Source organism: Bubalus kerabau, chromosome 6, assembly GCF_029407905.1.
Source record: "Bubalus kerabau isolate K-KA32 ecotype Philippines breed swamp buffalo chromosome 6, PCC_UOA_SB_1v2, whole genome shotgun sequence".
NCBI lineage: Eukaryota > Metazoa > Chordata > Mammalia > Artiodactyla > Bovidae > Bubalus > Bubalus kerabau.
Genome location: NC_073629.1, coordinates 21,890,955 through 21,961,644, shown reverse-complemented (window position 1 = coordinate 21,961,644; position 70,690 = coordinate 21,890,955). Strand labels below are relative to the sequence as shown.

Below are 70,690 nucleotides of genomic sequence, written 5' to 3'. Positions count from 1 at the left end.
AAAAAATTATATGGTATATTTAATTTTCTGTGGCACATAATTTTGAATTATATAAATGGAAATAATTTTTGGAATTAGAGTTTGCTTAAGGGAATCAAAGCAATACAGGAAATTTAGGCAGTTCACTTTCATTCGGATTTTGAATCGAAAATAAATATAAGACTTCTACAACCTACAATAGTATGGTACCAATATTTTACACATTTTTAGAAAATCTGAAAGTCAACATGAAGTAGGTTTTAGACTAAAATTATTAAAGCTGGGTAAGGCGTACCAGGAGTCATCTCTGAGAGTATGATAGGACATTTTCTATGCAATTATATATCAATTATTAGAATTATCTAGAGTGTTAAAAGTATTCAAAATTCATCCTTATTATCAATTTGAAATTTTTTCTTGTACGTAGCATGGAGAGTACTAATTTATCTAAAGCTAAATGTTTTTTATATTCCTGTGTTACATTTCAGCAAATCAGAAAGTTCAAGGGGAATAAAACACCCAACCCACATGGGTTCTATTCCCTGAGATAGAAAAGGTGGTTCACTACCCCACTTTGGAGAGAGGGAGAGTGGAATATGTGTGTTAAGCTGGATGCCTCTGTGCTTGAATTCGGACTGGACCTGGGACTGGGTCAAGGCCAGAACAACACAAGACTAGGCATTATTATCCTGGGACTTAGACCCACCTGACAGCATCCACTCAACAGTCCTGGAAAGCTCTTGAGGATACTCCCCCTCCCTTGGACACGTTTCCCATCTGGTTCTCTATTCCACCAGCCACAGAGAAGGACTTTTCACCTCTGTGTCCTGACAGAACACTTTATGGTCCCTGCAGGACACAGGGAGGCAGGCAAGAGTGAAGGGGGCAGCTGCACTGACCCCATGGGTTTCCAGCAAAGTAGCGGGAAAATCCCATAGAGAGAGGAGCCTGACTGGCTACAGTTCATGGGGTTGAAAAGAGTAGGACATAACTGAGCCAGTGCGGGTCAGGACGAGGTGGTTCCACCAATCAGAAATCTCCGCGATGGGGTTGTGGAGGAGAGCAACCTGTTTCCGCCCGGTTTCGAACCGGGGACCTTTCGCGTGTAAGGCGAACGTGATAACCACTACACTACGGAAACGGGACACCCTCCAATACTTAACACTGTATTCATGAAATCCCCAATGCTGCCACCAGCATCTAGACCACCTAATTTTAACACTCAAACAGGAACCTTGAAGCCCCAAGCTCGCTCAAACGCGGAGAAGCCAGTTCCCGAGAGACCTGCTTTAGAGTTCCTCATCTCCCCTCAAGTGAGGACCCTGGGGCCCCCACAGGCTGCATTCGGGGTCCCGCACCTAACGCAGAGGCCTCAGACCCTTAGCTCCGCACCCGAGCTCAGGGGTGGCCCCAGCCGATTGCCGAACTCTCGGAAGCCCCAGGAGGCGGGGACGGTGGGTGTGTCCGAGGTCAGGAAACTCCGCGGCCCAGCTGTGTGGACGCCGCCCCTCCCACGCTGCGGGCCCGCGCCGCGGTGGCCCTTTTCACAGCGCTGGCGGTCAGTACTCTGGGCTTTCGGGAATGATCGACGCTTCCAATCCCCTGGGACCCGCCCTATCCGCTGCTCTTTTGTGCCTGACTCCTGTGCTCTTGCATGCCAGCTGGCCACTGCACTTTCTGGTGTTCTCCTGGCCAAAGGGAGTCTCTTTGGCGGTCTCTAAAATGCCACCCCACCGTCCTGGGTGGGCTTGAACCACAAACCTTTAGGGTTAACAGCCGACGCTGCAGAGAAGGCAGTACCGGCTTTTCCTGGAGTCTCTGGAGTTGACACTTCTTCCTAGGATAAGACCCCTGCCCCCAGGGAAACGGTGCCACTTCTGTGCCCTCTACCGACCACAGATGCCAGAGCCCCCAGAGATACCAGGAGCCAGGGCTCCAATACTGTGGGCCTGAACGGAAATAGATCCAAGGACGGCCGAACACCTGGGGGATAGGGGGGGGTGGGGGTGGGGGGGTGGGGGGGTGGGAGGGGGGGTGGGGGCGGGGTCCCATGATGGCTCTTCCCAGGTCCTCGCCTGCACCCAACGAATGAGAGTTTGCCCACCCTGGCATAGGCCTCCGGGGCTGTGTTAGGTTTCCTGTGTCCACCAGGCGATTCCCACCAGAGTGGGCTTCCCTGGGGCTCAGACGGTAAGAATCCGCCTGCAATGCAGGACACCCGGGTTCAATCCCTGGTTTGGGACTATGCCCTGGAGGAGGGCGTGCAACCCACGCCAGTATTCTTGCCTAGAGAATCCCATTGGACAAAGAGCCTGGCGGGCCAAGTCCATGGGGTGGCAAAGAGTTGGACAGGACTTAGCGACTAAGCACAGAGGTCGCGGGGATGGTCGTTCTGTGTCCTCACGCCGGCGACAGAGTCGGGCACTCACTGCGATGCTCTAAGACTTGGATGAATACATTGTCGTCTTTAGCCCTTCGTCCCATGAAGACCGTTGAGAAGGGAAATACAGAAAAGTTTTCAAAGTGAACGGTTCTTTTTTAAAAGACTTTATCCCAGTTTTTGGAATCCGCAGCATCCAGTGGGGTGGGCAATGGAAAGGCCCCCGCGGAGCAGCCCCAGCAGGTTGAAGTTCCTGCATCGCAGTCTGGGTAGGCTGCCTTCTGTGAGGTCCGCCTGGCCGCGGGAAAGGGTGAAAACCAAGCTGGGAAGGCTGGTTTGGGAGGAAGGCATGGAGACCTCCCAGGAGGCTTGGGCAGGAATCCTTAGAGCTGAACATTGCTCCACTCCAGGTAGCAGAGTGGGGAAGGAGGGACAGGGCTGGTGCAGGCAAGAATCAAGGAGGCCTAAGGAGAGGGGAGGAAGGAGAGAATAAAAGTGTTTGTGCTTCTACCTTTCCCCCCCTCCCTCCACTTGCCTTCTCTCCTCTTCTTGGTCTTCTTCCCATCCCTACAACTGAGAAATCTTGATACACCCACTTCTGAGAAGAGAGATCCAACTATCTGTGCTCGGGTGCACAATATCCGGGTTGTAAAAATAGTTCTGTCCTTATGTGGCCTTAGACAAATAAAGAAAATTTCTTGTGCCTCCCTTCTTTCTGCTTTAAAATGGGAGGAATGGAAGCATTTCTTGTCAGATGTGCCTGGGTTTAGAAACTACTGGATGAATCATGTTATCAGCTGTGAAATCATGAATATTGTTGTCACTATTCTCAGAATCTTTTGACAAACTCTCAGTTCAGTTCAGTTCAGTGGCTCAGTCCTGTCCGACTCTTTGCGACCCCATGAATCCCAGCTCGCCAGGCCTCCCTGTCCATCACCAACTCCCGGAGTTCACTCAGACTCACGTCCATCGAGACAGTGATGCCATCCAGCCATCTCATCCTCTGTCGTCCCCTTCTCCTCCTGCCCCCAATCCCTCTCAGCATCAGAGTCTTTTCCAATGAGTCAACTCTTCGCATGAGGTGGCCAAAGTACTGGAGTTTCAGCTTTAGCATCATTCCTTCCAAAGAAATCCCAGGGCTGATCTCCTTCAGAATGGACTGGTTGGATCTCCTTGCAGTCCAAGGGACTCTCAATCTAACACCACACTTCAAAAGCATCAATTCTTCAGCGCTCGGCCTTCTTCACAGTCCAACTCTCACATCCATACATGACCACAGGAAAAATCATAGCCTTGACTAGACGAACCTTTCTTGGCAAAGTAATGTCTCTGCTTTTGAATATGCTATCTAGGTTGGTCATAACTTTCCTTCCAAGGAGTAAGCGTCTTTTAATTTCATGGCTGCAGTCACCATCTGTAGTGATTTTGGAGCCACCCAAAATAAAGTCTGTCACTGTTTCCACTGTTTCCCCATCTATTTGCCATGAAGTGATGGGACCGGATGCCATGATCTTCATTTTCTGAATGTTGAGCTTTAAGCCAACTTTTTCACTCTCCTCTTTCACTTTCATCAAGAGGCTTTTTAGTTCCTCTTCACTTTCTGCCCTAAGGGTGGTGTCATCTGCATATCTGAGGTTATTGATATTTCTTCCGGCAATCTTGATTCCAGCTTGTGTTTCTTCCAGTCCAGCGTTTCTCATGATGTACTCTGCATATAAGTTAAATAAGCAGGGTGACAATATACAGCCTTGACAAACTCCTTTTCCTATTTGGAACCAGTCTGTTGTTCCATGTCCAGTTCTAACTGTTGCTTCCTGACCTGTATACAAATTTCTCAAGAGGCAGGTCAGGTGGTCGGGTATTGCCATCTCTTTCAGAATTTTCCACAGTTGATTGTGATGCACACAGTCAAAGGCTTTGGCATAGTCAATAAAGCAGAAATAGATGTTTTTCTGGAACTCTCTTGCCTTTTCCATGATCCAGCAGATGTTGGCAATTTGATCTCTGGTTCCTCTGCCTTTTCTAAAACCAGCTTGAACATTAGGAAGTTCACGGTTCACATATTGCTGAAGCCTGGCTTGGAGAATTCTACCCTTATTTATTTCACCTTGAATTAACTTGATACTTCCAGAAATTTCTGTAAACGGAATCAAGACCAAGGCTCCTGTGATTGCTCTTGCAGTTTGCTCCCTGAGTGTTCTTGAAGTTTGCTCCGATGTAGCTGGACCACCCTTCACTGCCAGTTCTCTGCTTGCAGATGAGGACCGATGTGCAGGCTGGAGGAAATGGGAAGAACACACATCTCCACCCATCCCAGTTCTAACCTCACCTGATTCTGTCCTTGCCCCTTGTGAGAGCCCTGTTCTCCAGGTTTCCTGGCCATTCTGTGATCTCTCAACATACTTTCTATGGATTTCTTTTCTTCCTTTATGAGTCAGAGTCCATTTCTGGTCCTTGAATTCATAAACCTTGGCTTTGTGTTGTTCGTTACCACTCAACAGCTTGATTTTCCAAAAAGAAGATTCATATTCTCACCCTGGAGCTGTGAACTTCCTCCTCATAACAAGAGCCTCCCCTTTGCCTCCTTCCTCCTTGAGTCAACCTCTCTCCAGTCTCTGGAAACAAATATGTCTCAAGGCAACAGTAGCCATCTTTCTGACTCTTTTGACAGGCCAAAAACTAGTGCTATTTTTTCTGTTATGTGTATTTGCTTAGGGAAGAAACACTTTTAGGATACAATGAGTAAAGATTATTAGTCTGAGCCCTGATAGGATTTATACCTCTTATACATGCAAATATTTAATGTAGTGGTATTTTGGGTACATAAGTACCGTCTGTACTGTAAGACAACTTGGATGTGCATCCTCTATGATTCAACAATCAGTGCTCTTGGGTACCTTGATATTTGTACGCCTTTTTTAAAACTGCAATTTCTAGATTTGATATGTTAAGAAATGGAAAAGAAACTGACTTGATCGACCTGACCAAAGAGTCTGTGACTGCCTAAGTGTCAGAGCTGTGCCTCATGTCCTCCTCAACATGTGGTTGATTTTGAGTCACCCCAGGTGAGTTTGGGTCTTCCCTAGTGGCTCAGCAGGTAAGGAATCTGCCTGCAATGCAAGAGACCCAGGTTAAATCCCTGGGTTGGAAAGATCCCCTGGAGAAGGGAATGGCCACCCACTACAGTATTCTAGCCTGGAGAATTTCTTGGACAGAAGAACCTGGCATGCTTCAGTCCATGGGGTCACAAAGTCAGACTAGACTGAGCGAGGTTCACTTCACTTCTAGGTGAGTATAGCTGGTTTGTCGGAGTGTTTGATGTAAATGGTTATTTTTACTTATATTGCAAATCTAACAAATATACACTTGCTGTGAAAAAAACCTCACCCCTCCCAAATCAGAAATATATGAAGAAAAGGAGCATTCTCCTGCCTCCATTCCCACTCCACTGCCGACACACTTTACATGTTACAGATTAGAGGTGGTGGCAGCAGCTTTGGAGGGTAATCTGTACTATGGGAAAACTAAGGGACCCAGGAAATCCCGCCTCCTGCCCGGACAACCATCTGCCCTCTTGAAGCAATGAGAAAAAGTGAAGGCAAGGAGAAGGCAAATAACACTCTTATTTGCAGAAATTTTAGCTCAAGATGGGACATTCTGCTTAACCAGAGCAGAATATGTGGTTGATGATGGAGAGCTAGGGGGCTCTTCCCTGGCACAAAACCCAAAGTGGATTTTACCTCATTTTCTGAGGTGAGAGTGAACTGAGCCTATCAGAGGAGAGGAGCAGAAAGAAAGCAAAGGGAAGAGTGTCAACTGTGTTCAAGTCTTGGGAGTAGGAATGGGACATATGGAGGCTGAAGAAGCAGATACCCTTTCCCTGGCAGTGGAGAGAATGTAGATGCCAAAGAGGTTCCATGGTGTAATGGTGAGGACCCTGGATCCAGCGATCCGAGTTCAAATCTCGTGGAACCTTTCTAATTAGAAAAGTTGTCCCTGTGACTACATGGTGACGTGGAGGGGCTGCGATGTCAATAATAAGCTGGGAATCTCGACAGCTTTAGGTTCTAGGGTTCCAGACCTGAATGAGAAGAACTGTGTTTTATTCAAGTTCTCTATTCTTCCGAATTTTTATTGGCCCTGTCCCAGTTTATTATGATTTTATTCAGAGTTTCTCACTCTTAAGTCTCCATTGGACACGCAAAGCCTCTGTTCGGTCAAGATTCGAACCTTCACTTCTGGAAATCTCGTCCTTTGGTCCCAAGCTCAGATCGAAAGAGGTTGCAGATTTCGACGTCTGAGGAGACCCCAGGTCCCTGACCCAGGGCCGCCCTGCCAGGCTGCTCCGGGGCCGAAGGGAGTCCGGAGCCGAGGGCTGGGTTCCCTTCGTTCTGCCTCGACTCTGCTCCACCGGGAAGACGTCTCACGACGTAAGCAGATGGAAACATTTGTGTCCTCTACTGCTCGGGAGAAAAGTACGGATGAGGCCCGTGATGGACATGAATAGCTAGTTTTCCTTTCGTGGTGCTGAGAAGCATCTCTCTGATCTTTATATTTGAAACTTTCAGCGGTTATAAGGATAGGTATGAGGCCGGCGAAAACATCCGAGGAAGGGCCAAGATCAGGAGAGAACAGAGGATGAGCCAGAAGCAGAAAGGGACTGGAAGAGAGAGGAGCGGGCAGGTACTGCGGCGGGCGGTCGCTAGGTTGGGAAGACCACAGCGCCTCACTGCGAGCAGCTCCCACCCTTTACTGAGGTGTCCAGGGACCCGATTCACCCCAATCGCAAAGCTGCTGGCCTGGCATTTGTTCTGACAAAGTTCCCTTTGCGGGTTCCGTGTGGAGTGGTGAGGTGGGTTGTGTAGATCTGCAGGTGGCCGCTGCCTTGGAGATGAATGGCGGGCGGGGAACTACACAGACACTCCACTTTCAGCTTTGCAGGCCGGTCTGTAGCGTCGGGCTCCGGAAAATCCGAGCGTCAATATTTGCTTAGAGATAAGGAGATATATAGCCAAACAGTCAGTGAAAGTGGTTATCTGCCGGGGACCAGCCCCGGCTGATCCAGGGTATTCGAAGGAGAGACGGCTAGGCGAGGGTCAGGGAATAACTGCTTAATTACACTTTAATTAAGGATACAAAGAGTAATAGAATAAGGATAGCTCAGTGAGGAAATTCAGTGGAGAAAAGTGGCTGAAATAAGGATAGCTCAGTAGGAAAATTCAGTGGAGAAAAGAAGCTGAGTGGCTTGGTTTACGCGGAAAATCAATATAACCCGTGACACCAGGTTAGCTCTGACCACGGAGGCCGCAGGCGCCCTCTCGAATAGCGGAAGGTGCCCCACCTTAGACACCTTCTCGAGTGGGTCTTAGAAGCCCAGGCAAATAAATGGTCGCAGAGGACATCCACGCTCCAGATGGACGCTCAGCCGGAAGTTAAAGGGAAGAATGACATGGGGAGACCAAGTTTCAGTGAACAAGGCCCGCACTTTATTTTCCAAAGTAGTTTTTATACCTTAAGGTATGCATAGAGGATAATGGGGGAAGGGGTAGAGTCATGCAGCAAGCCAGGCTTTCTTCCTGCAAACTTATCATATGCAAAAGTTCAGGTGATTGACATCATCTTCTGGCCCGGAGGCCTGTTAACATTTTAAGAAACTTATCTTTCTCTAAAGGTGATTATTCCAAAGTCAGGCGCCAGCCTTCCAAAAAGCATTGGACAAAGCGGCATTTTACATTTCTATACACCCATTATATCAATCAATACACTGCCAAGGACACAGTAGGTAAGGAGTATGGAGACTTAGCAGCAAACTGGCTCAACAAGTGAAAAAACCCTTCACCAATACAATTTCTAATCAATCTTTTAACTACTCAAAGCAATCTCTGTTTAGACAGTTTAGAACATCTCCTGCCTCTCACAGTTGGGAGGCTCTGAACAATCACATGTGGCCGGAAAAACCTATTCAGGCAGGCTAGAGGATTTCCAAAGGAGTTTGTAGGTTAAACACTGTCACACCCAGGAATTATTAACTGGAGCTGTAAGCTAACTCTCTTTTCAGAGAGAGGTAGTGGGGGACAGCCCCCCGTAAAGTCAGAGGTGTAGGTGAAAGCACAAAGCAGAAAGTAGGCAGACTCTGGTTTTGGGGGTAGATGCTCGAGAATTTCCGGGGGGACTCCTGAGGCTCGATCCCGCCTTTGCGTATGCCGAGCCTCCTTCCTCATGACCTTTGTCATGGGCGGAGTTCCTCACGCTGGCTCTCGGCAGTGATAGAATTCCAGTTGAGCTATTACAGATCCTGAAAGATGATGCTGTGGAAAGTGCTGCACTCAATATGCAATATGCACTCAATATGCAATATGCCGGCTCCCGGCAGTTATCCCTGGAAAAAAGGAACGTGGGAAGGGATCAGGAAACTACTGTTTGGGGGCATGTGTAACATTGTATTACATACACGATATTTTCAAAAGTTCATTGCTTGTATTTTGGATTTAAATTTGTGTGTAGTCATAAGTACAAGTCTTTAAAAATTCTAGGTCTATTGTCATGTGTAGGGGAGTGTTTTCCACTCAAAACCATGATTTTTTTTTTTAAAAGTTCAGCATTCCGGAAGGAAGGAGTTGGACCATTATTGCTCTTTTGTTGAGCTGATCAGATGAGCTGATAAACTCACAGATCCTCCCAGCCCTGGAGATTACTGCAGGTCAAAGAGGACTGCTTTACTCTTCTCTTGCCACCTGAGAAGCTCAGGGGCAGCAGATTCAAATTGCAGGGAGCTGGAGAGGCACAGGTGCACGGTGCACTTGGATGCACGTGGCGACAAAGGTTCTCAGGCAGCCAGTGCCCTCCCAGCCGCTCTGGTTCTGAACCCCAGGGCAGTAACGTCTGGACAAGATGAGACCAGTAGGAGAAGGGCAGCATCTCCTTTAAGTCCTGTACTTTCTGCATCCAACAGTGGTCTTGAAGACACAGTGAAAGAGTGGGACTAGATTAGGGGAAAAGAAGAAATCCTCGGTGATTTCCTCATCTAAACCACTCCTGAGGATGAAGTGAGTATAGGCAGGGACCAGGCCCTCCTGGCACTGGTGAAGGTGGGTGGAGTTGTCCTCAGCAGCTGGAGCCAAAGCAGACATCCTTGGCTAAGTGGCCAGTGAGTAAGCAGGCCTTCTTCTTCCCCAGCTGGGTAGCACTTGAACTTGCAGCATGGGAATGTGTCCCCCTAGGCTTTTGATGGGTTCCAAAGATACAAGAGATAGGTTTCTTTCTTTTTTTATAAATTTTTTCTCCAGGTTTATTGAGATATAATTGACATATAACACTGTGTGAGTTTAGGGTGTGCAGCACGTTGATTGGATACAGTTATATATGGCAAAATGAGTCCCACCAGAGCATTAACTAGCACCTCCATCCCATCACATAATTCTCATTTCTTTTTTGTGATGAGAATATTTATGATCCAGTCTCTTGCATCTTTCAAATACACAAATAATGAAGTGTTTCGACAAAGTTTACACCCAGGTAACTGACATCTTAAGATGTGATAAGAAATCCCAGGCAGTCTAGTGGTTGGAACTTGGTGCTTTCACAGCTGTGGGCCAGGGTTTGTGGACCTAAGACCCCACAGTCTGTGTTCAGCCATGCATGCTCAGTCATATCCAACTCTGTGGGACGCCATGAAATGGTGGGAGCCCACCAGGCTCCTCTCTTCACGGATTTTCCAGGTAAGAACACTGCAGTGGCTTGCATTTCCTACTCCAACAACAGATAGGTTCCTTCTTAATGCACTTATTAAGGTTGGTAGTGGCTGGTGGCCAGATGGCACAGCACGCTTTGTTTGCTGATATGGCAGGCAAACTTTTTCATTCACATTCCTCCCCTCTCTCTTCTGATCTCATTTGTTTGGCTACACCCACTGGAGTCCATTGGCAAGAAAGACCTGGAAATGCTGGTTGCCAGGGTCAGCCTCAAGCACACAGATCAGGGGTGAAAGGTAGACAGGAAACCAGGAAGGGCAGAGAATATTTAGCCCAAGTGTAATGAGCCCAACATCTGGGGGCCTCCTTTTAGTCCCGGTGCCACTATTTACTTTCCCTCTGACCTTGGGTCAACTCCAATTTGCTTGGCCAATTTTGCAAGTGTCATATAAAAGAAATAATAAGTACTTCATAAAGCTATTTGTAGATTAAATGAGATAATTAAATAATACAGCTGGTAGAGCATGTGGCTAATATTAAGGATGTTCTTGTAGGAAACAATCGAAGAGAAGCTGGTACTTCAGTCTTTTGTAACATTTGAATACATTTTTTAAACATTTCAATAAATTTTGTCTTTATGAATTTATTCATAATTTGTGAATGAATTCACATTCACAAAATAAATTTGTGAATTTATAAAAAGTTTTAAATGGAATTTATAAATCACATCCCCACAAAAGGAACTTGCTAATATCAGCTTTGTTCATAATGGTTTCCAAATTGAAAACCATTCAAATGTTCATCACGAAGTGAATAGATATAATGGTGATATATTCACTCAAAGGAATACTACTCTTCAATAAAAGGAAACAAATTCCTGATACATGGCAACAGTATGGATTAAAACATTACCCTGAGTGATGAAAAGAGTATATACTCTGTGGATCCACTTATGCAAATTGCTAGATGAGGCAACCTAATCCCTAATGAAAAGAACTAGATCATTGAGTACCTGGGACAGATCGACAGGGCGTGGCAGGGGGATTGTCAGCAAAGGGGCTCAAGAGGATATTTTGGAGTGCTGGAAATGTTCTTGAACATGGTAGTGGTTCCATGGGCATGTTCAGTTGTCAAAAGTCATCAAACTTGAAATGGATAGACTGTATTATTTTTAAATTAATTCTTAAGAAATTTGATTTTGAAAAAGTAATGAGAAGAATCATTCCAAATTTTAATAACTTAATTCAATTATAATCATTATTATTAGCATTAGAGGGTTCTTTTAGAAATGTATATCTCTTAAGGTAAACAATTTGATTGAAAGCTCAACAGTTTCTTCATTTTTGTATTTTTTTCATTAAATTTATGCACTATTAAATTGAAATACTTGAAAATAGGAATAGAACCCATAAGAGCTCAATCATATAAAAGCATATTTATATATATTCTTCTCTCTGTTGATATACCTAAATGACTCCAGCAGCATTTACCTACATTAACAGAAGTTACTTTTGAATTTAAGATGTTTCAAAATTTTACATATTTGTATTTTGTGCATTATTTGAAATTTGAAAAATAAACCTATATACTTCAGGGGCTTCCCAGGTGATACTAATGCTAAAGAACCCACCTGCCAATGCAAGAGACACAAGAGATGTGGGGTCTATCCCTGGTTCAGGAAGATTCCCTGGAGGAGGGCATAGCTACCCACTCCATATTCAGGCCTGGAATCCTCTCATGGTCAGAGGAGCCGGGCAGGCTACAGTCACTGGGGTCCAAAAGAGTCAGACAGGACTGAAATGACTTAGCATGAACCCATGCACCTTTTGCTACAACTTAGGATAATTTAAAAACAGATTTGAAGGAAAACATGCAAAGATGATAACAGTAGTCCCTTCCAGGAGGTGGGACTATAGATGACTGCTTATTTCCTTCTTTAGATATATTTAATATTTGTAATTAAAAAAATGAATGACCTGGAAGTGAAAGAACAGAAGAGCTGTGGAAGAGGTATTAGAAAGGTGAGAGGAAAGGATAAAAGGGAGGAAAAATCTAGTTCTTGCAGAAGGTGTGTTTAAGTTGGGGATTCAAGGGGAACAGCTCTTGGAATAAGAAAGGTGTTTGGGAGGCAAGTGGTTCATGAGAATATTGCAGACAATTTTATTCATATTATGTGAATCCTGCTTGGTGTTTTGTGAAAGAAATATACAGTCTTAAATTTCTTGCCAAACATTTTTACCATTTGTGTTCCTCTTTGATGGGTACCATATCCTGTGGAGCCAGGCAGGCTTCCAGTTCAAAATGCTGGTTTCAGATTCCCACTCACTGATGAGTGACTAGACAAGTTACTTAACCTTCCATATCTGAGGTTTCTCATATGTGAAATGAGGATGATGATACGATAGAAGCCTGTTGAAAGGATAAAGTGAGGACACCCATGTAAAACTTGTAGACAGTGCCTCAGCACATGGCACTTTGCATGTCACCACTGAGTGTAAGGTGTTGCATTTTGGCACTGCACTGCATAAAGTCTGGGTGTGGCTTTAAGTTCCTGATGCCTTACAGTGGCAGTGGTAGCCTCCTGGGCTGGTGGGATCTGCCAGTTTACTAGTTCATCTGATCAGCTCATCAAAGAACAGTAGTCCAATTCCTTGCTTCAAATATCCCCCAATAAAAAAAATTAAGGTTTTAAGTGGAAAACCTTCTTATACATGACACAAGACCCAGAATTTTAGATAAGATATATATTTATTTATGACTATGTAAAAATTTAAAGTTAAAATATAAGCAATGCTCCTTACTATGTATATATGTTTGTATACACACACACACCCACACACACACCCACATGCGAATGATTCCGAGTTACATATACCCCAAAGAGTACTCCACTGGCCCCAGTCAGGTTCCCACTCCCACTCCCCCACCAACATAACCACTTTCACTGACTGCTTGGCTATTGATCTCCTTATCTCTAAATAAACACTGATATCAGCACTCAGATTTTCCAGTTTCCCACCCAGACCCTGAAGACCAGCCTGCAAATGGAAAAGTGAATTTCTGTGTTTCCTTGCCCACCAGTCATCCCCAAGGTAGCCCATAGGTCTTGCATTCACCTGCAAACCCACACTGCCCACCTTGCCCTTCCTCATGGAACCGGCAAAGGAAAATGCCAGAACAAATGCCAGGCCAGCAGCTTTGCAATTTGGGGTGAACCGGATTCCTGAACACCTCAGTAAAGGGTGGGCACGGCTCCTGAATGAGGCGCTGTGATGCCCCAACCCAGCGACGGCTCCCACCGCGGTACCAGCCTGCTCCTCTCCCTTCCAGTCCCTTTCTCTCTTCTGGCTCTCTTCTGGCTCATTCTCTGTTCTCTCCTGGTCTTGTCCTTCCTCGGATGTTTTCGCCGGCCTCACACCTTTCTTTTCTCTAAGTCCAAAGACAGGTAAAGCCTTTAACTGTGTGGATCACGACAAACTGGTCTCTTGCCAGCTGCAGCCACACGGACCACACGCACTAAACCGCTGCCCAGATGCACAAATGGTCGGATGAAGGGATAGCAAACACCAAGAGCCAGCAGCTTCCTTCGGGGGCCCCTCGGCTCAAGCTCGGGCGTCTCTTGGGCGCAATGCGCGGCGGGGGCGCTCAGGTGACCTTCTGCCCTAGGAACATCTCGGCTTCCCGACGGGAACGAACAGGCTGCGTGGACTCCATCTCTCCCGCTGTCTGGAGAAACGCCGTGCTAGGGACACACTATTAGGCGGAAACTGCATGCTGCGAAACCCAGGTGGCTCTGCCTAGGTCCCTAAGTATGCTTGCTTTCGGTGGGAGGGAGGAATAAACTTGTCTCAGGTCTCTGTGGCACAATCGGTTAGCGCTCTGGGCTGTTAACCGAAAGGCTGGTGGTTCGAGCCCACCCAGGGGGTTGTTTCACTCTTTTAAAATGTAAATGATGTACGATTGCTTCTAGTCTGGGCATCCTCTCCCAAGCTCCACTACTACCCTACTCCACTGTGTCTTGTATACACACACACGGAAGGACGTACGACCAGATAGTACCTGATCCTCAGAGAGGATCTCTGCAGGAAAACAGGTTGACTGGGAATCCTAGAATTCATGAAAGAGTAGGTTTATCATCATCATCCTGTAAACTCCTTTTACCAATGAAGTTTCTTCCACTGTCTATTTAACTTTTTCCATATATTTTCCGAATAATTTTGTTCTTTTCTTTTCCTCCGTTTTTCATTCATTGAATCATAGAAAAAGCAAGAGAATTCCAGAAAGACATCTATTTCTGCCTCATTGACTCCGCTAAAGCCTTTGTTTGGATCACAACAAATTGTGGAAAATTCTTCAAGAGATGGGAATACCAGACCACCTAACCTGCCTCCTGAAAAATCTGTATGCAGGTCAAGGAGAGTTCAAACCAGTCAGGAAAGGAAATCAACACTGAATATTCACTGGAAAGACTGACGGTGAAGCTGAAGTTCCAAGCCTCACTCCACGCGGCAGGCCTTCATTTTGTGTTTAAAATATGAATCTAAAAGCTTGCGGGAAAGTGGAGTTGTTTCCGCCCGGTTTCGAACCGGGGACCTTTCGCGTGTTAAGCGAACGTGATAACCACTACACTACGGAAACCACACGGCCGCTTTTGTCTAGTGACATATCCAAGAACTGCATGTTTGAACACATCTGACCTTCAAATTTTCAAATGAAGAGGATTCTGGAAACACAGGCAATCCGTCAAGTAAGGATCTGCAGTTCCTGAAAGGAGCTGATTTAGGGTTCCACGCTTCTCCAGGAGCGAGGTCCCTGTGTGCCAGCTTTGCGCCCAAGCGCAGAGGTCGCCCCCGCTGAGACCTCAGTTTTCAGGAGCCCTAGCAGCCAGGGGAGTTAGGTGAGTCTGATTCCCAGGCGGCCCGACGTCCTGCAAAGTGGACGCAGCCCTTTCAGGCTGCGAATGCGCGCTTTGCAGTCCCTTTTCATGGCGCCAGCGGGCAGCGAGCTCGATGCTTTAAATTCCACTCGTGAAACGAATGACATGCCCTCTCCTCTGACCTGCCCTCCCCTCTGCTCCGATGCGCCTGACCCGCGCTCTCTCACAGCCCCATCACAGCACTTCTATGGTGCCGTCGGGCACTGGGCGGGGATGGGGGCAGGGGTTCCTCAGGATCTAATATAACTGAGATAACGCAAGACTTGCATCACATTTTCACGTTTAGCAGGAAGTGCAGCAAAGGCTGAGGCTCAGGTCATTTGTTGAATTCGTTTGCCGACCTGGCCCCGCATAAAGCCGCGGAGGAGCCAGGCGCAGTCCACGCAGATCTGACGGTCTTCATTCCTTTCTCATCAAACTTGAGATTATTCTTGAAGGACAGCTTTGCTTTACATTTTACAATGTCTGAAAAGTCTTTTGTTTGCCTTTTTTCCAGTTTGAATTTTCCAGTTCAACATTTCATGGAGAGTGAATTTTAACAGAGAGGTAAAGGCGGTTTTCTCAGAAAGCAGGTGTCTTGAAGAGCTTTCTTGTTCACCTCACAGCAGGCAGAATTTCTTTTCGCTGAAAGACTTTAATGCCATGTTGTCTGTGTGTTTGTCTGTCTCTGGTTTCCTTTAGAAATAAAGCTTCTGAAGTTTAGGGATGCATATGCCGTTTTTTTCCAGCAGTGGCTTTTCTCCTTTTCTTAGTGCGGCGGTCACTGCGTTTCTTTCCCGTCTGAGGTTCAGGGGCTCAAACCCCAGGAAGGCGCACCCAGGATGCGCACCAGCCCCCAGGGCCGCGGGGCTCCAGCTGATTCCGCGTGGATTCCGAGTGCGTCTGGAGGTCTGAGTCCCCAAAGAGGCGGACTTGAAAATGGCTTTAGATCAGGACGTTTTGAGAGGGTAACAGGCAGGAAGGCCAGGGGTCTCCAAACGGAGGAAATAGCCTGCAAGTGTCAGACATTTTTCTCTCTCTTAAGCGGCAGGAGGAAACAAACTAGCGATATTTTTTCCTTCTCTATACAAATTTAAAAGGAGGTTTCTCTTAAAATACTGTGTTGCCATAATGACACCTGGTTTCACCTGAAGTTAAGCAATGCCTTTTTCTTATGGAAATGTTTGTCTTAAGCTATGCTAATGTACTATGCATTTACCCCCAAACTCGGTCTTCAAGTCGGTTCCGCCTCTTGGCTCAGAACCTATTTGACAAACCAGTATGTTATACTCAGATATTGTTCCCCTAATCTATGTAAATGAAACTATTTGTATGGTGGTCTGCCCTTCTTCAAGATTCAAGTTAATCATTTTATGGCCCAGGATAAACCATTTGGGGCCAAGATTATCCCAAAATGCATCTTATGGGTGAGGGGCCTGGTGCCATTCTGAATTTTAAGACATTCCTTTCTTTCATTAACAGACTGCTTGCTAGTGACTATATAACATCCAGCCGAAGCTAGCAGGGGAGTACTCTTCTGCCCCCTTCTGATGCCTATGTGAGAAGCTTTCTCTATCTCCTTTATACTTTAATAAAACTTTATTACACAAAAGCTCTGAGCGGTCAAGCCTCGTCTCTGGCCCCGGATTGAATTCTTCTCCTCCGAGGGCCAAGAATCCCGGTATCTTTGCGTGATTCAACAACAACCTTTCAGTTTCATGAGATTTCCCCTTGCTTTCCTCCCCTACAGGTCCTAGTTTTCACCTCCCATGTCCAGACAGAGGAGCGGGTTCGTCGTCTTTCTGTCGCGTCCGGCGTGCTGCCGTCATGCTTGGACCGGACGAGGGTGCGGTGTCCTCTCTCGGTCAGGGTGGATGCACAGCGGGCGCCCGAGGGACCACAGACACACAGCGCCCTGCAGCACCAGGAGAAGGGGCGGGGATCCAGAGCCGGCGGTTGGAGCGCGCTGAAGGGAGGGAGCCATCCCCTGCCCCCGAAGAAATGCCCAGAAGAGAGACGCAGCCCAAGACAAAGCGCAACACCGGCTGCCTTACACCTCGATCAGAGGTTCAGCCTCATCCTAGGCCGATCAAAGTAAGTGCCGCAGGTCGTGGGGGAAGACCTGCAATCCAGGTGTGCTGAGAGGTCAAGCTCTCTTCCCGAACCTATTTCCTTGTGAAGCAGGGGCCACTTGGTTCTCAGCCGGTGAAGAGCGTGTCAATCTACCCTGAGGTCTGTCGTGACTCCGGGGCCTCCCCGATAATGGCAGGAGGACCAACTGGATCAAGGCCAGGAAACAGCTGTACCGTCCGGAAGAGGGCTCTCTTGGCCCTTCAGGAACCTGGAATCCCTTCTCTTTAGGATGTAGAGAAGGTATATGTGTGTTAGTCGCTCAGTCCTTTTGGCCATCCCTTGGACTATAGCATTCCTCTGTCCATGAGCCAGCGAAGCCCAAAACAAACACAATCACAATGCAATGGCCGGGAAGTGAACCCGGGTCTCCCGCGTGGGAGGCAAGAATTCTACCACTGAACCACCAATGCTAGTATAGCGAGAATGTTTGTAAGGATAGCCTAGATGGAGTTTTATTCAGGTCTTTCTCAAGTGCAGGCCACTCATGCCCTGTGCTTGTAGGACGGTCTAGGCTTTCATCCTCTGCTCTCACCTGTCCTCTGCCCTCTGGCCTCCTGTGGGTTGCTTTGGCGGGCACTCAGGTGTGCTTTGGATCCGTCTGAGTGGTGGAGCTGCCTGGTGCTCGTGCTCACTGGCCCAGTCTTTTCCAAAACTCTTTGCCATGCCTTGGACTCTAGCCCACCAGGCTCCTCTGTTCATGGGATTGCCACGCCCCTTTGCTAGAAACCCATCGTGGCAGTGCAGCTGCCCCCTTGGCTCCTGCCTGGCTCCCTGTGCCCAGCAGGGGGCATAAAGTGTTCTGTCAGGACACAGAGGTGAAGAATCCTTCCCTGTGGTTGGAAGATGAGAGAACCAGATGGGAAATGCTTCAAAGGGAGGGGAATACTCTCAAAAGCTTCCCAGAACTGCTGTGTGGGTGCTGTCGGTTGGGTGGCTGGCCTATGACAATAATGCTTAGTCTTGTGTTCTGGCCTTGACCCAGTCCCAGGTCCAGTCTGAATTCAAGTACAGAGGCACCCTGTTTTCCCACACATATGTCATTCTGCCTCTCTCCAAAGTGGCATTCTGAACCACCTTTTCTATCTCAGTGAAGAGCAACCATGTAGGTCTTTTCTTTTTTTTTCCCTTTGTTTTGCTGAAATGTCTAGTCAAGGCTATGGTTTTTCCTGTGGTCATGTATGGATGTGAGAGTTGGACTGTGAAGAAGGCTGAGCGCCGAAGAATTGATGCTTTTGAACTGTGGTGTTGGAGAAGACTCTTGAGAGTACCTTGGACTGCAAGGAGATCCAACCAGTCCACTCTAAAGGAGATCAGCCCTGGGATTTCTTTGGAGGGTATGATGCTGAAGCTGAAACTCCAGTACTTTGGCCACCTCATGTGAAGAGTTGACTCATTGGAAAAGACTCTGATGCTGGGAGGGATTGGGGGCAGGAGGAGAAGGGGACAACAGAGGATGAGATGGCTGGATGGCATCACTGAGTCGATAGACGTGAGTCTGAGTGAACTCCGGGTGTTGGTGAGGGACAGGGAGGCCTGGCATGCTGCGATTCATGGGGTTGCAAAGAGTGGGCCATGACTGAGTGACTGAACTGAACTGAACTGAACTCAGGAATATAAAAAAGATTTAGCTTTAGATAAATTAGTGCTCTCCATGCTACAAACAAGAATAAAATTCAAGTTGATAATAAGGATGAATCTCAAATACTTTTACACTCCTGAAATTCTAATAATTGATTATAATTACATAGAAAATATTTGTCCTGTCATGCTCCCAGAGATGACTCCTGGTATGTACCACACTGCTTTAATAATTTTGGTCTAAAAACTCCTTCATGGTGACTTTCACATTTATTATTATTTATAAAGTTTAAAATTATGTATCCCAGTAAATTAAATATACCATATAATATCTTTTAAATCTGGATTAAGTCTTTTGAGTCTCAAATCACAGTGACTTAATTATTCCCCTTTCAATTTGGGGTCAATGCTTTTAGCTATCATCTAATATGTGCTTCTAAGTAGTATTTATCTGCCACGATTCAGCTCAATTTACGATTTTAAGATCTATCATTAACTTTAAGTTCTTTGACTGATATTAAATTGGTTGGATTAATGTATAATCTTTGCCTGGAGAATTTCTATTTAAGGTAGAAATAACAAAACACTGTTTAAATATAATGCTGCCCACATTTTTATAGATGATATATAGAGGGGCTATAGGTTAACAGCTTAAGAGAATGTGTGGGTACCTTTAGGAGATGTTCCTGAATGTAGCCGTAACGTCACTTGAAGAAGAGCACAACACATGGACTCCCTAAGCTGAGAAGTAAGGACCTGTTGCTTACTGGAAGCACTCGTTTATTTTTTTTTCTAATTCCTGATTCTTAGTTACCTGCCTTCTAGACCTCAAGTCACCATTTTTCCATGTGCTATGTAATTCTTTTTTTACTCACTGCTGGGGTCCTTAGGCACTGGCAGGCAGATGAACCTGAGAACATGACAGGTTGTTCTCCTGCTGTGATTTTTATTTGTGTGTGTGTGTGTGTGTGTGAGAGAGAGAGAGAGAGAGAGAGAGAGAGAGAGAGATTCTTATTTTTGATGCCTCCTGGTGTGAATGCACCAAGGAGTGGGACCTTGACTTTGCTCCTGATACAGCAGTTTTCCTGGAGAAGGGCCTGGTGCCTGGTGAGCGCCTAGTAAGTGCTTGCTGACTGAAGGACTCCTAATGCACATTTGCGGAAAACAGATGAGGAGGACAGAAAGTGGGTAAGATCTACAGAGGCCTAGAGTATGAGGGACAGAGAGAGACAGAAGGGCACAGACTCCAAGAGGGTGAGAGAGGGGCAGAGAGAAATGTCCTAGAACCCAGAGACATCCTCGACTGAGTACAGAAAATTGAAAGAGCTCTTGTTTCCTCCTGAGCTTCAACTGAGGAATCAGTGGAAGGTGAACCAATAACTCTAAGGATCCAGGTGTGCACACGATGTATTATCAGTGCAGGATTCTGTAGCTTGCAACAGTGTGTCTCAAATGAGATAATTTTTCCGGATGTAGCCATGTACTGTTGAGATATCATACGGAGAGAGTCTCGGGCTTGCAAATGTACCCGCATATTGGAGGGAGACCCCACATTAGATAGTGTGCATCCAACCAAAGCAAAAATGCAAATCATAGGGGAAGGGAAGAGCATAAATGTCTGGGACTAGTGGGCTTTTTTTTTTTTAAACTCCTGTAATCCATAAACTGCTCTGCAAGAGGCTCTCCAGAGTCATTCTGGCTGGTCTTGTCTGGACTCAATGACTTGGTCACCACTGAAAACAGTTACAATTATTAGAACACTTTCCAATCAGCTTGGAAGTTTAGCTGCTGAATATGTGTAATCTCTGAAATGTACACATTGTCTTTTCATTGTACCTCCCGCTAAGTTGAGTCAGTAGGGCACAAATTCCTTTGTTAGAGTAACAGACAGGTGTATTGACAATTTCTTGTGATGGCAAGACCATGAAGAAAAAGACTCTTTCCTTGAGTCGGCAAAATACATTGGAATATAAATTAGCACATCTATTTAGGGAAAACTAAGAACATAAAGAGATGCCTTCAGTTTCTAGCAAAGGTGCAGTGACAGAAATCAGATTAACCCTCCTTCCTAAAGCTCACTCTCCCCCTTTGTCCCACTCCCAAAGGAACAAAAAGACAAAAACCATGAAATACTGATTTCTAAGACACTGGAAATCAGGCAGCAAAGGATAGCAAGCCCTGAGAGGTGACAAACAAACAAGATGAGTCTTGCCATGGGCCCAGCTTCCTGCTTTCGGTGAGTTCCCACGCTGGGCACGAAGAGGAGGATTTGAGGTCAATCCACTGGACTCAAGAAGCTGAGTGTTGGTAGAGACCAAGGCAGCTAGAGTTCACAGGACAAAGATCCAATCATTTGCTTTGCAAATGATTCCTATTTGCAAAGCAGAAGTAGAGACACAGAGGTAGAGAACAAAGGTATGGATATCAAGGGGGAAAGGGGAGTCAGAGGAATTGGGAAGTTAGGATTTACCTATATACGCTATTGATGCTATGTATAGAGTAAATAACAAATGGGAACCTACTCTATGGCATAGGGAAATACCGGATGCTCTGTGGTTACCTAAATGAGAAGGAAATCCAAAAAGGAGGGGATATATGTTTATGTATAGCTGATTCACTTTGCTATTATCACAACATCATAAATCAGCTATACTTCAATAAAAGTTAATAATAAAAGAGAGAAACATGAAGAAAGGTCCAGTGATGAGAGAGAGTGGGAGAGAGAGAGAATGCTGGGATATGAAAGGGTCTCCCTCAAGTACTCAGCAGAGTAATGATGGGGTATCGTTATGAAGAAAGTGCCTGAGGCCAAGGAAAGAATGTTTTAAAAAGATCCTGGTGCAATGCCTGGTGCTCACACAGGACAAGCAATTGTATTCGATCCCCCCAGACAGAATGGACTCCTCCTAACTCCTGGGCCATTGGGAAGAACATTCAGAAAACTCTTGTTACAGTATTGGGAATAAGCAGCTCTAGACTGACCTACCTAAAAAAATCACGAAAGGAAGATCCAAAGGGATCAAACCATTTACAAGTCACTCAAATGTACCCCAGATAAAGCTCAAGACGATTTGTAGGAATACCAAAACAGCCAGTGCCCCAAATGGGAAACTCTGACAGTGCTTGGCCTCCAATCAAAGGATGCCAGTCATGCAAAGAGGCAGGAAAATGACAGGTAAGGAGGAGACAAATGAATGAATGAATCAGTCAGTGAAATTGAGCCAGAAGGGACACAATGTAAAAATCTGCAGAGAAGACTTTAACAGTTATCATGATGGTATACATATGTCCAAAATGTTAATTAGAAACACAGAACATACAAAAATGGCAAAAAATATCAAACTTTAGAGCTGAAAACTGTAACATCCAATGCAATAAATTCACCAGATTGAAGAGCAGATTAGACATGGCAGAAAACAACATAAACAAGATTAAGGAGCACAAAGCAATGAAAAGCTGTTCACAGTATCCAAATGGAAACTCACTGTCCAAATAAAAGGCTTTTAATGAACACAGTGTCATTGAAGAGTCGTTGTTTTTCAGTTGCTAACCTGTGTTTGGCTCTTTGTGACTCCACTGACCGCAGCACTACAGGCCTCCCTGTCCCTCAATATCTCTCAGAGTTTGCCCAAGTTCGTGTTCGTTGAATCGGTGATGCCGTCCAACCATCTCATCCTCTGTTGCCCTTTTCTCCTTCTGCCTTCAAACTTTCCCAGCATCAGGGACTTCTCCAAGGAGTCTGCTCTTCTCATCAGGTGGCCAAAGTATTGGAGTTTCAGCATCATCCTTCCAATGAGTATTCAGGGTTGATTTCCTTTAGGATTGACTGGTTTGATCTCCTCGGCATCCAAGGGACTTTCAAGAGTCTTCTCTAGCACCACAGTTCCAAAGCATCAGTTCTTCAACATTCTGCCTTCTTCATCGTCCAACTCTCACATTGGTACATGACGACAAGAAAGATCACAGCTTTGACTATATGGACCTTTGTGGGCAAAGTGATGTCTTTGCTTTTGAATACACTGTCTAGGTTTGTCATCGCTTTCCTTCCAAGAAGCCAGTGTCTTCTAATTTCATGGCTGCAGTCACCATCCGCAGTGGTTGTAGAGCCCAAGAACAGAAAATTTGTCACTGCTTCCACATTTTCCCTTTCTATTTGCCATGAAGTGATGGGGCTGGATGCCATGATCTTAGTTTTTTTAATATTGAGTTATAAGCTGGCTTTTTCACTCTCCTCTTTCACTCTCATCAAGAGGCTCTTTAGTTCCTCTTTGCTTTCAGCCACTAGGGTGGTGTCATCTGCATACCTGAGGTTGCTGATATTTTTCCCAGCAATCTTGATTCCAGCTTGTAACTCATCCAGCCTGGCATTTCCCCTGATGTGTTCTTCATTCAAGTTAAATAAACAGGGAGACCGTAAACAGCCTGGTTGTACTCCTTTCTCAATTTTGAACCAGTCAGTTGATCCGTATAAGGTTCTAACTGTTGCTTCTTGACCCGCATACAGGCTTCTGAGGAGACAGGGAAGATGGTCTGGTATTCCCATCTCTTTTAGAGTGTTCCACAGTTTGTTATGATCCACACAGTCAAAGGCTTTAGTGTAGCGCAAGAAACAGAAGTAAATGTTTTTTCTGGAATTCCCTTGCTTTGTCTATGATCCAGCAAATGTTTGCAATTCGATCTCTGCTTCCTCTGCCTTTTCTAAACCCGGCTTGTACATCTGGAATTTCTTCATTCAAGTGGAATGCTGAAGCCTACCTAGCTTGAAGGATTTTGAGCATAACCTTACTAGCATGGGAAGTGAGCACAATTCTCCAGTACTTTGAACGTTCTTTAGCACTGCCCATTGAATGGTAGCACATCACTGAAAGACCTGATACATGGGTGACTGATGCTCCTGAAAATACCCAGGGACGAGAAACAGGTTTTGGAGGAACAATGTCAGATAATTTCAATCATAGTAAAGATTATAAACCCACCGATCCAAGGAGCCAAATGAACAAAATGAATGAGCACAACAGCACGGAAAAAACACATCTAGTCTCATCGTAATTAAGGTGCTCAAAGCCATTGAAAAAGCATATAGTCCCCGAGGGACCAGAGGAGAAAGACTGGATACATGTAGAAACAAAAGTGCACATGTCGGATTTTATCAGAAGCATAGAAGTGAGGGACTTCCCGGGTGGTCCAGTGGTTAAGACTTTGCCTTCTTGGTGTGAGTTGGATGCCTGGTTGGAGAGCTAAGACCCAACAGGCCTCATGGCAAAAACACACACACACACACACACACACACACACATGAAACAGAAGCCATATTGTAACAAATTTAATAAAGACTAAAAAGAGAGAGAGGAGGAGAGAGATGCATGGAAGTTATAATACAGTGGAGCAGCCTCTTCAAAGGACAGAAGCCAAAAACGTCAAGGTGGACTTCTATCACTGCTGCTGCTGCTGCTAAGTCGCTTCAGTAGTGTCCGACTCTGTGCGACCCCATAGACGGAAGCCCACCAGGCTCCCCCGTCCCTGGGATGCTCCAGGCAAGAACACTGGAGTGGGTTGCCGTTTCCTCTACCCACCTTTAAAGTCCTTCAATATGAAGGTGAATAATGACCATTACAGACATACAAAGGCTGAAAGACTTCAGCAGCAGCAGACCCACTATACAAGGAATGCTAAAGGAATCCTCCAGGAAGAACACCACCAGATGGAAATCTGGATGTACGCACAGGGAGGAAGGAAAAGAGAAATGGTATCTGTATGGGGAAAATAGAAGATTTTAAATATAAATCCCTATAGAAATATGTAACTGATTAAAACAGAACAGTGGATTTGTTACATACTCAGTAAAGGAGAAAGGTAAAGAAATACGGTTACTGGTTTCACTGCTTCAGGAGATTCTGGACTCCCAGGGACCTGGCAAACCTCCTGTGCACCATGACGCCGGACAGGAGGGAAGCAGTAGAGGAGCCCTTTTGCCTTTCCCAGAAAGGTTGCGCCTCGTAGAAAGACCCACACAGCTTTTGAGTGTTTCAAGGAAGGCGTTCCTAAGGTGTGTTTAGAACAACCAACCTTTCCGTGAACAGCCCAAGGCACTAATAGGTGGCGCCACAGAGACACGCTCGAGTAAGGTGCTTCTCATCCCCATGGATGCGTAATTACCCGCTTCCACGACCGGTGGAGCCACACCCATTTCCGAGGGCAGAAACGCGCCGGAGACGCCCCGGGCCGGAGCCGAGGGGGCCGGAGGGAGGTTGGACGTCGGGTGGGCTCCGTACTGGTTCTTTCGGTTCTTTGCTCCGCCTTCACCCGGCCGTCTGCACCGCTGGTGTTGCCCTCCCTCGGCTCGACCGCGGTCGGTGGGGCGGGAGCCGGAACCAGCTAACCGGGAAGGTGGATCCAAAGGGACGACTGCGAAGAGCTGGAAAAGAAGCCGGCGAGGTGGGGACGAGGACCGCCAGACTTCCCAGAAGGAACGTGCCGCATCTGGGGAGATGAGAATTGGTGTTTGGTTTGATTGTGTTTCCTTTTGTCACAATGTATCAGAATTGAGAGACAGAGCGGGGAAACCGACGAGCGAGCATGAAAGAGAGAAAACGAATAGCTGCAGTTCCCAAGAATAAAGCAGCGCAACGATCGAAATCATTTCACGTCAAAGGACAGACAGTAAAGACCGTTCTCATCGCCTGGTATGTGGCGCGCCGTGATCGTATAGTGGTTAGTACTCTGCGTTGTGGCCGCAGCAACCTCGGTTCGAATCCGAGTCACGGCATGGCCTCCGTGTTTCACGTGGCGTCTGACTTCTTTTTCTTCAACACGGTAATGGTCTGCACTGGGTTCTGCAACACGTGACCGCCCATTCTATCCGAGATAAAAATTATTAAGGTGTATTCACAGAACAAGATGCACAAATCATGAATGAACAGCTATTTGATGTGAAATAATCACCAAAATCAAGAGGTACAAAATTTTTTTATCAGCCAGGTATGGAAGATACACTTTGATACATGGATGAAGCCCTCTGGCACGTTTCCCAGGTAATGCCTATCCGTCCCCTGCTACTTTAAACTATTGAGTTTGTCCTTTCCTCAGTTCACCTGAAGGAATATAGACATTTTACTATATAGGGATTATCGAGCAGAAATTCTGAAGTCGATTTCACCCTAGTAGGGAAATCACAGAGGTCAGAACGCCGGGAAGGCAACGGACAAGACGTTCCATTGGAGAAAGCACCTTCAAGATCACGGAATCTCTGCTGCCAGCTAACTATAAGCATGGACCCGTCTGGCCACCATCTTGCACTCAGGGTCGCCCTCCTCCCCTCCCCCACCCTTACCAAATCACTCCCCGCAAAGTAATTCTAGCAAAGATCTCCCAATCCTCCCGCCCCTCCCCACACAGGCAGAGCACCCACTCTCACCCACCGGACTCACCGCCTTTCATCAGCTCTTCCGGAACCACATACGCGCACAGCCACTGTTGCTGCCTCATCTACCGCTGCCTCTGCAGGCTTGGTCCACACCCCTGGCCCCCGCCCACCAGCCCCGCTCCCTCGCTCACCTCTTGCCCTACAGTGGACATAACATTTGTCCTAACAGGTCTTCTGAGCGAGCTTCCAAGGGAAAAGGGAAACCGTGCCCACTGCCTGGTAGAGACCACGGGGATTCCAAACAACAGCAGCTGGAGAGGCAGGGCATTTCCCTGGATCACCATCGTATTGATATTCTGACGTTGATTTTTACATGAACCATCTGCCTATGCTGCTGATAACAGTTTTCCCTTGATGGTAGTGAGATGAATTGGCCATTCAAAGTACTCAGGGAAATGAATGTGAATGAATAGGTTGAAAGAGAATATTTTAAAAACACATTCTGCACTTGCTCAACTGAAAGTGGGTGGAGATGGTAAAAGCCTGGGAGGCTGGGCATGTCCACTATTGCTGGGCCAGTCACTGGAGCTAAACCTGTCGACACTGGGAATACCCTGAGCTTGGGCCTCTGTCTCTGAGAGACACTTAGGAAAATCCATCTACACCTCAGCGACCGACCACAGCACCTGGTTCCCTTTTCCTGTGAAGCCTAAGCCGGGGATCACAAAGGTAATATTTTAATGACCAGAAGCTATAAGAAAATACTCTTGACATATTTACTCATTCGGGAAATAAACGTCACACTGATAAGGAGATAACATTACACAGCCTCCAGCATGACTGCTTTTTAAAAAATTCATACGCTAAATGCCGACAAATGTGGAGCAATTGCACCTGTAGCAGTCAGTTCAAAATCATTCTAGAAGACTGTTGGCAGTTTCTAATAAAGTTAATCTTGTACCTACTTCATGGCCCAGCAATTGTACTACTTCTATGAATGCACAATATGCAAAAAATTGGTATGGGATATTCATCAAGAACACCAGTTGACACCAAAAAATCCCGACAAAATTACTCCACTAATACCAAAAGTAGTGAAATGTGCATAACACTATGAATATGTTTAATGAACAAAATGTTGCATGAAAGCAAAGTCAGTTACCAAAAATGTAGCTTCCTTCATTTGAATTTCAAGAGCAGGCAACAGTACACTCTTGCAGTAGACCTCAGAATGGTCATAAAATAAGCGATCTAGTGTAGGAATTGCCTAGAAAGTGGCTCAAGTGGCATTTCAAGGGTGGGGGAGATTTTCTACACCTTGATCTGGGTGCTGATTACGTTTGCAAAAATTCAACAAACTGTGCCTATAGTTCAATGATTTACTGTTTCTGTAAAAATCAGTGGATGGTGGATGGAAAGGAGCTGGTCTAGACCATGATGACTAGTTTGCATTTTAGTGTAAACCTCTTCAGTACGCCTTCTCCTTTAGTGTAAGAAAAACCCCACTGATATTAGACATATCTTTACCAGAAAATAAAAACAACAATGACCATGTTATCTTGTTAGTGTAACTATAGGCAAGGCTCCTTGAAGGGCAATATTTAAACTTTGGGGATGTGTTCTGCTCAACAGGGAGTCAAGCAGTTATTCTAGGTTTTGCTTTGACTGGCAGGTTTGTGTGCTGTGGGATTTACTCCTCTTCTTGCTGCATTTTGCTTCCAGGCCAGTGGCAAATTCTGCTCTCCCACCACTACTAGGGGGCATAGCTGGTGCTGGAATTAAAAGTAAATGGATAGACTATTACTCAACCCAAAAAAAAAAAAAAAAAAGAATGAAGTAATGCCAATTACAGCAACATGCATGGACCAAGAGATTGTCATCCTAGTGAAGTAAGCCTGGCAGAGAAAGACAAATATCATATGACATCGCTTATATGAGAAATCTAAAACGCAAAACTAAAACTGATACAAAGGAACATATGTACAAAACGGAAATAAACCCACAGACATAGAAAACAACATTATGGTTACTGAACGGGAAAGGGGGAGGGGTAAATTAGAAGTTTGGGATTAACATATACACACTACTAGTATGCAGAAAACAGATAACCAACAAGCACCTCGGGTATAGCCAGGGACCTATACTCAATATTTTGTAATAATCTGTAAGGAAAAAATAACCTGAACCAAAACTAGATGTATATGTGTGTGTAACTGAATCACTTTGTTGTACACCTGAAACAAACACGACATTGAAAATCAACTATAAGTCAAAGTAAAAAAAAGAAAAAAGGCAAATGGCAAGACAGGCTACAGACACTACCTTGCCTTAGCCTGGATCTGAACCAAGGTTGCTGCTGCCACAGTGCAACACTTACACTCTACAGTCACAACACACAACGTGGCATAAGGCAACTGTCCCACGTAAATATACTCACACTGTGTTTGCTGTTTTATTTGTGGACACCAACAGAAGCTTGAGCTTTTCTCTCTTTCATGCTCTTCTCTGATTCTCCCTCAGAGTTTTGCCAAGAGAACGCGCCGGGCATAACAAACACTCTCTTCAAACAACACAAGAGACGACTCTATACATGGACATCACTAGATGGTCAATACCAAAATCACACTGGTTCTATTCTTTGCAGCCCGAAGATGGAGACGCTCTATTGCCAAAGTCAGACTTAAATTGAAGAAAGTAGGGAAAACCACTAGGCCATTCAGGTATGACCTAAATCAAATCCCTTATGATTGATTATACAGTGGAAGTGACAGATTCAAGGGATTCGATCTGATAGACAGAGTGCCTGGAGAACTATGGGCGGAGGTTTGCAACATTGTACAGGAGGCCTTGATCAAAACCATCCCCAAGAAAAAGAAAAGAAAAATGCCCAAAATGGTTGTCTGAGGAGGCCTTATAAATAGCCGAGAAAGGAAGAGAAGCAAAAGGCAGAGAAAAGGAAAGATATACCCAAATGAATGCAGAGTTCCAGAGAAGAGCAAGGAGAGATGAGAAAGCCTTCCAAAGTGAACAGTGCAAAGAAATAGAGCAAAACCATTAAAATGGGAAAGACTAGAGATCTCTTCAAGAAAACTAGAGATACCAAGGGAACATTACATGCAAAGATGGGCACAATAAAGGACAGAAGCAGAAGATAGTAAGAAGAAGTGGCAAGAATACATAGAAGAACTATACAAAAAAGACCTTCATGACACAGATAACCAGGGTGGTGTGATCACTCACGTAGAGCCAGACATCTTGGAGTGTGAAGTCAACATAGGGACTTAGGAAGCATCACTGCAAACAAAGCGAGTGGAGGTGGCAGAATTCCAGCTGAGCTATTTCAAATCCTAAAAGATGATGCTGTTTAATTGCTGCACTCATTTGCCAGCAAATTTGGAAAACTCAGCAGTGGCCACAGGACTGGAAAAGGTCAGTTTTCATTCCAAGCCCAAAGAAAGGCAGTGCCAAAGGACGTTCAAACCACTGCACAATTGCACTAATTTCTCATGCTAGCAGTGTAAAGCTCAAAATTCTCCAAGCCAGGCTTCAACAGTATGTGAACCGAGAACTTCCAGATGTTCAAGCTGCATTTAGAAAAGGCAGAGGAACCAGAGATCAAATTGCCAACATCTTTTGGATCATAGAAAAAGCAAGAGAATTCCAGAAAAGCATCTATTTCTGCTTCATTGACTACACTCAAGGCTTTGATGGCGTGGATCACAACAAACTGTGGAAGATTCTTCAGGAGATGGGAATACCAGACCTCCTTACCTGTCTCCAGAGAAACCTGTATGGAGCTCAAGAAGCAACAGTTAGAACCAGACATGGATCAATGGACTGGTTCAAAAAAGGAAAGGAGTACGTCAAGACTGTATATTGTCACCATGCTTATTTAACTTGTACGCAGAATACATCACGCGAAATGCCAGGCTGGATGAAGCACAAGCTGGAATCAAGACTGCAGGGAGAAATATCAAGACCCTCAGACATGCAGATGACACCACCCTTTGGCAAAAAGCAAAGAGGAACCAAAGAGCCTCTTGATGAAGGTGAAAGAGGAGAATGAAAAAGCTGGTTTATCACTCAGCATTCAAAAACCTAAGAGCATGACATCCGGTCTCATCACTTCATGGCAAATAGATGGGGAAGCAATGGAAATAGTGACAGACTTTATTTCCAGGGCTCCAAAATCACTGCAGATGGTGACTGCAGCCCTGAAATTAAAAGACACTTGCTCCCTGGAAGAAAAGCTATGACCAACCTAGACAGCGTATTAAAAAGCAGAGACATTACTTGCCAACAAGGGTCCATATAGTCAATGCTATATGGTTTTTCCAGTAGTCATGTCTGGATGTGAGAGCTGAACCATAAAGAAGGTTGAGCATGGAAGACTTGATGCGTTTGAACTGTGGTGTTGGAGAAGACTCTTGAGAGTGCCTTGGAATTCAAGGAGATCAAACCAGTCAATCCTCAAGGAAATCAGTCCTGAATACTCACTGGAAGGACTGATGCTGAAGCTGAAGCTCCAGTACTTTGGCCACCTGATGAGAAGAGCTGACTCATTGGGAAAGACCTTGCTGGTGAGAAAGAGTGAAGGCAGGAGGAGAAGAGCGTGACAGAGGATGAGATATTGGATGGCATCACCGACTCAATGGACACGAGTTTGAGCAAGCTCCAGGAGTTGGTGATGGACAGGGAAGCCTTCCGTGCTGCAGTCCATGGGGTCGCAAAACGTCCGAGAGGACTGAGTGACTGAACAGCACAACAAATTTTTCTGCTAGGTGATAAAATTATCTTTTATCCCTCACGATCTGTCTGAGCCTCTTCACAGGCTTCCTGGCAGGTCTCATTGTCTCATCCATGCTTTTGCCTGCTCTCCGCTCCTTTTCACGTTTCCTCGTTGGACGTGATCTCTCCAGCTGCAGCCACACGCACCTCGTCTACTAAACCGATGTCCAGAAGCGCAAATGGTCGGATGAAGGCGGAGCTAACCAGGAGCCATCAGCTTCCTTCGGGCTCCCCTTGGATCAAGCTCCGGACGTCTCCTGGCCGCTGGCATCTGCGGCGGAGTTGGAGCAACGCGCGGCGAGGACACTTCGGGGACCTTCTGCCCTCGGAATCGCACGGCTTCCGGAACCGCGGGAATGAACACGCTAAGTGGACTCCGTCTCTCAGGTTGTCCGAGGCTCGGAGGGGGAAACGCTATTCTGAGAGACACAGGTGGCTCCGGCTAGCTCCGTAAGCATGCTTGCTTTCTGTCGGAGTGAGGAGTAAGCTCTCCTCGTGTCTCTGTGGTGCAATCTGTTACGGAGTTCGGCTGTTAACCGAAAAGTTCCTGGCTCGAGCCCACGCAGGGAGGCGTCTCACTCTTAGAATGTAAATGATATACGATTGTTTCTAATCTGTGCATCCTCTCCTGAGCTCCAGTACTACATTACTCTGTGTGTTGGATACACACACACACACACACACACACACACACACACACACAGGAGGACCTATGTCCGGGATCTCGGGGGGAAAGCAGGTCACCGGGAATCCTGGAATTCACCAAACAGTAGGCTCATCATCTACCCTGTAAACTCATTTTACTAATGAAGTTTCTTCCACTGTTTGTAGTCGTCTCTATTTAACCTTTCCCATATACTTTTCCAATTAATTTGGTTCTATTCTTTTCCTCCATTTTCCATCCACTGGATCATAGAAGAAGCCAGAGAATTCCAGAAAGACATCTGTTTCTGATTCATGAACTACTCTAAAGCCTTTGACTGTGTGGATCACAACAAACTGTGGAAAATTCTTCAAGAGATGGGAAAAACAGACCACCTTACCTGCTTCCTGAAAACCTGTATGCAGGTCAAGGAGAGATGAAACCAGTCAGTCCTAAAGGAAATGAACCCTGAATATTCCTTGGAAGGACTGATGGTGAAGCTGAAGTGCCAAGTCTCACTCCTTGCGGCGGGCCTCCATTTTTGTTTAAAATATGAATCTAAAAGTTTGCGGAGAAGTGCCGCTGTTTCCGCCCGGTTTCCAACCGGGGACCTTTCGCGTGTTAGGCGAACGTGATAACCACTACACCACGGAAACCACATGGCTACTACCGCCTAGTGACATGCTCAAGAAATGCATGTTTGGACACAGCTGGCCTTCAAATTTTCAAAGGAAGAAGCCTCTGGAAGCCCAAGTGATCCCTCAAGTAAGGATCTGGGGTTCCTGAAAGGCCCTGACTTAGGGTTCCTCACCTCTCCCAGAGCGAGGTCCCTGTGGGCCCCCAGGCAGTTAGACCTCAGGATGCCCCAGCATCTGCTCTCCACTCCCACAACTCTTCTCCCAGGCCAAAATTTCAGGCTCCTCTGTGAACTGCAGCTGGTCAGTTACTCCTTCCGTTAGCGAGGTCCAGAGGCTTTCAGGACCTCGATAGTTGAAAAGCAAACATCAGGGTGATGCAAACCTTTGGGATTTGTCTTCCAAATAAAAAAAAGGAGTTGGAATGGAGGCCCCCAGGTGAGACCTGGGATCCCAAATATCTCTAAGGACCACAGATGTGGGAAAGGGGACAGCGTCAATGGATTATGCTTTCTGGGAAGGCCCCAGGGTTCCGAAAGAAACTCTGGGTCTTTCCCCTTCCACCCCTGTGGCAAGGGTGTTTTCCCACCTTACCTGATGCTCTGTTGGCTCAGACCGAACACACTTCTCTTTGACACCAGTCTTTCAGACCACACTTCCAACTTGTCAGAAAATCCTATTTTTCTTTGGTTAGTTACGCATTTTGAGGCACATAACGTTTTTCTTGGTCTGATTTCCTCCCTCAACTTTCCTCATAAAGGCCGGGAGATGGATTCAACTCGGGAGATGGATTCAACTCCTTGGAAACTTTAGGGTTTGAGTCTTTTAACCTCGAGTGTGTGGGGCTGGGCCGAGGTCGAGAACTCTCTTGGCCAGGTCGGTCAAGATTGGCCTCTCCGCGGCCTGTCCTCCAGGGTCGGGGGCAGGGCCGGGCCACCTCAGCATGGCCCCTGTCGCGGAGTCTAGAGCCCCACGCAGGCGTGGCGCCGCGGGAGAAGCTTCAGCCGGCAGCGTGGATTCAGTAGGCCGGGAGCCGGCAAGGCGCACCCGGGTGCACGCGGCGAATTTTGGTTCTCAGAGAGCCGGTGCCCTCCCGGCCCCCTGGTTCTGATCCCGCGGACAGTAACCTCCCGGCCAGAAGAGACCAGTAGGAGAAGAGCAGCATCTCCTTCAAGCCATGTCCACTCAGCATCCAACCATCCCACAATGGTCTTGAAGAGACACAGTGAGAAAGTGGTAATAGACTAGGGGAAAAGAAGAAATCCTTGGTGATTTCCTCATCGAAACACCTCATGAGAATGAAGTGGGAGCCTGCAGGGACCCAGTCCTCCTGGCGCTGCTGAAGGCCAGTCTAGTTCCCACCAGTTGCTGGAGCCAAAGCAGACAACCTTGGGCAGGTGACCAGTGAGTAAGCAGTCCTTCTTCCTCCCCAGCTGCATTGCACTTGAACTTGCAGCACTAGAACGCATCCCCTTGGCTTTTGATGGATTCTAAAGAAGTAACACCGGTTTCTTTCTTTTTTTCATAAATTTTTTTTCTCCAACTTTTTTGAGACATAGTTGACATAACACTGTGTGAGTTGAGCACGTTAATTGGATACAGTTATATATGGCAAAATGATTCCCACCAGAGCATTAACTGGCACCTCCATCCCATCACATAATTCTCATTTCTTTTTCGTGATGAGACCATGTATGATCCAGTCTCTTGCAGTTTTCAAGTGTACATATAATGAAGTGCTTTGACGAAGTTTACACCCAGGTAACTGACATCTTAAGATGTGATAAGAAATCCCTGGAAGTCTAGCGGTTAGAACTTGGTGCTTTCGCAGCTGTGGGCCAGGGTTTGTGGACCTAAGATCCCACAGTCTCTGTTCAGTCATACATGCTCAGTCATATCCAACTCTGTGGGACGCCATGGACTGTAGCCCACCAGGTTCCTCTCTTCATGGGATTTTCCAGGTAAGAATACTGCAGTGGGTTGCCTTTTTCTACTCCGACAACAGATAGGTTCCTTCTTAATGCACTTATTAAGGTCGGTAGTGGCTGGTAGCTAGATGGCACAGCATGCTTTGTTTGCTGATATGGCAGGCAACATTTATCATTCACATTCCTCCCCTCTCCCTTCTGATCTCATTTGTTTGGCTGCACCCATTGGCTTCCATGGGCAAGCAAGACCGGGAAATGCTGGTTGCCAGGGTCCGCCTCAAGCACACAGATCAGGGGCAAAAGCTAGACAGGAAACCAGGAACCAGGAACGGCAGAGAATATTTAGCCCAAATGTAATGAGCCCAACATTCAGGGGGCCTCCTATTAGTCCTGGTGCCACCACTTACCCTCCTTTTGACCTTGGATCAACTCCAATACGCTAGGCCAATTTTTGCAAGTGTCTTATGAAAGAAATAATAAGTACTTCATAAAGCTGTTGTGTAGATTAAATGAGATAATCAAATAACACAGCTGGCGCAGAAGGTGGCCAATATTAAGTATGTTCTGGGAGGAAACAATCAAAGATAAGCTGGCACTTCAGTCTTTTGTAACATTTGAATACATTTTTAAATATTTCAATAAGTTTTGTCATGATGAATGTAACATCTATTCACAAAATAAGTGTATATTAAAGAATAGAAAAATGAAAACGGAATTTATAAAACATATGCCCACAAAAGGGACTTGTTTATAGTAGCTTTGCTCATAATAGTCCCCAAATTGAAAAGCATTCAAATGTCCAGCACGAAGTGAATAGATATAATTGTGACATATTCACTCAAAGGAATACTGCTACTGCTGCTGCTAAGTCGCTTCAGTCATGTCTGACTCTGTGCGACCCCATAGACAGCAGCCCACCAGGCTCCACTGTCCCTGGGATTCTCCAGGCAAGAACACTAGAGTGGGTTGCCATTTCCTTCTCCGATGCATGAAAGTGAAAAGTGAAAAGTGGAGTCGCTCAGTCGTGTCCGACTCTTAGCGACCCCATGGACTGCAGCCCACCAGGCTCCTCCATCCATGGGATTTTCCAGGCAAGAGTACTGGAGTGGGGTGTCATTGCAAAGGAATACTACTCTTCAATAAAATGAAACACATTCCTGATACATGGCAACGATATGGATTAAAACATCATCCTGAGTGATGAAAAGAGTTCATACTCTGTGGAGCCACCTATGGGAATTACTCGATGAGACAAACTAATCCCTAGTGACAAGAACTAGATCACTGAGCACCTGGGACAGGGAGTGGAAGGGGGATTGACGGCAAAGAGGCTCAAGAGGATAGTTTGGAGTGCTGGAGATGTTCTTGAACTGGATAGTGCTTCCACGGGTACGTTCAGTTGTCAAAAGTCATCAGACTTGAAATGGATAGATTGTATTATTTTAAAATTAATTCTTAAGAAATTTGATTTTTTAAAAATAATGAGAAGAATCCTTCCACATTTTAATAACTTAATTCAATGACACTCATTATTATTATTAGCATTAGAGGGTTCTTTTAGAAACGTATGTCTCTTAAGGTAAACAATTTGATTGAAAGTTCAACAGTTTCTTCATTTTTGTGTTTTTTCATTAAATTTATACACTAGTAAATTGAAATACTTTCAAGTTGGAATAGATTCTATAAGAGCTCAATCATATAAAAGCATATATATATATTTTTTCTCTTGGTTGGTATACCTAAATGACTGCATTATCATTCACTTACATTAACAGAAGTTACTTTTGAATTTAAGATGTTTCAAAATTTTACATATTTGTATGTTCTGTGTCCTTTTAATTTTTTAAAATAACACATATAGAGCTTAGGGGCTTCCCAAGTGATACTAACAGTAAAGAACCCATCTGCCAATGCAAGAGGCACAAGAGATGTGGGGTCCATCCCTGGTTCAGGAAGATTCCCCGGAGGAGGGCATGGCCACCCACTCCGTATTCTTACCTGGAATCCTCTCATGGTCAGAGGAGCCTGGGGGGCTACAGTCCATGCATCCCAAAGAGTCAGACAGGACTGAAATGATTTAGCATGAACCCATGCACTTCTGCTACTTAGAATAATGTAAAAATCGATTTGAAGGAAAATGTGCAAAGTTGTTAACAGCAGTCCATTCTAGGAGGTGGGACTATGGATGACTGCTTATTTTCTTCTTTAGATATAGTTAACATTTTTAAATTAAAAAAAAATGAATGACCTGGAAGTGAAAGAACAGAAGAGAGAACAGAAGAGCTATGGAAGAGGTATTGGAAATGTGAGAGGAAAGGATAAAAGGGAGGGAAAACCTAGTTTTTGCAGAAGTGTGTGTAAGTTGGGGATTCAAGGGGAGCAGCTCTTGGAATAAGAAAGGTGTTTGGGAGGCAAGTGGGTCATGAGGATACTGCAGTTTTATTCGTCTTACATGACTCCTCCTTGGTGTTTTGTCAAAGAAACATGCAGGCTTAAATCTCTTGCCAAACATTTTTACCATATGTGTTCCTCTTTGACTAGCACCATATCCTGTGTAGCCAGGCAGGCTCCAGTTCAAATTGCTGCTTTCAGATCCCACTCACTGATTGAGTGACTAGACAAGTTATTTAACCTTCCACGTCTCAGATTTCTCATGTGTGAAATGAGGATGATGATATGATAGAAGCCTGCTGAAAGGATAAAGTGAGTACACCCATGTAAAACTTGTAGACAGAGCCTCAGCACATGGCACTTTGCATGTCACCATTGAGTGTAAGGTCTTGCATTTTGGCACTGCACTGCATAAAGTCTGGGTGTGGTTTTCTTTTAAGTTAGTGATATCTTTCAGTGGCAGTGGAACTTTCAAGAGAGAGTGAAGGAATCCTGTGTGACCGGCAGTAACCTCCTGGGCTTGTGGGACCGGCCAGTTTACTAGTTCATCTGATCAGCTCATCAAAAGGGGAACAGTAGTCCAATTCTTTGCTTCAAAAATCCCCCAATTAAAAAAAAAATTAAAGTTTTACAGTGGAAAGCATTCCTATACATGACACAAGACCCAGAATTTTACATAACATATATATATATATTTATGACTACATAAACATTTAAAGTTAAAATACACGCAATGGACCTTACTATGTGTATATCTGTGTATATACAGCACACACACACACACACACACAGCATCAAGTTACACATACCTGGGAAGAGGAGTCCACTGCCCCCTTGTCAGGTTCCCACTCCCACTCCTCCACCAACACAACCACTTTCACTGACTGTTTAGCTATTGATCTCCTTATCTCGAAATCAATATTGATAGCCGCACTCAGATTTTCCAGTTTCCCACCCAGACCCTGAAGACCAGCCTGCAAACGGGAAAGTGAATTTGTGTGTTTCCTTGCCCACTAGTCATCTCCAAGGTAGCCCATAGGTCTTGCATTCACCTGCAAACCCATACAGCCCGCCTTGCCCCTCCTCATGGAACCAGCAAAGGAAACTGCCCGAACAAACATAAGGCCAGCAGCTTTGCGATTGGGGGTGAACCAGATTCCCGGACACCTCAGTAAAGCCTGGGAGCTGAGCCAGAGTCAGGCTCGGTGATCTCCCCATCCAGCAACTGCCCCGGCCACGATACCAGCCCGCTCCTCTCTCTTGCAGTCTCTTTCTCCCTCTGGCTCATTCTCTGTTCTCTCCTGCCCTTGGCCTTCCTCGGATCTATTCGCCCTCTTCACACCTTTCTTTTCCCGTCCTCAAAAGACAGCTAAAGCCTTACATTGTATGGATCACAACAAACTGATCTCTTTCCAGCTGCAGCCACACGCACCCCATCTACTAAACCGATGTCCAGAAGCGCAAATGGTCGGACGAAGGCGGAGCAAACCAGAAGCCATCAGCTTCTTTCTGGGGCCCCTCGGCTCAAGCTCGGGGCTTCTCTTGGGCGCTGACATCTGCAGCGGCGAGGACGCTCAGGAGACCTTCTGCCCTCGGAACCTCCCGGCTCCCCGACGGGAATGAACAGGCTCAGTGGACTCCATCTCTCAGGTTGTCCGAGGCTCCGAAGTGGAAACGCCGTTCTGCAAAACACAGGAGGCTCCTCCCAGTACCGTAAGAATGCTTGCTTTCTGTGGGAGTGAGGATGAAACTCTCTTCCCGACTTTGTGGCGCAATCGGTTAGCACGTTGGTCTTTAACCGCAAAGCTCCTGGTTTGAGCCCATCCAGGGACGTGTCTCACTCTTTTAGAATGTTAATGATGTATGATTGTTTCTAGTCTATGCATCCTCTCCCATGCTCCACTACTACCCTACTCCTCTGTGTCTTGTACACACACACACACACACACACACACACACAAGCACGTATGTCCAGGTTGTCTGTGATCCTCAGAGAGGATCTCTGGAGGAAAGCAGGTTGACTGGGAATCCTAGAATGCATCAAAGAGTGGGCTCATCTTCATCACCCTGTAAACGCCTTTTACCAATGAAATTTCCTCCATTGCTTATATACTCTCTATTTAACCTTTTCCATATACTTTCCCAATTAATTTGGTTCTATCCTTTTCCTCCTTTTTCTCTCCATTTTTCCTCCATTGTATCATAGAAAAAGCAAGAGAATTCCAGAAAGACATCTATTTCTGCTTCATTGACTCCTCTAAAGCCTTTGACTGCGTGAATCACAACAAAATATGGAAAATTCTTCAAGAGATGGGAATAGCAGACCACCTTACCTGCTTCCTGAAAAACCTGTATGCAGGTCAAGGAGAGATGAAAGTAGTCAGTCCTAAAGGAAATCAACCCTGAATATTCTTTGGGAGGACTGATGGGGAAGCTGAAGCTCCAAGCCTCACTCCAGGCGGCAGACCTCTATTTTCTGTTTAAAATATGAATCTAAAAGTTTGGGGGGGAAAGTGGAGTTGTTTCCGCCCGGTTTCGAACCGGGGACCTTTCGCGTGTTAGGCGAACGTGATAACCACTACACTACGGAAACCACACGGCCAGTTGTGTCTAGTGACATACCCAAGAATTGCATGACCTTCAAATTTTCAAAGGAAGAGGACTCTGGAAACACAGGCAATCCGTCAAGTAAGGGTCTTCAGTTCCTGAAAGGGCCTGGTTTAGGGTTCCTCGCCTCTTCCGGGGCAAGGTTCCTGTGTGCCAGCTTTGCGCCCAAGCACAGAGGTCGCCCCCCCCGACTCCCCAGTTCTCAGAAGCCTCAGGAGCGGAGGGAGTAAGGTGCGTCGGAGCCCCAGGTGGCCACACGTCCGTCAAGGTGGGCACAGCCCTTCCAGAGGCAGATCCGCGCCTTAGAGTCCCTTTTCATGGCGCCAGCGGAGACCGGGCTCGATGCTTGAAATCCCACTCGGGAAACAAAGGACCCGTCGTCCCCTCTGCCCCGCCTGACCCGTGCGCTCAACTCTCGCAGGCCTTTCACAGCAGCGCTTCTCCAGCACCGCCTGGCACCGGGGGTTCCTCAGGTTCCTGCGTCTGTGGCTGATTCTAGTCCTCTAGTTTCAGTCCAGACTTGCATCACGCTTTCATGTTTAGCAGGAACCGCGGCAAAGACTGAGGCTCGGGTCATTTGTTGAATTCCTTTGCCTAGCAGGCCCAGCATAAAGCCTCGGAGGAGCCAGGCACGGTCCACGCAGATCTGACCGTCTTCATTCCAAACTTGAGATTAATCTTGAAGGACGGCTTTGTTTTACATTTTACAATGTCTGAAACGCCTCTTGTTTTCCTTTCATAATTTTGCAGTTCAACAAGTCGTGGAGCGCGAATTTAACAGAGAGGTAAAGGCGGATTTTTGTTTTTTTGTCTTTGTTTTTTTTTCTTTCAGAAAGCAGGTGTCTTGAAGGGTTTTCCTATTTACCTCACAGCAGGCAGAGTTTCTTTTTGCTGAAAGGTTTTAATGCAATGGTGTCCGTGTGTCTGTCTGTCTCTGGTTTCCTTTAGGAGTAGAGCTTCTCACTTTGGGGAATGCATGTACCCTTATCTCCAGCAGTGGCTTTCCTCCTTTTCTCAGGGCGGCGTTGCTTTCGCGTCTGAGGTTCAGAGGCTCAGACCCCGAGGAAGGCGCAGGCCGCATGCGCACCGGCTCCCAGGCCGCAGGGCTCCTCCTGGTTCCGCGTGGACTCCGAGTGCGGTCGAGAGTGCGACCGCGCGACAGCACCCTCAATCGCCCTAGAGGCCTGAGTTGCCAAAGAGGCGGATTTGAAAATAGCTTTAGATCAGGGCGTTTCTTGAGATTTCGCCTTGCTTTCCTCCCCTGCAGGTCCTAGATTTCACCTCCCACGTCCAGACAGAGGAGCGGATTCATCGTTTTCTGTCGCGTCCAGCACGCTGACGTCCCACTGGGACGGGACGAGGGTGAGGTGGTCCTCTCCCCGTCAGGGTGGACGCATAGCGGACGCCCGAGGGACCACAGACACACGGCTCCCTGCAGCAGAAATGGTAGGCCCAGGGCTTCAGAGCCGGCGGGTGGAGCGCGCCAAGGGGACGGATCCATCTCCTGCCCCCGAAGATGTGACAAAGCACAACGACGGCCGCCCAACCCCTGGATCAGAGGCTCAGCCTCATCCAGGAACTGGACAAGGGAGGCTCCGCAGGTCGTGAGGGAAGACCTGGAATCCAGGTGTGGTGAGAGGTCAAGCTCTCTTTCTGAACCTGTTTCCTTGTGAAGCAGGGGCTACTTGGTTCTCAGCTGGTGATGGGCGGGTCCATCTACTCCCTGATCTTGACCTGATTTCGGGGCCTCCCCTGATAGCGGCTCGACGGCCGGCTGCTTTTCCTCCTGGATCAGCTCAATCCACAGAGCCTGACCCTCTTCATCATTGTGTCTTCGGCTGTAGAGTTGAATTCGTTCCCTTTTGTTCTCTGACTCAAATCAGATTGTCCCGCAGGTGTGCTGGGGTGAGGGAAAGCGAAGTGTCTTCACAAGGGATGAACTTCTTGGTTTTCAGAGAGATAATGGGTGTCACAGGTAGAGACGATGTAGGGCCCAGGTGAAAAGGTGAGGGGATATCAGGAGGTAAAAGTATCCTGCAGTCAGCTTTGTCCTGTGCCCTCTTGGATTCACTGACTGTGGCTTGTTCTACAAGGTGACTCAGAGCAGAGAAAGATGGGCTGGTTGTTGGCCCTATGGAGATTTCTGGTGGTAAGGAACTGTTCCCCAATTTCTTCAGTTCAGTAGGGATCCAAGGATGGCAACATGCCAGGCTTCCCTGTCTATCACCAAACCCTGGAGTTTGTTCAAATGCATGTGCATTGAGTCGGTGATGCCATCCAACCATCTCATCCTCAGCCACCCACTTCTCCTCTTGCCTTCAATCTTTCCCAGGAACAGGGACTTTTATACTGAGTCAGCTCTTCCCATCAGGTGTCCAAAATATTGGAGCTTCCACTTCAGCATCAGTCCTTCTGATGAATATTCAGGACTGATTTCCTTTAGGATGGACTGATTGGATCTTCTTTCAGTCCAAGTGGCTCTCGAGGGGCTTCTCCAACACCAGTTTAAAAGCATCAATTCTTTGGTACTCAGTTTCCTTTATAGTCCAACTTTCACATCCATACATGACTACTGGAAGAGCCATAGGTTTGATAAGGTGGAATTGTGTTGGCACAGTAATATATCTGCTTTTTAATATGCTGTCTAGGTTGGTCATAGCTTTTCTTCCAAGGAGCAAGCGTCTTTTAATTTCATGGCTGTGGTCCCCATCTACAGCGATTTTGGAGCTCAAGAAAATAAAGTCTCTCGCTGTTTCCATTGTTTCCCCATCTATTTGCCATGTCATGATGGGATCAGATGCCATGATCTTAGTTTTTTGAATGTTGACTATTAAGCCAGCTTTTTCACTCTCCTCTTTCACTTTCATCAAGAGGCTCTTTACTTCCTCTTTGCTTTCTGCCATAAACGTGGTGTCATCTGCATGTCTGAGGTTATTGATATTTCTTGCAGAAATATTGATTCCATCTTGTGTTTCACCCAGGCTGGCATTTCACGTGATGTACGTTGCATAGAAGTTAAATAAGCAGGGTGACAACACACAGTCTTGACATACTCCTTTCCTAATTTGGAACCAGTCCATTGTTTCATGTCTAACTGTTGCTTCTTGACCTGCATACAGATTTCTCAGGAGGCAGGTAGGGTGGTCTGGTGTTCTCATCTCTTGAAGAATTTTCCACAGTTTGTTGTGATCCACACAGTCAACGTCTGTGTGGTCATATAGCCAATAAAGCAGAAGTAGATGTTTTTCTGGAGCTCTCTTCCTTTTAATATGAACCAACGGATGTCGGCAATTTGATCTCTGGTTCCTCTGCCGTTTCAGAATCCACCTTGCACATCTGGATGTTCTCAGTTTGCATACTGTGAAAGCCTCACAGTGAGAATTTTGACCATTACTTTCCTAGCATGTGAGATGAGAACAATTGTGTAGCAGTTTGAACATTCTTTGGCATTGCCTTTCTTTGGGACTGGAATGAAAACTGACCTTTTCCAGTCCTGTGGCTGCTGCTGAGTTTTCTAAGTTTACGGGCATATTGAGTGCAGCATTTTAACAACCAGGCCCCCCTTTCCATCACAAGAGTTTTTTGAATGTTCTTCCCAATGGCCCATGAGTTATAAGTAGTCCAGTCTGTGTGGGAGATCGCTTACATACAATTACTTGTCCTGTGTGAGCACCAGGTTGTGTTCCATGATCGTTTTAAAACGTTCTTTCCTTGGCCTCAGGCACTTTCTTCATAAGGATACCCCGATCATTACTCTGCTGAGTACTTGAGGGAGCCCCTTTCATATCCCAGCATTCTCTCTCTCTCCCACTCTCTCTCATCACGGGACCTTTCTTCATGTTTCTTTTTTATTATTAACTGTTATTTGAGTATATCTGTTTTCCAGTGTGTTAATTATGATGTTGTGTTAATAGCACAGTGAATAGGCTATACATATATTCCCTCTCTTTTGGATTTCCTTCTCATTTAGGTAACACAGAGCATCCAGTAATTCCCTATGCCATACAACAGGTCTCATTTGTTATTTATTGTACCAGTTCAGCTCAGTTCAGTCACTCAGTTGTGTCTGAGTCTTTGGGACCCCATGAACTGTAGCACGCCAGGCCTCCCTGTCCATCACCAACTCCCGGAGTCCACCCAAACCTATGTACATTGAGTTGGTGATGCCATCCAACCATCTCATCCTCTGTTGTCCCCTTCTCCTCCTGCCCTCAATCTTTCCCAGCATCAGGGTCTTTTCAAATGAGTCAGCTCTTTGCATCAGGTGGCCAAAGTATTGGAGTTTCAGTTTCAACATCAGTTCTAATGAACACTCAGGACCGATGTCCTTTAGGATGGACTGGTTGTATCTCCTTGCTATCGAGGGGACTCTGGAGAGTCTTCTAAACACCACAGTTCAAAAGCATCAATTCTTCAGTGCTCAGCTTTCTTTTTAGTCCAAATCTCACATGCATACATGACCACTGGAAAAACCATAGCCTTGACTAGATGGACCTTTGTTGGCAAAGTAATATCTCTGCTTTTTAATATGCTGTCTAGGTTGGTCATAACTTTCCTTCCAAGGAGTAAGCGTCTTTTAAATTCATGCCTGCAGTCACCATCTGCAGTGATTTTGGAGCCCAGAAAAATAAAATCTGCCATGGTTTCCACTGTTTGCCCATCCACTATTTGCCATGAAGTAATGGGACCGGATGCCCTGATCTTCATTTTCTGAATATTGAGCTTTAAGGCAACATTTTCACTCTCTTCGTTCACTTTCAACAAGAGGCTCTTTAGTTCTTCTTCACTTTCTGCCATAAGTGTGGTGTCATACATAGCATCAATAGTGTATATAGGTAAACCCTAATTTCCCAATTCACCCAGCACCCCTTTCAGCCTTGATAGCCGTACCTTTGCTCTACATCTGCTTTGCAAATAAGAATCACTGGATCTTTGTCCTGTGAACTCTAGCTGCCTTGTTCTCCACCAACACTACCTGAAATCCTCCTCTTGGTGCCAAGCCTGGGAACTCACCGAAAGCAGGAAGCTGGGCCCAGGCAAGACTCACCTTGTTTGTTTGTCACCTCTCAGGGCTTGCTATCCTTTGCTGCCTGATGTCCAGTGTCTTAGAAATTAGTATTTCATGCTTTTTGTCTTTTTGTTCTTTGGGAGTGGGACAAAGAGGGAGAGTGAGCTTTAGGAAGGAGGGTTAATCTGATTTCTGTCACTTCACCTTTGCTAGAAACTGAAGGCATCTCTTTATGTTCTTAATTTTCCCTAAATAGATGTGCTAATTTATATTCCAATGTATTTTGCCGACTCAAGGAAAGAGTCTTTTTCTTCATGGTCTTGCCATCACAAGAAATTGTCAATACACCTGTCTGTTACTCTAACAAAGGAATTTGTGCCCTACTGACTCAACTTAGCGGGAGGTACAATGAAAAGGCAATGTGTACATTTCCAGAGACTGCACATATTCAGCAACCAAACTTCCAAGCTGATTGGAAAGTATTCTAATAATTGTAACTGTTTTCAGTGGTGACCAAGTCATTGAGTCCAGACAAGACCAGCCAGAATGACTCTGGAGAGCCTCTTCCAGAGCAGCTTATGGATTACAGGAGTTTAAAAAAAACAAAAACAAAAACGACTGGTCCCAGACATTTATCCTCTTCCCTTCATGAGTTGTATTTTGGCTTTGGTTGGATGCACACAATCTAATGAGGGGTCTCCCTCCGGTATGTGGGTGCATTTGCAAGCCTGAGACTGTCTCTGTATGATATCTCGGCAGTACGTGGCTACATCTGCAAAAATAATCTCATTTGAGACAAATTGTTGCAAGCTACAGAATCCTGCACCGATAATACATCTTGTGCAAACCTGGATCCTTAGAGTTCCTGGTTCACCCTCCACTGATTCCTCAGTTGAAGTTCATGAGGAAAGAAGAGCTCTTCAGATTTTCCATACTCAGTTGAGGATGTCTCTAGGTTCCAGGACATTTCTCTCTGCCCTTCTCTCTCCCTCTTGGAGTTTGTGTCCTTCTGTCCCTTATACTCTAGGCCTGTATGGATCTTACCCACATTCTGTCCTCTTCATCAGTTTTCCAAAACTGTGTATTAGGAGTTCTTAAGTCAGCAAACACTTACTAGGTGCTCACCAGGTACCAGGCCCTTCTCCTGGAAAACTGGTGTATCAGGAGCAAAGTCAAGGTGCCACTCCTTGGTGCATTGACACCAGGAGGCATCAAAAATAAGAATCTCACTCACACACACACACAGACAAATAAGAATCACAGCAGGAGAGCAGCCTGCCATGTTCTTCTCAGGTTCACCTGCCTGCCAGCATCTAAGGACACCGCAGTGACTAAAAAAAGAATTACCTAGCTCATGGGAAAATGTGTGACTTGAGATCTAGAAGGCAGGTAACTAAGAATCAGGAATTTTTATTTTTTTTTTTTAATAAAGGAGTACATCAGGTCAGCAACACATCCTTACTTAACTTAGAGAGTCCATGTGTTGTGCTCTTCTTCAAGTGATGTTATGGCTACGTTCAGGAACACCTCCTAAAGGTACCCACACATTCTCCTAAGGTGTTAAGCTAGAGCTCTTCTATATATAACCTATAAAAAAGTGGGCATTATTATTTCTACTTCAATTAGAAATTTTCCAGGTAAAGATTATACATTAATTCAACCAATTTGGTATCAAAGAACTTAAAGATAGATCTTAAAATTGCAATTTGAGCTGAGTCGTGTCTGATAAATGCTGCTTAGAATCACATATTCGATGATACCTAAAAACATTGACCCCAGATTGAAAGGGGAATAATTAAGTCATTATGATTTCTTAAATCAAAAGACTTAATCCTGATTTAAGATATTATATGGTATATTTAATTAACTGGAGCACATAATTTTAAATTTTATAAATAATAATAAGTCTGAAAGTAACCATGAGGTAGTTTTTAGACCAATATTATTAAACTAGTGTGGTGCATACTGAAAGTCATCTCTGGGAGCATGACAGGACAAACATTTTCTATGTAATTATACAGCAATTATTAGAATTTTCAAGAGTGTACAAGTATTCGAGATTCATCCTTATAATCAACTTGAATTTTATTCTTGTTTGTAGCATGGAGAGCACTAATTTATCTAAAGCTAAACCTTTTTATATTCCTGAGTTATATTTCAGCAAAACAAAGTTAAAAGGAAAAAAAAAAAGGAAAAGACCCACATGGTTGCTCTTCACTGAGACAGAAAAGGTGGTTCAGAACTCCCCTTGGAGAGAGGCAGAATGACATATGTGTGGGAAAGCAGGGTGCCTCTGTGCTTGAATTCAGACTGGACCAGGGACTGGGTCAAGGCCAGAACACAAGACTAAGCCTTATTGTCATAGGCCAGCTACCCAACCGACAGCACTCACACAGCAGTTCTGGGAAGCTTCTGAGAATATTCCACTCTTCCCCTTTGCAGCATTTCCCATCAGGTTCTCTCATCTTCCAACCACAGGGAAGGATTCTTCACCTCTGTGTCCTGAAAGAACACTTTATGCTCCCTGCAGGGCGCGGAAAGCCAGGCAAGAGCCAAGGGGGCAGCTGTACTGCCTAGATGGGTTTCTAGCAAAGGAGGGTGGAAATCCCAAGGACAGAGGAGCCTGGTGGGCTACAGTCCAAGGGGTCGAAAAGAGTTTTGGACAAGACTGGGCCAGTGAGCACGAGCAGCAGGCGGTTCCAACACTCAGACAGATCCAAAGTACACCTGAGTGCCCGCCAAAGCAACCCGCAGGAGGCCAGAGGGCAGAGGGCAGCCGGTGCAGCGGAGAGCGGAGGATGAAAGCCTAGACCGTCCTATGAGCACAGGGCATGAGTGGCCTTTACGTGAGAAATATCTGAATAAAACTCCATCTAGGCTATCCTTGCAAATATGCTCTCTATAGTGGCATTGGTGGTTCAGTGGTAGAATTCTCTCCTCCCACTCGGGAGACCCGGGTTCGTTCGATCCTGGCCAATGCATTGTTGTTGTGTTTGTTTTGAGCTTCGCTGGCCCATGGACAGAGGAATGCTACAGTCCAAGAGATGGCCAAAAGTCCAAGAGGACTGAGCGACTAACACACATATACCTTCTCTACATCCTAAAGAGAAGGGATTACAGGTTCCTGAAGGGCCAAGAGGGCCCTTTTCCGGACGGTACAACTGTTCCCTGGCCTTGGAAGACAGGTCTCACAGAAGTTAGCTTTGGGAGGGACGCCAAAGGAAAGGAACAATCCTGAGATATCGGCACGTTACTATCAAGAGATGTCATAACTCTTACCCAAAGAAAGAATGTGATGTTAACTGGGCACTTAGGTACAGGATATAGGATGTTCATATTCTTACAAACTTTGGTATCTTACAAAAGCTTTTGGTTTGGGATTTTAATGATTTTTGGAACTGAAGCCTCACATTCTCTTTGAGTGAAAAGTATGTTAAGTAAGACTCTGGGTTTACCACGCCAGGAGCAAAGAGTGGAGGCCAGAGCTGGCCAGCCCGGGCTGTTTACGGCATCTCAGCTCCAACAGCCAGCCTGAGGTCCAGGACCTTGAAGCCGGGACTCAGTGGCATTTAGAAACTCTGTGCAGAAATGTTCTGCACTGGACCTTTAAGCAAAATACAGTTCCCATCTGGGCAGGAAGACAGAGACTTGTGTGAGCAGGAAGAGAGAAACTTGTGTGAGTGCAGACGCTGAAAGAAAGAAAGTTTTCCCTGACCGGGAATCGAACCCGGCCGCGGCGGTGAAAGCGCCGAATCCTAGCCCCTAGATCATCATGGAGCTGCAGATAAATGGCTTATTTAGCTTCTCCAGGTGAAAGGTCGGTGGAAGATGACCCTTCAGAAACTCAGAAAGCGGGAAAGCCAATGTCGCCGCGGCCCAGGGCTGTGTGCAGCTGTGCAAGGCTCCCAGCCGTGCCCCCGCTGCTCATCGCCCTTCACGTCTCCTTTCCTGGGCGTCGCTTTTGCTCTGGGGCAAGGACACAAAGTAGCGGACTGGGTCCCTCCTGGTCTAGCTGTAGCGCTGTGTGCTGCCGAGCCCAGGTCTTGCTCTCCTTGAGAACCTCGGTTTTCTTTGTCGTCAGGCTCGGTGATGAGTGGCGGGTGATGAGCGGTTCCGTCCACCTCCAGATCTCTGACGCGGCTCCGGGGCCTCTGCTAGCGCTGAATAAAGAGACTTCCAGGTGGTCACCAAGTCTTCCTCCAGCTGCGTCCTCTGCATCACCCCGTGCCTTTCGCGCCTGTTGGTTTTTCCAATGAGAAGACACATCTCAGGGGTCAAAAAGAAAGAGAAAAAACCTGTTTCCGCCCGGTATCGAACCGGGGACCTTTCGCGTGTGAGGCGAACGTGATAACCACTACACCACGGAAACGGGACAAGCTCGGGTCCTGAACACTGTATCCATGAAATTCGAGGTCCCGCCACCAGTAATCACACAACCAACTCTTAACACTCAAAGAGGAACCTTGAAGCTCCAAGCTCTCTCAGGCACGGAGACGGCGGCTCCCGAGGGCCCTGCTTTAGGGTTCCTCCTCTCCCCTGAAGTGAGGACCCCTGGGCCCCCACAGGTTGCCTTCGGGGCCCCGCACCCAACGCAGAATCCTCAGATCCTCAGGTGCGCACCCTGAGTTCAGGGGTCGCCCCCGCCGTCTCCCCAGCTCCCGGAAGCCGCAGGAGGCGGGGACGGTGGGTGCGCCCGAGGCCCAGGTGACCCCCGAAACCCAGCGGTGTGGAAGCCGCCCCTCCCGGGCTGCGGACCCGCGCCTCGGTGGTCCTGTTCTCGGCGCCGGCGATCAGCGCTCGGGGCTCTCAGGAATGACCGACGCTTCCGATCCACCCGGGACGCGCCCTCCCCGCTGTTCCTTTGCACCTGACTCCTGTTGTGTTTCTCTGCAAGTCCGTTGGGCGCATCACTTCTCCGGTGTCCTCCTGGCAAAAGGGAGTTCTCTTTAGGGTGCCTAAAATGTCACCCCACGTCCCTGGGTGGGCTCGAACCACCAACCTTTCGGTTAACAGCCGAACGCACTAACCGATTGCGCCACAGAGACAGCGGTACTGGGTTCTTTTGGACACTCTCTGGAGTAGACACTCATTCCCGGGGTGAGCGCTCTGTCCCCCAGAGAAACGGTGCCGTTTCCCTGCCCCTACCTGCCACAGATGCCAGCGCCCCCGCTGAAACCGCCATCCAGGCCTCGAAGCTTCCGGGCTTGAACCGAAATAGATCCAAGCACAGCTGAACACCGGGGTGCTCCCACGGTGGCGCTTCCCGTTTCCTCGCCTACACCCAACGAATGAGAGTTTGCCCACCCTGGCAAAGGCCTCCGGGGCTGTGCTTCGGTTTCCTGTGTTCACCAGGCGGTTTCCACCAGAGTGGGCTTCCCTGGGGGCTCAGACGGTAAGAATCCGTCTACAATGCAGGGCACCCTGGTTCAATCCTTGATTTTGGAAGATCCCCTGGAGAAGGGAATGGCCACCCACTCCAGTATTCTTAGCTGGAGAATCTTTGGACAGTGGAGCCTGGGAGGCTACAGTCCCTAGGGACACAAAGAGTTGAACACGACTGAGCGACATTGGCTTCAGTTTAAGTGAGTATAGCTCGTTTGTCTGAGTGTTTTCTTTAAATGGTTATTTGTACTCACATTGTAAATTTAACAATATACACTTGTTGTGAGAATAACTTATCCCTCTCCAAATCAGAAATATATGAAGAATAAAAGAAGAGTTCTCCTGCCTCCATTCCCACTCCACCGCTGACACACTTTATATGTTACAGGTAAGAGGTGGTGGCCCTTTGGAGTGTGATCCGCGCTGTGAGAAAACTAAGGGACCCAGGAAACCCTGCCTCTTGCCCTGACGACCGTCTGCCCTCTCTGGGCTATGGGAAAAGGGAAAGAAAAGGAAAATAACACTCTTATTTGCAGAAATTTTACCTCCGAATGGGACACTCTGGTAACCTAAACGGAATATGCGGTTGGTAATAGAGACCTAGGGGGTCTTCCCCGGCACAAAACCCAAAGTGGATTTCACCTCATTTTTTGAGGTGAGAGTGAGCTGAGTCGATCAAAGGAGAGGAGGGGAGAGAAAGCGAGAGGGTTCAGCGCCTAGGGGAGTCAACCGTATTGGAGTCTTCTCAGGGCCTTAGAAGAACTGCCCTGAGGTTATGGGTGGGACGATGGAGGCTAAAGAAGCGGATACCATTCTCTGGCGATGGAGGCCAGGCGGCTCCCGAGGGGGTTCCATGGTGTAATGGTGAGCACTCTGGACTCTGAGTCCAGCGATCCGAGTTCAAATCTCGGTGGGACCTTTCTGCCTACTTAGAAGAGGAACACTTTTTACTCCCCTAATAGGACCCGCCTGAGGTCTCCCGCGACCTTCAGCGGCCTGGTTGACACGGACACGGCGGACAGGTGCGGAACCGACCCAGGGCATCCTCGCTGGACCCGGGCGGCTCTGCCCATCTCTGCCCTCCAAGCCCCGGCCAGGGGCGCAGCGGCCCAGCCAGTGCCTCCCCCTCGTCGGGTGCTCTGGGTCTCTGGAGTAAAATGCAGATGCTGAGCCCACGGAGTCCTGCCTTGCGAGGAGGCTTCGCACTGCCCATTTTGTAACTGCAGGGGTGTCCCTGTGAGTAAATGGTTGCCGGTATGAGTTGCCATGTCAGATATTCACATATTACATGGTACCTAAAAACATTCACCCCCATGTTGAAAGGGGAATATAGGTAACTATCATTTCTATAATTATAGGACTTAATCTTCGTTGAAAAAAAATTGTATGGTATATTTAATTTTCTGTGGCACATAATTTTGAATTATATTAATGGAAATAATTTTTGGAATTAGAGTTTGCTTAAGGGAATCAAAGCAATACAGGAAATTTAGGCAGATCACTTTCATTAGGATTTTGAATCGAAAATAAATATAAGACTTCTACAACCTACAATAGTATGGTACCAATATTTTACACATTTTTAGAAAATCTGAAAGTCAACATGAAGCAGGTTTTAGACTAAAATTATTAAAGCTGGGTAAGGCGTACCAGGAGTCATCTCTGAGAGTATGACAGGACATTTTCTATGCAATTATATATCAATTATTAGAATTGTCTAGAGTGTTAAAAGCATTCAAGATTCATCCTTATTATCAGTTTGAAATTTTTTCTTGTACGTAGCATGGAGAGTACTAATTTATCTAAAGCTAAATGTTTTTTATATTCCTGTGTTACATTTCAGCAAATCAGAAAGTTCAAGGGGAATAAAACACCCAACCCACATGGGTTCTATTCCCTGAGATAGAAAAGGTGGTTCACTACCCCACTTTGGAGAGAGGGAGAGTGGAATATGTGTGTTAAGCTGGATGCCTCTGTGCTTGAATTCGGACTGGACCTGGGACTGGGTCAAGGCCAGAACAACACAAGACTAAGCATTATTATCCTGGGGCTTAGACCCACCTGACAGCATCCACTCAACAGTCCTGGAAAGCTCTTGAGGATACTCCCCCTCCCTTGGACACGTTTCCCATCTGGTTCTCTATTCCACCAGCCACAGAGAAGGACTTTTCACCTCTGTGTCCTGACAGAACACTTTATGGTCCCTGCAGGACACAGGGAGGCAGGCAAGAGTGAAGGGGGCAGCTGCACTGACCCCATGGGTTTCCAGCAAAGTAGCGGGAAAATCCCATAGAGAGAGGAGCCTGACTGGCTACAGTTCATGGGGTTGAAAAGAGTAGGACATAACTGAGCCAGTGCGGGTCAGGACGAGGTGGTTCCACCAATCAGAAATCTCCGCGATGGGGTTGTGGAGGAGAGCAACCTGTTTCCGCCCGGTTTCGAACCGGGGACCTTTCGCGTGTAAGGCGAACGTGATAACCACTACACTACGGAAACGGGACACCCTCCAATACTTAACACTGTATTCATGAAATCCCCAATGCTGCCACCAGCATCTAGACCACCTAATTTTAACACTCAAACAGGAACCTTGAAGCCCCAAGCTCGCTCAAACGCGGAGAAGCCAGTTCCCGAGAGACCTGCTTTAGAGTTCCTCATCTCCCCTCAAGTGAGGACCCTGGGGCCCCCACAGGCTGCATTCGGGGTCCCGCACCCAACGCAGAGCCCTCAGACCCTTAGCTCCGCACCCGAGCTCAGGGGTGGCCCCAGCCGATTGCCGAACTCCCGGAAGCCCCAGGAGGCGGGGACGGTGGGTGTGTCGGAGGCCAGGAAACTCCGCGGCCCAGCTGTGTGGACGCCGCCCCTCCCACGCTGCGGGCCCGCGCCGCGGCGGCCCTTTTCACAGCGCCGGCGGTCAGTACTCTGGGCTTTCAGGAATGATCGACGCTTCCAATCCCCTGGGACCCGCCCTCTCCGCTGCTCTTTTGTGCCTGACTCCTGTGCTCTTGCATGCCAGCTCGCCACTGCACTTTCTGGTGTTCTCCTGGCCAAAGGGAGTCTCTTTGGCGGTCTCTAAAATGCCACCCCACCGTCCCTGGGTGGGCTCGAACCACAAACCTTTAGGGTTAACAGCCGACGCTACAGAGAGAGCAGTACCGGCTTTTCCTGGAGTCTTTGGAGTTGACACTTCTTCCTAGGGTAAGACCCCTGCCCCCAGGGAAACGGTGCCACTTCTGTGCCCTCTACCGACCACAGATGCCAGAGCCCCCAGAGATACCAGGAGCCAGGGCTCCAATACTGTGGACCTAAACGGAAATAGATCCAAGGACGGCCGAACACACCGGGAGGTGCGGGTGGGGGTGGGGGCGGGGCTCCCATGATGGCTCTTCCCACGTCCTCGCCTGCACCCAACGAATGAGAGTTTGCCCACCCTGGCATAGGCCTCCGGGGCTGTGTTAGGTTTCCTGTGTCCACCAGGCGATTCCCACCAGAGTGGGCTTCCCTGGGGCTCAGACGGTAAGAATCCGCCTGCAATGCAGGACACCCGGGTTCAATCCCTGGTTTGGGACTATCCCCTGGAGGAGGGCGTGCAACCCACGCCAGTATTCTTGCCTAGAGAATCCCATTGGACAAAGAGCCTGGTGGGCCAAGTCCATGGGGTGGCAAAGAGTTGGACAGGACTTAGCGACTAAGCACAGAGGTCGCGGGGATGGTCGTTCTGTGTCCTCACGCCGGCGACAGAGTCGGGCACTCACTGCGATGCTCTAAGACTTGGATGAATACATCGTCATCTTTAGCCCTTCGTCCCATGAAGACCGTTGAGAAGGGAAATACAGAAAAGTTTTCAAAGTGAACGGTTCTTTTTTAAAAGACTTTATCCCAGTTTTTGGAATCCGCAGCATCCAGTGGGGTGGGCAATGGAAAAGCCCCCGCGGAGCAGCCCCAGCAGGTTGGAGCTCCTGCATCGCAGTCTGGGTAGGCTGCCTTCTGTGAGGTCCGCCTGGCCGCGGGAAAGGGTGAAAACCAAGCTGGGAAGGCTGGTTTGGGAGGAAGGCATGGAGACCTCCCAGGAGGCTTGGGCAGGAATCCTTAGAGCTGAACATTGCTCCACTCCAGGTAGCAGAGTGGGGAAGGAGGGACAGGGCTGGTGCAGGCAAGAATCAAGGAGGCCTAAGGAGAGGGGAGGAAGGAGAGAATAAAAGAATTTGTGCTTCTACCTTTCCCCCCTCCTTCCTCTTGCCTTCTCTCCTCTTCTTAGTCTTCTTCCCATCCCTACAACTGAGAAATCTTGATACACCCACTTCTGAGAAGAGAGATCCAACTATCTGTGCTCGGGTGCACAAATTCTGGGTTGTAAAAATAGTTCTGCCCTTATGTGGCTTTAGACAAATAAAGAAAATTTCTTGTGCCTCCCTTCTTTCTGCTTTAAAATGGGAGGAATGAAAGCATTTCTTGTCAGATGTGCCTGGGTTTAGAAACTACTGGATGAATCATGTTATCAGCTGTGAAATCATGAATATTGTTGTCACTATTCTCAGAATCTTTTGACAAACTCTCAGTTCAGTTCAGTTCAGTGGCTCAGTCCTGTCCGACTCTTTGCGACCCCATGAATCCCAGCTCGCCAGGCCTCCCTGTCCATCACCAACTCCCGGAGTTCACTCAGACTCACGTCCATCGAGACAGTGATGCCATCCAGCCATCTCATCCTCTGTCGTCCCCTTCTCCTCCTGCCCCCAATCCCTCTCAGCATCAGAGTCTTTTCCAATGAGTCAACTCTTCGCATGAGGTGGCCAAAGTACTGGAGTTTCAGCTTTAGCATCATTCCTTCCAAAGAAATCCCAGGGCTGATCTCCTTCAGAATGGACTGGTTGGATCTCCTTGCAGTCCAAGGGAGTCTCAATCTAACACCACAGTTCAAAAGCATCAATTCTTCAGCGCTCAGCCTTCTTCACAGTCCAACTCTCACATCCATACATGACCACAGGAAAAACCATAGCCTTGACTAGACGAACCTTTCTTGGCAAAGTAATGTCTCTGCTTTTGAATATGCTATCTAGGTTGGTCATAACTTTCCTTCCAAGGAGTAAGCATCTTTTAATTTCATGGCTGCAGTCACCATCTGCCATGATTTTGGAGCCCCCCAAAATAAAGTCTGTCACTGTTTCCACTGTTTCCCCATCTATTTGCCATGAAGTGATGGGACTGCATGCCATGATCTTCCTTTTCTGAATGTTGAGCTTTAAGCCAACCTTTTCACTCTCCTCTTTCACTTTCATCAAGAGGCTTTTTAGTTGCTCTTCACTTTCTGCCATAAGGGTGGTCTCATCTGCATATCTGAGGTTATTGATATTTCTCCTGGCAATCTTGATTCCAGCTTGTGTTTCTTCCAGTCCAGCGTTTCTCATGATGTACTCTGCATATAAGTTAAATAAGCAGGGTGACAATATACAGCCTTGACAAACTCCTTTTCCTATTTGAAACCAGTCTGTTGTTCCATGTCCAGTTCTAACTGTTGCTTCCTGACCTGCATACAAATTTCTCAAGAGGCAGGTCAGGTGGTCGGGTATTCCCATCTCTTTCAGAATTTTCCACAGTTGATTGTGATGCACACAGTCAAAGGCTTTGGCATAGTCAATAAAGCAGAAATAGATGTTTTTCTGGCACTCTCTTGCTTTTTCCATGATCCAGCGGATGTTGGCAATTTGATCTCTGGTTCCTCTGCCTTTTCTAAAACCAGCTTGAACATTAGGAAGTTCACGGTTCACATATTGCTGAAGGCTGGCTTGGAGAATTCTACCCTTATTTATTTCACCTTGAATTAACTTGATACTTCCAGAAATTTCTGTAAACGGAATCAAGACAAAGGCTCCTGTGATTGCTCTTGCAGTTTGCTCCCTGAGTGTTCTTGAAGTTTGCTCCGATGTAGCTGGACCACCCTTCACTGCCAGTTCTCTGCTCGCAGATCAGGACCGATGTGCAGGCTGGAGGAAATGGGAAGAACACACATCTCCACCCATCCCAGTTCTAACCTCACCTGATTCTGTCCTTGCCCCTTGTGAGAGCCCTGTTCTCCAGGTTTCCTGGCCATTCTGTGATCTCTCAACATACTTTCTATGGATTTCTTTTCTTCCTTTATGAGTCAGAGTCCATTTCTGGTCCTTGAATTCATTAACCTTGACTTTGTGTTGTTTGTTACCACTCAACAGCTTGATTTTCCAAAAAGAAGATTCATATTCTCACCCTGGAGCTGTGAACTTCCTCCTCATAACAAGAGCCTCCCCTTTGCCTCCTTCCTCCTTGAGTCAACCTCTCTCCAGTCTCTGGAAACAAATATGTCTCAAGGCAACAGTAGCCATCTTTCTGACTCTTTTGACTGGCCAAAAACTAGTGCTGTTTTTTCTGTTATGTGTATTGGCTTAGGGAAGAAACACTTTTAGGATACAATGAAGATGTAAAGATTATTAGTCTGAGCCCTGATAGGATTTATACCTATTATACATGCAAATATTTAATGTAGTGGTATTTTGGGTACATAAGTACCATCTGTACTGTAAGACAACTTGGATGTGCATCCTCTATGATTCAGCAAACAGTGCTCTTGGGTACCTTGATATTTGTACGCCTTTTTTAAAACTGCAGTTTCTAGATTTGATATGTTAAGAAATGGAAGAGAAATTGACTTGACCGACCTGACCAAAGAGTCTGTGACTGCCTAAGTGTCAGAGCTCTGCCTCACGCCCTCTTCCATATGTGAGTCACCACAGGTGAGTTTGGGTCTTCCCTAGTGGCTCAGCAGGTAAAGAATCTGCCTGCAATGCAAGAGACCCAGGTTAAATCCCTGGGTTGGGAAGATCCCCTGGAGAAGGGAATGGCCACCCACTCCAGTATTCTTGCCTGGAGAATCTCTTGGACAGAGGAACCTGGCATGTTCCAGTCCATGGGGTCACAAAGTCAGACTAGACTGAGCGAGGTTCACTTCACTTTTAGGTGAGTATAGCTGGTTTGTCTGAGTGTGTGATGTAAATGGTTATTTTTACTTATATTGCAAATCTAACATACACTTGCTGTGAAAAAACCTCACCCCTCCCAAATCAGACATATATGAAGAAAAGGAGCATTCTCCTGCCTCCATTCCCACTCCACTGCCGGCACACTTTACATGTTACAGATTAGAGGTGCTGGCGGCAGCTTTGGAGGGCAATCTGTACTATGGGAAAACTGAGGGACCCAGGAAATCCCGCCTCCTGCCCTGACAACCATCTGCCTTCTTGGAACAATGAGAAAAGGGTGAAGCAAGGAAAAGGCAAATAACACTCTTATTTGCAGAAATTTTAGCTCAAGATGGGACATTCTGCTTAACCAGGGCAGAATATGTGGTTGATGATGGAGAGCTAGGGGGCTCTTCCCTGGTACAAAACCCAAAGTGGATTTTACCTCATTTTCTGAGGTGAGAGTGAACTGAGCCTATCAGAGGAGAGGAACAGAAAGAAAGCAAAAGGGATGTGCACCTACGCAGGTCAACTGTGTTCAAGTCTTGGGAGTAGCAATAGGACATTTGGAGGCTGAAGAAGCAGATGCCCTTTCCCTGGCAGCGGAGAGAAGGTAGCTGCCAAAGAGGTTCCATGGTGTAATAGTGAGGACCCTGGATCCAGCGATCCGAGTTCAAATCTCGTGGAACATTTCTGTTTAATTAGAAAAGTTGTCCCTGTGACTAAATGGTAACGTGGAAGGGCTGCGATGTCGATAATCAGCCGGGAATATCGACAGCTTTAGGTGTGAGGGTTCCAGACCTGAATGAAAAGAACTGTGTTTTATTCAAGTTCTCTATTCTTCCGACTTTTTATTGGCCCTGTCCCAGTTTATTATGATTTTATTCAGAGTCTCACTCTTAAGTCTCCGTTGGACACGCAAAGCCGCTCTTCGGTCAAGATTCGAACCTTCACTCCTGGAAATCTCGTCCTTTGGTCCCAAGCTCAGACCGAAAGAGGTCGCAGATTTCGGCGTCTGAGGAGACCCAGGTCCCTGATCCAGGGCCGCCCGGCCAGGCTTCTCCGGGGCCGAAGGGGAGACAAGCCGCTGGGAGTCCGGAGCCGAGGGCTGGGTTCCCTTCGTTCTGCCGCGACTCTGCTCCACCGAGATGATTTGTCACAACGTAAGCGGATGGAAACATTTGTGTCCTCTGCTGCTCGGGAGAAAAGTACAGATGAGGCCCGTGATGGACATGAATAGCTAGTTAGTTCTCCTTTTGCGGTGCTAAGAAGCATCTCTCTGATCTTTATAATTTGGAACTTTCAGCGGTTATAAGGAAAGGTATGAGGCCGGCGAAAACATCTGAGGAAGGGCCAAGATCAGGAGAGAACAGAGGATGAGCCAGAAGCAGAAAGGGGCTGGAAGAGAGAGGAGCTGGCAGGTGCTGCGGAGGGGCGGTCGCTGGGTTGGGGCGACCACAGCGCCTCACTGCGAGCAGCTCCCACCCTTTACTGAGGTGTCCAGGGACCCGATTCACCCCAAATCGCAAAGCTGCTGGCCTGGCATTTGTTCTGACAAAGTTCCCTTTTCGGGTTTCCTGTGGAGTGGTGAGGTGGGTTATGTAGATCTGCAGGTGGCCGCTGCCTTGGAGATGACTGGCGGGCAGGGAACTACACAGACACTCCACTTTCAGCTTTGCAGGCCGGTCTGCAGCGTCGGGCTCCGGAAAATCCGAGCGTCAATATTTGCTTAGAGATAAGGAGATATACAGCGAAACAGTCAGTGAAAGTGGTTATCCGTGAAAAAAAGGAACGTGGGAAGGGATCAGGAAACTACTGTTTGGGGGCGTGTGTAACATTGTATTACATACACGATATTTTCAAAAGTTCATTGCTTGTATTTTGGATTTAAATTTGTGTGTAGTCATATGTATCACTCTTTAAAAATTCTAGGTCTATTGTCCTGTGTAGGGGAGTGTTTTCCACTGTAAAACCATGATTTTTTTTTAAAAGTTCAGCATTCTGGAAGGAAGGAGTTGGACCATTATTGCTCGTTTGTTGAGCTGATCAGATGAGCTGATAAACTCACAGATCCCCTCAGCCCTGGAGATCACTGCAGGTCAAAGAGGACTGCTTTACTCTTCTCTTGCCACCTGAGAAGCACGGGGGCAGCAGATTCAAATTGCAGGGAGCTGGAGAGGCGCAGGTGCACGGTGCACTTGGATGCACGTGGCGACAAAGGTTCTCAGGCAGCCAGTGCCCTCCTGGCCGCTCTGGTTCTGAACCCCAGGGCAGTAACGGTCCCGGCAAGAAGAGATCAGTAGGAGAAGGGCAGCATCTCCTTTAAGTCCTGTACTTTCTGCATCCAACAGTGGTCTTGAAGACACACAGTGAAAGAGTGGGAATAGATTAGGGGAAAAGAAGAAATCCTCGGTGATTTCCTCATAAACCACTCCTGAGGATGAAGTGAGTATAGGCAGGGACCAGGCCCTCCTGGCACCGGTGAAGGTGGGTGGAGTTCTCCTCAGCAGCTGGAGCCAAAGCAGACATCCTTGGCTATGTGGCCAGTGAGTAAGCAGGCCTTCTTCTTCCCCAGCTGGGTAGCACTTGAACTTGCAGCACGGGAATGTGTCCCCCTAGGCTTTTGATGGGTTCCAAAGATACAAGAGATAGGTTTCTTTCTTTTTTTATAAATTTTTTCTCCAGGTTTATTGAGATATAATTGACATATAACACTGTGTGAGTTTAGGGTGTGCAGCACGTTGATTGGATACAGTTATATAGGGCAAAATGAGTCCCACCAGAGCATTAACTAGCTCCATCCCATCACATAATTCTCATTTCTTTTTTGTGATGAGAATATTTATGATCCAGTCTCTTGCATCTTTCAAATACACAAATAATGAAGTGTTTCGACAAAGTTTACACCCAGGTAACTGACATCTTAAGATGTGATAAGAAATCCCAGGCAGTCTAGTGGTTGGACTTGGTGCTTTCACAGCTGTGGGCCAGGGTTTGTGGACCTAAGATCCCACAGTCTGTGGGATCAGTCATGCATTCTCAGTCATATGCAACTCTGTGGGACGCCATGAACTGTAGCCCACCACGCTCCTCTCTTCATGGGATTTTCCGGGTAAGAACACTGCAGTGGCTTGCATTTCCTACTCCAACAACAGATAGGTTCCTTCTTAATGCACTTATTAAGGTCGGTAGTGGCTGGTGGCCAGATGGCACAGCACGCTTTGTTTGCTGATATGGCAGGCAAACTTTTTCATTCACATTCCTCCCCTCTCTCTTCTGATCTCATTTGTTTGGCTACACCCACTGGAGTCCATTGGCAAGAAAGACCTGGAAATGCTGGTTGCCAGGGTCAGCCTCAAGCACACAGATCAGGGGTGAAAGGTAGACAGGAAACCAGGAAGGGCAGAGAATATTTAGCCCAAGTGTAATGAGCCCAACATCTGGGGGCCTCTTTTTAGTCCTGGTGCCACCACTTACTTTCCCTTTGACCTTGGGTCAACTCCAATTTGCTTGGCCAATTTTGCAAGTGTCATATAAAAGAAATAATAAGTACTTCAAGAAGCTGTTGTGTAGATTAAATGAGATAATCAAATAATACAGCTGGTAGAGCATGTGGCTAATATTAAGGATGTTCTTGTAGGAAACAATCGAAGAGAAGCTGGTACTTCAGTCTTTTGTAACATTTGAATATATTTTTTAAACATTTCAATAAATTTTGTCTTTATGAATTTATTCATAATTTGTGAATTAATTCACATTCACAAAATAAATTTGTGAATTTATAAAAAGTTTTGAATGGAATTTATAAATCATATGCCCACAAAAGGAACTTGCTAATATCAGCTTTGTTCATTATGGTTTCCAATTGGAAAACCATTCAAATGTTCATCACGAAGTGAATAGATATAATGGTGATATATTCACTCAAAGGAATACTACTCTTCAATAAAATGAAACAAATTCCTGATACATGGCAACAGTATGGATTAAAACATTACCCTGAGTGATGAAAAGAGTATATACTCTGTGGATCCACTTATGCAAATTACTAGATGAGGCAACCTAATCCCTAGTGAAAAGAACTAGATCATTGAGTACCTGGGACAGATCGACAGGGCGTGGCAGGGGGATTGTCAGCAAAGGGGCTCAAGAGGATATTTTGGAGTGCTGGAGATGTTCTTGAACATGGTAGTGGTTCCATGGGCACGTTCAGTTGTCAAAAGTCATCAAACTTGAAATGGATAGACTGTATTATATTTAAATTAATTCTTAAGAAATTTGATTTTTAAAAATTACTTTGAGAAGAATCCTTCCAAATTTTAATAACTTAATTCAATTATAATCATTATTATTAGCATTAGAGGGTTCTTTTAGAAATGTATATCTCTTAAGGTAAACAATTTGATTGAAAGCTCAACAGTTTCTTCATTTTTGTATTTTTTTCATTAAATTTATGCACTATTAAATTGAAATACTTGAAAATAGGAATAGAACCCATAAGAGCTCAATCATATAAAAGCATATTTATATATATTCTTCTCTCTGTTGATGTACCTAAATGACTCCAGCAGCATTTACCTACATTAACAGAAGTTACTTTTGAATTTAAGATGTTTCAAAATGTTACATATTTGTATTTTGTGCATTATTTGAAATTTGAAAAATAAACCTACATACTTTAGGGGCTTCCCAGGTGATACTAATGGTAAAGAACCCACCTGCCAATGCAAGAGACACAAGAGATGTGGGGTCTATCCCTGGTTCAGGAAGATTCCCTGGAGGAGGGCATAGCTACCCACTCCATATTCTGGCCTGGAATCCTCTCACGGTCAGAGGAGCCGGGCAGGCTACAGTCACTGGGGTCCAAAAGAGTCAGACAGGACTGAAATGACTTAGCATGAACCCATGCACCTTTTGCTACAACTTAGGATAATTTAAAAACAGATTTGAAGGAAAACATGCAAAGATGATAACAGTAGTCCCTTCCAGGAGGTGGGACTATGGATGACTGCTTATTTCCTTCTTTAGATATATTTAATATTTGTAATTAAAAAAATGAATGACCTGGAAGTGAAAGAACAGAAGAGCTGTGGAAGAGGTATTAGAAAGGTGAGAGGAAAGGATAAAAGGGAGGAAAAATCTAGTTCTTGCAGAAGGTGTGTTTAAGTTGGGGATTCAAGGGGAGCAGCTCTTGGAATAAGGAAGGTGTTTGGGAGGCAAGTGGTTCATGAGAATATTGCAGACAATTTTATTCATGTTACGTGACTCCTCCTTGGTGTTTTGTGAAAGAAATATACAGTCTTAAATTTCTTGCCAAACATTTTTACCATTTGTGTTCCTCTTTGATGGGCACCATATCCTGTGGAGCCAGGCAGGCTTCCAGTTCAAAATGCTGGTTTCAGATTCCCACTCACTGATGAGTGACTAGACAAGTTACTTAACCTTCCATATCTGAGGTTTCTCATGTGTGAAATGAGGATGATGATACGATGGAAGCCTGCTGAAAGGATAAAGTGAGAACACCCATGTAAAACTTGTAGACAGTGCCTCAGCACATGGCACTTTGCATGTCACCACTGAGTGTAAGGTGTTGCATTTTGGCACTGCACTGCATAAAGTCTGGGTGTGGCTTTAAGCTCCTGATGCCTTACAGTGGCAGTGGTAGCCTCCTGGGCTGGTGGGATCTGCCAGTTTACTAGTTCATCTGATCAGCTCATCAAAAGAACAGTAGTCTAATTCCTTGCCTCAAATATCCCCCAATAAAAAAAATTAAGGTTTTAAGTGGAAAACCTTCTTATACATGACACAAGACCCAGAATTTTAGATAAGATATATATTTATTTATGACTATGTAAAAATTTAAAGTTAAAATATAAGCAATGCTCCTTACTATGTATATGTTTGTATACACACACACACACACACACACACACACACACACACATGCGAATGATTCCTAGTTACATATACCCCAAAGAGTACTCCACTGGCCCCAGTCAGGTTCCCACTCCCACTCCCCCACCAACATAACCACTTTCACTGACTGCTTGGCTATTGATCTCCTTATCTCTAAATAAATACTGCTATCGGCACTCAGATTTTCCAGTTTCCCACCCAGACCCTGAAGACCAGCCTGCAAATGGAAAAGTGAATTTCTGTGTTTCCTTGCCCACCAGTCATCCCCAAGGTAGCCCATAGGTCTTGCATTCACCTGCAAACCCACACTGCCCACCTTGCCCTTCCTCATGGAACCGGCAAAGGAAAATGCCAGAACAAATGCCAGGCCAGCAGCTTTGCAATTTGGGGTGAACCGGATTCCTGGACACCTCAGTAAAGGGTGGGCACGGCTCCTGAATGAGGCGCTGCGATGCCCCAACCCAGCGACGGCTCCCACCGCGGTACCAGCCCTCTCCTCTCCCTTCCAGTTCCTTTCTCTCTTCTGGCTCATTCTGTGTTCTCTCCTGCTCTTCTCCTTCCTCGGATGTTTTCGCCGGCCTCACACCTTTCTTTTCCCTAGGTCCAAAGACAGGTAAAGCCTTTAACTGTGTGGATCACGACAAACTGGTCTCTTGCCAGCTGCAGCCACACGGACCACACGCACTAAACCGCTGCCCAGATGCACAAATGGTCGGATGAAGGGATAGCAAACACCAAGAGCCAGCAGCTTCCTTCGGGGGCCCCTCGGCTCAGGCTCCGGCGTCTCTTGGGCGCAATGCGCGGCGGGGGCGCTCAGGTGACCTTCTGCCCTAGGAACATCTCGGCTTCCCGACGGGAACGAACAGGCTGCGTGGACTCCATCTCTCCCGCTGTCTGGAGAAACGCCGTGCTAGGGACACACTATTAGGCGGAAACTGCATGCTGCGAAACCCAGGTGGCTCTGCCTAGGTCCCTAAGTATGCTTGCTTTCGGTGGGAGGGAGGAATAAACTTGTCTCAGGTCTCTGTGGCACAATCGGTTAGCGCTCTGGGCTGTTAACCGAAAGGCTGGTGGTTCGAGCCCACCCAGGGAGTTGTTTCACTCTTTTAAAATGTAGATGATGTACGATTGCTTCTAGTCTGGGCATCCTCTCCCAAGCTCCACTACTACCCTACTCCACTGTGTCTTGTATACACACACACGGAAGGACGTACAACCAGATAGTACCTGATCCTCAGAGAGGATCTCTGCAGGAAAACAGGTTGACTGGGAATCCTAGAATTCATGAAAGAGTAGGCTCATCATCATCATCCTGTAATCTCCTTTTACCAATGAAGTTTCTTCCACTGTTAGTAGTGGTCTCTATTTAACTTTTTCCATATATTTTCCGAATAATTTTGTTCTTTTCTTTTCCTCCGTTTTTCATTCATTGAATCATAGAAAAAGCAAGAGAATTCCAGAAAGACATCTATTTCTGCCTCATTGACTCCGCTAAAGCCTTTGTTTGGATCACAACAAATTGTGGAAAATTCTTCAAGAGATGGGAATACCAGACCACCTAACCTGCCTCCTGAAAAATCTGTATGCAGGTCAAGGAGAGTTCAAACCAGTCAGGAAAGGAAATCAACACTGAATATTCACTGGAAAGACTGACGGTGAAGCTGAAGTTCCAAGCCTCACTCCACGCGGCAAGCCTTCATTTTGTGTTTAAAATATGAATCTAAAAGCTTGCGGGAAAGTGGAGTTGTTTCCGCCCGGTTTCGAACCGGGGACCTTTCGCGTGTTAGGCGAACGTGATAACCACTACACTACGGAAACCACACGGCAGCTTTTGTCTAGTGACATATCCAAGAACTGCATGTTTGAACACACCTGACCTTCAAATTTTCAAAGGAAGAGGACTCTGGAAACACAGGCAATCCGTCAAGTAAGGATCTGCAGTTCCTGAAAGAGGCTGATTTAGGGTTCCACGCCTCTCCAGGAGCGAGGTCCCTGTGCGCCAGCTTTGCGCCCAAGCTCAGAGGTCGCCCCCGCTGAGGCCTCAGTTTTCAGGAGCCCTAGCGCCTGACCCCAGGCGGCCCGACGTCCTGCAAAGTGGACGCAGCCCTTTCAGGCTGCGAATGCGCGCTTTGCAGTCCCTTTTCATGGCGCCAGCGGGCAGCGAGCTCGATGCTTTAAATTCCACTCGTGAAACGAATGACATGCCCTCTCCTCTGACCTGCCCTCCCCTCTGCTCCGATGCGCCTGACCCGCGCTCTCTCACAGCCCCATCACAGCACTTCTATGGTGCCGTCGGGCACTGGGCGGGGATGGGGGCAGGGGTTCCTCAGGATCTAATAAAACTGAGATAACGCAAGACTTGCATCACATTTTCACGTTTAGCAGGAAGTGCAGCAAAGGCTGAGGCTCAGGTCATTTGTTGAATTCGTTTGCCGACCTGGCCCCGCATAAAGCCGCGGAGGAGCCAGGCGCAGTCCACGCAGATCTGACGGTCTTCATTCCTTTCTCATCAAACTTGAGATTATTCTTGAAGGACAGCTTTGCTTTACATTTTACAATGTCTGAAAAGTCTTTTGTTTGCCTTTTTTCCAGTTTGAATTTTCCAGTTCAACATTTCATGGAGAGTGAATTTTAACAGAGAGGTAAAGGCGGTTTTCTCAGAAAGCAGGTGTCTTGAAGAGTTTTCTTGTTCACCTCACAGCAGGCAGAATTTCTTTTCGCTGAAAGACTTTAATGCCATGTTGTCTGTGTGTTTGTCTGTCTCTGGTTTCCTTTAGAAATAAAGCTTCTCAAGTTTAGGGATGCATATGCCGTTTTTTTCCAGCAGTGGCTTTTCTCCTTTTCTTAGGACGGCGGTCACTGCGTTTCTTTCCCGTCTGAGGTTCAGGGGCTCAAACCCCAGGAAGGCGCACCCAGGATGCGCACCAGCCCCCAGGGCCGCGGGGCTCCAGCTGATTCCGCGTGGATTCCGAGTGCGTCTGGAGGTCTGAGTCCCCAAAGAGGCGGACTTGAAAATGGCTTTAGATCAGGACGTTTTGAGAGGGTAACAGGCAGGAAGGCCAGGGGTCTCCAAACGGAGGAAATAGCCTGCAAGTGTCAGACATTTTTATTTCTCTTAAGCGGCAGGAGGAAACAAACTAGCGATATTTTTTCCTTCTCTATACAAATTTAAAAGGAGGTTTCTCTTAAAATACCGTGTTGCCATAATGACACCTGGTTTCACCTGAAGTTAAGCAATGCCTTTTTCTTATGGAAATGTTTGTCTTAAGCTATGCTAATGTACTATGCATTTACCCCCAAACTCGGTGTTCCAGTCAGTTCCGCCTCTTGGCTCAGAACCTATTTGACAAACCAGTATGTTATACTCAGATATTGTTCCCCTAATCTATGTAAATGCAACTATTTGTATGGTGGTCTGCCCTTCTTCAAGATTCAAGTTAATCATTTTATGGCCCAGGATAAACCATTTGGGGCCACGATTATCCCAAAATGCATCTTATGGGTGAGGGGCCTGGTGCCATTCTGAATTTTAAGACATTCCTTTCTTTCATTAACAGACTGCTTGCTAGTGACTATATAACATCCAGCCGAAGACTAGCAGGGGAGTACTCTTCTGCCCCCTTCTGATGCCTATGTGAGAAGCTTTCTCTATCTCCTTTATACTTTAATAAAACTTTATTACACAAAAGCTCTGAGCGGTCAAGCCTCGTCTCTGGCCCCGGATTGAATTCTTCTCCTCCGAGGGCCAAGAATCCCGGTATCTTTGCGTGATTCAACAACAACCTTTCAGTTTCATGAGATTTCCCCTTGCTTTCCTCCCCTACAGGTCCTAGTTTTCACCTCCCATGTCCAGACAGAGGAGCGGGTTCGTCGTCTTTCTGTCGCGTCCGGCGTGCTGCCGTCATGCTTGGACCGGACGAGGGTGCGGTGTCCTCTCTAGGTCAGGGTGGATGCACAGCGGGCGCCCGAGGGACCACAGACACACAGCGCCCTGCAGCACCAGGAGAAGGGGCGGGGATCCAGAGCCGGCGGTTGGAACGCGCTGAAGGGAGGGAGCCATCCCCTGCCCCCGAAGAAATGCCCAGAAGAGAGACGCAGCCCAAGACAAAGCGCAACACCGGCTGCCTTACACCTCGATCAGAGGTTCAGCCTCATCCTAGGCCGATCAAAGTAAGTGCCGCAGGTCGTGGGGGAAGACCTGCAATCCAGGTGTGGTGAGAGGTCAAGCTCTCTTCCCGAACCCATTTCCTTGTGAAGCAGGGGCCATTTGGTTCTCAGCCGGTGAAGAGCATGTCAATCTACCCTGTGGTCTGTCGTGACTCCGGGGCCTCCCCGATAATGGCAGGAGGACCAACTGGATGAAGGCCAAGGAACAGCTGTACCGTCTGGAAGAGGGCTCTCTTGGCTCTTCAGGAACCTGGAATCCCTTCTCTTTAGGATGTAGAGAAGGTATATGTGTGTTAGTCGCTCAGTCCTTTTGGACTTTTGGCCATCCCTTGGACTGTAGCATTCCTCTGTCCATAGGCCAGCGAAGCCCAAAACAAACACAATCACAATGCATTGGCCGGGAATCGAACCCGGGTCTCCCACGTGGGAGGCGAGAATTCTACCACTGAACCACCAATGCCGCCATAGCGAGCATATTTGCAGGGATAGCCTAGATGGAGTTTTATTCAGGTCTTTCTCAAGTGCAGGCCACTCATGCCCTGTGCTTGTAGGACGGTCTAGGCTTTCATCCTCCGCCCTCCACAGCACAGGCTGCCCTCTGGCCTCCTGCGGGTTGCTTTGGCGGGCACTCAGGTGTGCTTTGGATCCATCTGAGTGGTGGAACTGCCTGGTGCTTGTGCTCACTGGCCCAGTCTTGTCCAAAACTCTTTGCCATGCCTTGGACTCTAGCCCACCAGGCTCCTCTGTTCATGGGATTGCCACGCCCCTTTGCTAGAAACCCATCGTGGCAGTGCAGCTGCCCCCTTGGCTCCTGCCTGGCTCCCTGTGCCCAGCAGGGGGCATAAAGTGTTCTGTCAGGACACAGAGGTGAAGAATCCTTCCCTGTGGTTGGAAGATGAGAGAACCAGATGGGAAATGCTACAAAGGGAGGGGAATACTCTCAAAAGCTTCCCAGAACTGCTGTGTGTGTGCTGTCGGTTGGGTGGCTGGCCTATGACAATAAGGCTTAGTCTTGTGTTCTGGCCTTGACCCAGTCCCAGGTCCAGTCTGAATTCAAGCACAGAGGCACCCTGTTTTCCCACACATATGTCATTCTGCCTCTCTCCAAAGTGGCATTCTGAACCACCTTTTCTATCTCAGTGAAGAGCAACCATGTAGGTCTTTTCTTTTTTTTTTCCCTTTGTTTTGCTGAAATGTCTAGTCAGGGCTATGGTTTTTCCTGTGGTCATGTATGGATGTGAGAGTTGGACTGTGAAGAAGGCTGAGCACCGAAGAATTGATGCTTTTGAACTGTGGTGTTGGAGAAGACTCTTGAGAGTCCCTTGGACTGCAAGGAGATCCAACCAGTCCATTCTGACGGAGATCAGCCCTGGGATTTCTTTGGAGGGTATGATGCTGAAGCTGAAACTCCAGTACTTTGGCCACCTCATGCGAAGAGTTGACTCATTGGAAAAGACTCTGATGCTGGGAGGGATTGGGGGCAGGAGGAGAAGGGGATGACAGAGGATGAGATGGCTGGATGGCATCACTGACTCGATGGACATGAGTCTGAGTGAACTCCGGGTGTTGGTGAGGGACAGGGAGGCCTGGCATGCTGCGATTCATGGGGTTGCAAAGAGTGGGCCATGACTGAGTGACTGAACTGAACTGAACTGAACTCAGGAATATAAAAAAGGTTTAGCTTTAGATAAATTAGTGCTCTCCATGCTACAAACAAGAATAAAATTCAAGTTGATAATAAGGATGAATCTCAAATACTTTTACACTCCTGAAATTCTAATAATTGATTATAATTACATAGAAAATATTTGTCCTGTCATGCTCCCAGAGATGACTCCTGGTATGTACCACACTGCTTTAATAATTTTGGTCTAAAAACTCCTTCATGGTGACTTTCACATTTATTATTATTTATAAAGTTTAAAATTATGTATCCCAGTAAATTAAATATACCATATAATATCTTTTAAATCTGGATTAAGTCTTTTGAGTCTCAAATCATAGTGACTTAATTATTCCCCTTTCAATTTGGGGTCAATGCTTTTAGCTATCATCTAATATGTGCTTCTAAGTAGTATTTATCTGCCACGATTCAGCTCAATTTACGATTTTAAGATCTATCATTAACTTTAAGTTCTTTGACTGATATTAAATTGGTTGGATTAATGTATAATCTTTGCCTGGAGAATTTCTATTTAAGGTAGAAATAACAAAACACTGTTTAAATATAATGCTGCCCACATTTTTATAGATTATATATAGAGGGGCTATAGGTTAACAGCTTAAGAGAATGTGTGGGTACCTTTAGGAGATGTTCCTGAATGTAGCCGTAACGTCACTTGAAGAAGAGCACAACACATGGACTCCCTAAGCTGAGAAGTAAAGACCTGTTGTTTACTGGAAGCACTCGTTTATTTTTTTTTTTTTCCTAATTCCTGATTCTTAGTTACCTGCCTTCTAGATCTCAAGTCACCATTTTTCCATGTGCTATGTAATTCTTTTTTTACTCACAGCTGGGGTCCTTAGGCACTGGCAGGCAGATGAACCTGAGAACATGACAGGTTGTTCTCCTGCTGTGATTTTTATTTGTGTGTGTGTGTGTGTGTGTGTGAGAGAGAGAGAGAGAGAGAGAGAGAGAGAGATTCTTATTTTTGATGCCTCCTGGTGTGGATGCACCAAGGAGTGGGACCTTGACTTTGCTCCTGATACAGCAGTTTTCCTGGAGAAGGGCCTGGTGCCTGGTGAGCGCCTAGTAAGTGCTTGCTGACTGAAGGACTCCTAATGCACATTTGCGGAAAACAGACGAGGAGGACAGAAAGTGGGTAAGATCCACAGAGGCCTAGAGTATGAGGGACAGAGAGAGACAGAAGGGCACAGACTCCAAGAGGGTGAGAGAGGGGCAGAGAGAAATGTCCTAGAACCCAGAGACATCCTCGGCTGAGTACAGAAAATTGAAAGAGCTCTTGTTTCCTCCTGAGCTTCAACTGAGGAATCAGTGGAAGGTGAACCAATAACTCTAAGGATCCAGGTGTGCACACGATGTATTATCGGTGCAGGATTCTGTAGCTTGCAACAATGTGTCTCAAATGAGATAATTTTTCCGGATGTAGCCATGTACTGTTGAGATATCATACGGAGAGAGTCTCAGGCTTACAAATGTACCCCTATATTGGAGGGAGACCCCACATTAGATTGTGTGCATCCAACCAAAGCAAAAATGCAAATCATAGGGGAAGGGAAGAGCATAAATGTCTGGGACTAGTGGGCTTTTTTTTTAAACTCCTGTAATCCATAAACTGCTCTGCAAGAGGCTCTCCAGAGTCATTCTGGCTGGTCTTGTCTGGACTCAATGACTTGGTCACCACTGAAAAGAGTTACAATTATTAGAATACTTTCCAATCAGCTTGGAAGTTTAGCTGCTGAATATGTGTAATCTCTGAAATGTACACATTGTCTTTTCATTGTACCTCCCGCTAAGTTGAGTCAGTAGGGCACAAATTCCTTTGTTAGAGTAACAGACAGGTGTATTGACAATTTCTTGTGATGGCAAGACCATGAAGAAAAAGACTCTTTCCTTGAGTCGGCAAAATACATTGGAATATAAATTAGCACATCTATTTAGGGGAAACTAAGAACATAAAGAGATGCCTTCAGTTTCTAGCAAAGGTGCAGTGACAGAAATCAGATTAACCCTCCTTCCTAAAGCTCACTCTCCCCCTTTGTCCCACTCCCAAAGGAACAAAAAGACAAAAACCACGAAATACTAGCTTCTAAGACACTGGAAATCAGGCAGCAAAGGATAGCAAGCCCTGAGAGGTGACAAACAAACAAGATGAGTCTTGCCATGGGCCCAGCTTCCTGCTTTTGGTGAGTTCCCACGCTGGGCACCAAGAGGAGGATTTGAGGTCAATCCACTGGACTCAAGAAGCTGAGTGTTGGTGGAGACCAAGGCAGCTAGAGTTCACAGGACAAAGATCCAATCATTTGCTTTGCAAATGATTCCTATTTGCAAAGCAGAAGTAGAGACACAGAGGCAGAGAACAAAGGTATGGATATCAAGGGGGAAAGGGGAGTCGGAGGAATTGGGAAGTTAGGATTTACCTATATACGCTATTGATGCTATGTATAGAGTAAATAACAAATGGGAACCTACTCTATGACATAGGGAAATACCGGATGCTCTGTGGTTACCTAAAT

At 46.5% G+C, this 70,690-nt stretch overlaps 1 long non-coding RNA gene and 11 other non-coding genes across 12 annotated transcripts; 3 read left to right on the top strand and 9 right to left on the bottom strand.

The window, feature by feature from the left end:
* Positions 1-1,047: 1,047 nt before the first annotated feature.
* Positions 1,048-1,120, bottom strand: TRNAV-UAC (transfer RNA valine (anticodon UAC)). The gene has a single exon. It is a non-coding gene; the product is annotated as a tRNA-Val (tRNA).
* Positions 1,121-14,615: 13,495 nt separating this feature from the next.
* Positions 14,616-14,688, bottom strand: TRNAV-AAC (transfer RNA valine (anticodon AAC)). The gene has a single exon. It is a non-coding gene; the product is annotated as a tRNA-Val (tRNA).
* A 10,682-nt stretch (positions 14,689-25,370) lies between these two features.
* TRNAH-GUG (transfer RNA histidin (anticodon GUG)) lies at positions 25,371-25,442 on the top strand. Its single transcript has one exon. It is a non-coding gene; the product is annotated as a tRNA-His (tRNA).
* Positions 25,443-32,053: 6,611 nt separating this feature from the next.
* On the bottom strand, positions 32,054-32,126 carry TRNAV-AAC (transfer RNA valine (anticodon AAC)). The gene has a single exon. It is a non-coding gene; the product is annotated as a tRNA-Val (tRNA).
* Positions 32,127-35,333: 3,207 nt separating this feature from the next.
* On the top strand, positions 35,334-48,250 carry LOC129656063 (uncharacterized). Its single transcript, XR_008716165.1, has 4 exons — positions 35,334-35,422; positions 37,841-38,137; positions 40,299-40,658; positions 48,121-48,250. It is a non-coding gene; the product is annotated as an uncharacterized LOC129656063 (long non-coding RNA).
* On the bottom strand, positions 38,945-39,017 carry TRNAV-AAC (transfer RNA valine (anticodon AAC)). The gene has a single exon. It is a non-coding gene; the product is annotated as a tRNA-Val (tRNA).
* Positions 48,251-48,335: 85 nt separating the features above from the next.
* TRNAV-CAC (transfer RNA valine (anticodon CAC)) lies at positions 48,336-48,408 on the bottom strand. The gene has a single exon. It is a non-coding gene; the product is annotated as a tRNA-Val (tRNA).
* A 602-nt stretch (positions 48,409-49,010) lies between these two features.
* Positions 49,011-49,084, bottom strand: TRNAN-GUU (transfer RNA asparagine (anticodon GUU)). Its single transcript has one exon. It is a non-coding gene; the product is annotated as a tRNA-Asn (tRNA).
* Positions 49,085-50,268: 1,184 nt separating this feature from the next.
* TRNAQ-CUG (transfer RNA glutamine (anticodon CUG)) lies at positions 50,269-50,340 on the top strand. The gene has a single exon. It is a non-coding gene; the product is annotated as a tRNA-Gln (tRNA).
* Positions 50,341-51,844: 1,504 nt separating this feature from the next.
* TRNAV-UAC (transfer RNA valine (anticodon UAC)) lies at positions 51,845-51,917 on the bottom strand. Its single transcript has one exon. It is a non-coding gene; the product is annotated as a tRNA-Val (tRNA).
* A 12,154-nt stretch (positions 51,918-64,071) lies between these two features.
* Positions 64,072-64,144, bottom strand: TRNAV-AAC (transfer RNA valine (anticodon AAC)). Its single transcript has one exon. It is a non-coding gene; the product is annotated as a tRNA-Val (tRNA).
* Positions 64,145-66,882: 2,738 nt separating this feature from the next.
* On the bottom strand, positions 66,883-66,953 carry TRNAG-CCC (transfer RNA glycine (anticodon CCC)). The gene has a single exon. It is a non-coding gene; the product is annotated as a tRNA-Gly (tRNA).
* Between the last annotated feature and the right edge of the window lie 3,737 nt (positions 66,954-70,690).